Genomic DNA, 53,685 nt, shown 5'->3' on the forward strand with positions numbered 1-53,685 from the left:
GAAATCCCAAACGGGGTCCAGAAAAATATCTTAAAGTCATCTTAATTTTGTCAGTGAATGCTTTGTTACCCTCTATGAAATTATTATTTTACTTAATAGCTGATGAAGCAGCGGCTAGTGAAAAGTCCTCTGCTACTAGAAGAAAAGACTCTTCTGTCAGAGAAAGACAATTTATGCCAGAGGAAAGTGCTGCAGTTGGTAGAATAAATCCATGGATCCAATCTATCATTTTATCAGTGTATCTAGTAACAGTCTATTAGATAATCTTATTATCTGTCAGCAGTCTTGTTTCTACTTGATATGGATGGTTTGCTGTCACGGTTTTCAGTTCTAGAAGCTGGGTCATGTCTGGGTTGCTCAGCCAAGCGAAACCATTGCATGTGTGTGGTGGGGGGCAGGGGACCCTGTGCATTTGTTGTGTATGTGCACAGAAAAACAAATGCATTGAAAGGGTGTGAAGAACCTTTCCTCTGTTTGACTGGCGCTTCTTTTAAAGGCTTGCGAATTAAATGACAAGAGCTAATCCCAACAGGCAGCAAGCCAGGACATCCTAGTTACAGCATCATCCAAGAACAGAAATTAAACTGTGAAAGCTAGAGAGACACCTTGTTAACTGTTGAAGAAATTCTTGCACACACTAGCTACCCATCCTGCTCAACAAGCAGAAGTACATTCCCCCACTGTGGCCATCTTGTTTAATCCACGCTGTAGTGTCGTAAAGAACTCCCGACTCATCTTCCTAATTCACAGTGGGCATTAGAGGACACAAGAACACACAGCTGATGAAGTGCACTGTCTGTCTCTATCTAGATCTGTGCACATTGGCCTCTGCTGGCATGGGAGAGACCAGGAGGCCCTCTATTCCTGCCTCCATTTTACAACCACACATGCTCAGAGTTGTTCTCGGCCAGCATTTCAGTCATCTCGGCCAGTTGCCAGAACTGGAGAATGGAAAGTCAGAAAAAGTTCCAGCCGTGCCGTTCTGGCTGCACATGTGCCTAAGTGCGCTGTCAAAACCTGTTGCTGTCTATGACAGCATCACCAGCTGAAGACACTGATTAGATTCCCAGATAGAATATATCATCTTTCTTTCTTTCTTTCTTTCTTTCTTTCTTTCTTTCTTTCTTTCTTTCTTTCTTTCTTTCTTTCTTTCTTTCTTTCTTTCTTTCTTTCTTTCTTTCTTTCTTTCTCTTTCCACCAAGCCTTTGTCCTATCCCCTAGCCTCACTACTTTGCCTATTTGTTCTGCAGATTATTGTCATCTAAATCAGGGGTAGCCAACCTGTGGTCCTCCATATGTTCATGGACTACAATTCCCATGAGCCCCTGCTGGCATGAACATCTGGAGGACCACAGGTTGACTACCCCTGTTCTAAATAATCTTACAGGGATTAACTCAGGAGTCACAGAAGCTGCTAAGTATATTTCAGTATATTTGAAAATCCGTACTGAAATTCTGATGCTTCTTGGTTTTGTATTTTCAAATTTAATTATAAATCTTTTAAAGTAGTTGGATCGAATGCTTTCATCTAATACGTTTTTGCTTTGTGTATTCCACTAATTTAATGTATATGAGAAGTGCTTAATGTGTCTTAATTGAGTTGCTCAACTTTCCTGTTTTAGTGTGTCTGCCTGTGGGCTTTTGGGGCAGGTTTTTCATAACGCATGCATGATTCCCCTATTCTTGCATTGATTTTTAAATTCTATGTCAGACTGTAAGATTATTCAAAGTACCCTAGTGAGTCAGATTTAGTGATACAGATTTTTAAATTAATAATAATACAGCTCCTCCCTGAGTACATATGGTCTACATGTGCTTGCAAGTTCTGAACAAGGAACTCAATTTCCAGGTTTGTGGGATCTGATTCAGGTCAGGACTCTGGCATCCAAGAAGCAGCTTAGCAAAAACCAAAACCACACCATTCTCTTGTACTCAAAGGAAGGGCAGGATTTAAAATGTACTAAATAAATAAATGAGCAAGTCTGCCCCACCCAAAGCTGTCTTTCAAAAAAAATCTTGACATTTTAGATGAACGGGTCATTTTTTTTTAACTGAGCTCCATCCCCGGGCACACCCCAAATTGCTGGGTTCTCTTCCTTGGCTCCAGCTCACTCCTCCCATCTAGTCTTCAAGCAAACAATCAAGTCCCATGACAAGAAAATCCCAGTTCTGTAAACCTGTATCAGTGATGTATATATGCATATTTTAAAATCCCCCTTCGTTTTAGGAGGAAAAGCAAAGTACTGCATAGAAAACACGGGCACATTTGCTCCCTAATTACTGGAAATGTCATTTTGGCTTTTGTGTTTTTAGCAGACTGTACATCTTTTACCAATAAGGACGAGAAACCTGCCTTAAAAAAAATAAAAAATAAATAAAGTGGCATTTGTCTGGAAACGGAATCTAGGATGTAATAGTAGATCCTAGAGTTCCCCAATGTAACCTGTGCATAATCCATGTCACTTTCCTTTCTGCGGTGTTTGCAACTGGTAGAATCTTCCTTACTCATCAGTTCTTCCCTACTCTCTCTAATTGGCAACACCCTGTTAAGTGTCACCACCTGTAGACCACCTACTGCTATGTAAATCCTAAATCACAGTTGCAGCTGCAGACGTAGTATATGGGCCACCTAATAACCATGACTAGATAAACAGGATTTGTGACATTCCATCTTGAATACTGGGCACATTGGGGAGAGAAGGAAGCAAGCTGTCCCGATATATGGATATATGCACGTAGCTCTTCCTAGCAGCAGGGATTTTTTCCCTTGATGGAATTAAGGCTTTTACAACTGTCAGTAGATTTATGCTTTTGAGCAGCTAAAAGAGAAGCCCCTGTCCAACTGGCAAAAATCCCTCCTAGTCAAGAGGACTGTTCAGAAAAGGGGCACATTGGGGGGGGGGACGAACAGATCTCTTGTTGGAATATTCCAACAGGCAATGAACATTTCCTTGGCTGTTTTCCTCTTCTCTGTGTTCCTGTGAAGCAGACAGCTATGGGACCACTTCTTCTGGAATACCCCCCCCCAAGAGCACTAAGATCAAGTGATCAGAAGTAAAACTGGCCTCGACCAGAGCCAGGGCCTTTTTGGCTCTGACCCCAGCATGGTGGAACACTCTCCAAGGTGAGATCAGCGCTCCCAGGGGCTTCTGACAGTTCTGGAGGGCCTGTAAGATAGAGCTGTTCCACCAGGCCTATGGTTGAGGCCAGGAAATTAACATCAAGAAAATGCTGACCTCCCTGCCTAAGAATCCCATCCACAAAAAAACTCATCTGCCCAGTATAAACTAGCCCCCCTTCCCCAGTAAGTTTTTTTAAGGAGGCTGCTTTTAATATAGTATCATTTATACTTGGATTTTTATATCATGATCATTTTACTCTATGAAATTTATATTATCTGTATGTTTTGATGTTATTCACTTGCCCTGAGCCAATTGGGAAGCACAGGCTATAAAAATAAAACAATTGATTATATATTATTACATCATTCCTAAACGACAAATATGAAAGTAAAACCAGGAGAAAATTCCATTCAAAAACACATGATTTGGCAGAGCTGGAATTTAACTGCCCCAGCAAGGTACATTTCCATGTGTTCTTTGTTTATTTCTTTCTACCCCACTTTGTTCCCCACTGGGGACTCAAAGCACTTTACAACATTGTTCTTCTTAGTACATCTTATCCCTTGAGGTTGAGGTTTGGCAGAGAGCGTATGCAACTGGACAAAGGCACCCAGAAAACTTCCCTGGCCAAGTGGGAATTTGAATCCAGAACCTATCCTTGCCCAGCATTCTAATTACTGCACCAAATTGGCTCTCACCATGTGATAGGTCCAAAGTAATCAGATTAATCCCGGCCACCACCACCATCTTCACCTTCTGCCAATGTCTGCCTGTGAGGCAGGTGTTACCAGCAAACATGCCATGGGGAGGGGGGAATGATATTCCTATTTTGCTGCTGATGTAGTATATGTATGGAGAAACAAATTAAAGCAACAAAGCCTAAGTACCCTTTCCTATTAAACAAAATTCCTGGAGTAAAGTCCTATTAAACTTACTTCTAAGTAAGCATGCATGTATTGTATTGTAAATGTGTTCTTGTTGTTGTCAGCCATTGAGTTGTGTCCATCTCTTTGGTGATTCCTTGTTTGTGACTTTTGCTGTCCATGGAACCTGCAGAAGCCTTCTCCAACATGACAGTTCAAACGAACCAATTCCTCTCTTGTCCAATATTTTCTTCATCCAACTTTCACAGCCATAAATGACTACTGGAAAGATGATAGATCTAACTAACCTACACTTGGTAGTCAAGTCTATGTCCTTGCCTTTCCGTGTTCGGTTCAAGCTCATCATTGCTGAGCAACCCAGAGCAATTCAAAGTTTTATTTCCATACTGCAATCGCCACTCCTGTCAGTTTGTGATCCAAGAAAAATGAATTCTCGAACACATTCGATCTTTATTGTAAATACAGCAAGGCAAACAGTTGGGCTTGAAAGTCATTCAGTGATTTCTGAAAAATTCTGGGAAGCTTTGGCTGCAGTTCCCACAGTGAAGGCAAACTGATATGGTTGCCACTGTTTTTTTTTTCCCTGTACAGAGCCTCCTATAATTGCACCCCATGTGGAAAAAAGTATCACCTGCACAGTTCATTTCCTTGTGCAAGTAATTTTCACCCCACCTTTCTGTTCAATAACACCCCAAGCGGCTTGGAATCATTTAAACAATGAACCACAAACACACCATAAAAATACATTGCCATCATCTCCAACACACGGCATAAAATCAACACCAACTAAATCTGTTTTAGTAATCAAAACCATACAGTAAACTGGGCAATAGCCAGCAATAATACGCAATCCAAAAGATAGTAGTCATAAGATCTCATCCCAGAAATAAAATCATTAAATGCAAGCTGATCAGGGCTCTTCCCAAGTGTCTTCTAACATGAGTCAGTCTCTTTGTTTCGTCATAAAACCAGGAGTGAAATTGCTAGAAGACTTCTGCTAGCAATGAATTCCGTACTTTACACGGGACTCTCTTCTGCCTGTCAATCAAGCCAGGCAGCCAATCCCCTTTCTCCTTGTTTTAAAGGTCCTGCAATGCCCACTAATTTTTTTTTAATTCATAGTTCTCAGTTTGATGCATAGTGCTTTTTGAATGCCACCTCTTATGGAATCAAAAATTAATCTCATTCCTGATTTGGGTGGGAAGGACTTTAAAGAGGCATGCTTTGTGTAACAACTTTGGCAAAAAAATTTATTTCTGACATCACCGGCATGCTTGTCTACCTATTAGTTGCTCCAGGAAGTTAGACCTTTTTAAAAACATATTCCCATGCCCAGGAACAAGGGAGAGGGAGGACAGGACGAGGCAGGCGCCTTTAGCGCATTTGAGCCTCCATACCTTCCCTCTGCTGGTTGCTTGCTGGTTGCTCTCCTGTAGCTCATGCTAAATATGGGTGAGCAGTAATAGCTTTACCAATGGACAACCAATCATCTGCACAGACAGGGACGTGCTTGTCATAATGTCCAGCACTGGTCCCCAACCTTTTTATCACCAGGGACCGGTCAACGCTTGACAATTTTAATGAGGCCCGGGGGGGGGGTAGTCTTTTGCCGAGGGACATCGCCATCACCACCGCCTGAGCCCCTGCTCCGCTTGCTTTCCCACCAGCACCCCTGACTACCCACCACCCACTGGGGGTCGCTGCCAGCAGCAACTGCGCAGTGCCACGCCGAGGGGGAGCTCCAGCCACGGTGGCCACCGGAGAACACCAAAGGTGACCCAGCAGCAGAGTGGCAGGGCAGCCCCAGAGGCAGCAGCCAGGGAGGAGGACGAGGAGGAGCCGTGGCCCGGTACCGACTGATCTATGCCCCGGTCCCCAGACTGGCGGTTGGGGACACCTGCTCTGAAGAACAGACTTCTTTTGGAAATCTGAAGAACTGCTTGCTTCCTAGCTTGCTTCTTCTTGATCTATCAATCAGTCAATCAAAATGTATATCCCACCATTCTGCCTTAAAAAAGGCCACCAAAGGACCTAATATTTAAGCATTGAGAAGCGGATTGGACTGTGTGGCCCCTTCCAACTCTATGATTCTATGAGCTTTATGGCAAGGGAAAGAAGCAGGAGTCCTGTGGCACCTAAAAGTCTTTTTAAAAATGTATTCCACCATAAGCTTTTGTGAATCAGAGCTCGCTTCATCAGATGAACTGAAGTGCATATATTTATAAAGTGTGTGTGTGTGTGTGTGTGTGTGTGTGAGTGAGTGAATGCTTCAAAGAGAATCTGGTTCAAAACAAGATCCAAAGGGTAATCATCAGTTCAGTTCACTTAGTGTGGGTGTGAGAGATATGCCAAGGTGTAGTTAGATGGACAAAATGGAAAACCTAGTGCAGGATGAGATAAACAGATACAATAGGAAGTTACAGTGATATAGCAGAAAGTAATTAATGTCTGTAAAGGGACAGGATATGCACGATATGACCACAGTGTACTCTGAAAAATATTGCAGGAATGAGATCTCATGGTTGTGATCTACATTAATCTGGAATAACAGTCGTTCCTTGATACAATCTCTTAGATCAGTGGTTCTCAAAACTGTTTGAAGTGGAAGCTACTTCTAATCTTACTCTACCTTTTGATACCGACTATTCAAACTTGCGAACTTGAATGGACTCCGGGGAATGGTGGAGGACAGGAGGGCCTGGAGGATCATTGTCCATAGGGTCGTGATGGGTCGGACACGACTTCGCAACTAACAACAACAACAACATTCAAACTTGTGGGAGGCCAGGTGGCTGGGACATGGGGGGAAGGGGGCAGCATGATGTCACTTCCGGTAAAAACTCAGAAGTGATGTCATGACTATCTAGGAATTGGTCCTTGGTCTCCCCCAATGACACACTGGCAGCTCTGAACAGCAACAGGAAATGAGACAGGGTGAGGTATCCCCAAACCCAGCAGAGTCTGGCAACTTTCTTACCCTCCCAATTAGTGATATGATCCAGGAGGCAAAAGAACCACGCTGTATGGGTCTGGACACTCAGGAAAATAAACTATACCCCTGATTTGCCATGCTGCTGGTGGTGAGGCCATGGGATGAAGGAGAGGAAAAGGAGGGTATGTGGCCCCTCTGCCCCCTCCTCTATCCAATGGCAGAAGAAAGTGACTTCAAGAGAATTTAATCCATATTATCCACCCATTAAGCTACCTTTAACAAAACACTCCAGAAGGGGGGATATGTCCCTTTGCCCGGGTTCAGATTGAGAGAGAATTGATTGTACCTCTATATAACCCTACAAAGAAGGAGCCCCTTTTTGGGGGGGAAGGGGGTGGAGGAATGTTCTCTGCAGAGGACCGTGCAAGGACATTGTCGTCCCATGGCACCACCTCTCGCATTAAGCCACCGCCAGGCCTGGAGAATCTCCCCTGACTGACATCGAGGGCTTCCCCTGTCACTTCTCCATAAGAGGAGCTGTTCAGGCAGCACCACAGAGGCCCTGAGGCTTTCCCCTCGGCCCTCCCTTACTCTCATCTCCATAAGAGGAGAGGTGGACGAGAGGAAAAGCAAGGGCCCCCTTCTTGGCACCCCGGCACATTCCATTCTGGCCTGTCACTGACAGATATAGGGCCTAGCTGCACTCCTCACTGACGTCAGAGACAGGAAGCCCGCGAGGACGGAATTCAGCTGTGCTTGCACTGAAGAATACTCCTTTGCAAGGCTCTGGGCCTGCTAGCTCCGTCATTGCACACAGGACCCTTCCTAGTCGGGAAAAAGGAGCTGCCCCTAGTGGAAGCTGGCTCAGATAGACAGAACTGTGATAGATAAGAATGTGGGCCTTTCCATGCTCGTTTAATGTAGCGAAATCCTTATCTTAGGTCGTCGTTATATTCCGGCTGCTCCACATGATGTTGCCAACATCCAGCGTTCAAGCAACAAATGACTGGCTACATCCTCCATTTTAAAGCGCTAGTTGGGAAATCACATAAAGTGGATTCCCCAACCTAAAAAGCGCCAGCTAGAGGAGAGCAACCATCAGGCCACCCACAAAAAAATGTGTTGAAGTGAAGAAGCGCGATCTCTGCCTCCAATGTCCCGCCCTCGCACCTGCCTCCCTCTCCCTTCTCCTGGGGACGGGAATTTGTTTTAAGTGAACTGCCTGTAGCAACGAATAGACATACGAGTGTGCAGGCAAAGTCAAAAATTATTTTCCCTCAAAGTTGTCACACAAAGTGTGCCTCTCTAAAGCCCCCCCCCCCTAAAATCAGGAACAAGATTTAAAAAAAAAAAAAAGATTTCAGATTCATGATTCCATAAGGGGTGGCAGGGCTTTATGCTCTGCGGGTGAAAATTTATTGGTTGTTCCTGGCCCCAGGGAAGTGCACCTAGTCTCAACCAGGGCCAGGGCCTTTTCGGTCCTGGCCCCTACATGGTGGAATGAGCTCCCGGGTGAGCTGCGGGCCCTGCGGGATCTCTCAGCATTTCGCAGGGCCTGTAAAACAGAGCTCTTCCGACAGGTCTATGGTTGAGGCTGGGGTTGGCGAGGTAGATCGACGCCCCCCCCAGGGTGTGAGTAGTACACTGTTAGACCTCCTTCTCCACCCCTCTAGTAGTGGGGGTTAGGAGTGGGTTTTTCCACCATGTTGCACTTTGTTTTTTTTAAATGTCTTTTAAGGCGAGTTTTAATGGAGATTTTATAAGACGTTGTAAGCTGCCACAAGATGGTTAGGGCGTGGCGGGGAATAAATTAATAATAATAATAATAATAATAATAATAATAATAATAATAATAATAATAATAATAATAATAATAATAATAAAAGGATTTCAGCATTGCATGCAAACAAAATAAAAGGTGGGATCATCAGCAGAGAATTAAATTTACATGAGTTGTAAAGAGAGAGAAAAGCTGGGATAGAAGCCTAAAGCTTTGAAAACATTTTTCCTTTAATGCTTCAATGAACAAATTGGGGGTATTTGGATAGTCTCTGGAAGCCTAACATTAAAATGGCAGCTGAGCCACATGGTCCTTCTGCAAATCACCCAACTTAAAAATTACTTGGGATCGATTCATCTGGAGCAGTGGTCCCCAACCTTTTTATCACCGGGGACCACTCAACGCTGGGGACCACTCACCGGGGACCACTCAACGCCTTTTACTGAGGCCCGGGGGGGGGGGGTAGTTTACTCCTCTACTCCCAACCACTGCCCTAACGCTCTCTGATTGCTATGGTAATGTTTAAACATCCCTTCAAAATAAGATACAGACACGCCACAACAATGAAGTGTGTTGTAAAGGGCTGGGGGGGGGGGGAGAAGGCGTCCTTCGGGGCCCACCTCCAATTAGTCGAAGGATCACATGTGGTCCGCAGCCCACAGGTTGGGGATCGCTAATCTGGAGGACCAACTGCTTTCTACATAGGATAGGCTTTGAGAAAACCCACACAAATTTTCAAGGAAGAGAAGGAAGTGAGCATTACTATGCAGCTGCACTAGGGCATAGGCAGAAATACCCCTCCCCCTTTATTTTTCAATTTAGTGGCACAAGACTAAAAAATGTCTCCAGAGCTTCTGCCAGAGGACTCTTCCCCTATACAAATTGTATCCCTGTGCAAAGTGTGGTGGTTGCAGCCGATTTTGCACAGGGGTGTGCACCACCCACCCACATTGCCAGTAGTCACAGCTTGCAATGCCAGTGTCAGTGGATTATACTGAGCATTCTGTACACTCAACATATTCTACTATTATGAGATCATATGACTCTTTCCCATTTTTCACAGTGGCTAACACAGCAGAGAATCCACAATGTGGAAAATGGGTCTTCATGGCCACTTGTCAGTTAAAAAAAACCAAACATCTTGTTAGTTTCAACAGTGGGTTTCCCCCCCTTTGCCTGCATTTCTGTCTATTCCCTTTCATTCAACAAACTAACCCTAAAATGCATGCACAAAACCTGAATAGGAGAATTTAAATAGAAGTTGTTTAGATGCTACTGCTCAGCTGTGATAGGTCAATTGTATATATAATTTTAAAAGCTTTGGACACCACCCCCACACATCACAAGTGACATTCCACCACAATTTAGAAAACTGTGTTTTTAACAGCTGACGAATAAATACACCAGAGTTAAAAGAATGATGCATCAGTTGGGCACAGAAGTCAAGATTAAAAGCTTACTGCTCTGAAAATCTGCAGTAATCTGTGCCTGCATAACACCTGCTTAACAGCTACCAGAAAGCAAACTGAGCGCTGAAGCAAGGAAAATGAATGCAAAATGACAAAGAAAATCCAACAGACGTGCACAGTAAAAGCGAGGGAAAGCACCCCTGCAGAGGCCTTATACTTTAATCAAAGCTACTTTACATGCGTCATTGAACAAATAAGTGGCACAAGTGGAATTGATCAGCATTTAATATAAGCAGGCAGCTGTTTCTCTGGGCGGAACCAGGGACTGTTGGAAGATCACAGAACTGCAATACAGATTCTTTTACATGATTACTCCACATTATAGCCAGTTTGGTGTAATGGTTAGAGTGGCAGACTAGGATCCGGGGACCCAAGTTTGAATTCCCACTCTTCCATAGAGCTTGTTGGGTGACCCTAGGTCATTCTCAGCTTAACTTACCTCACATGGCTGTTTGGATAAAATGGACTAGAGGAGAGTGGTTAAGCTGCTTGCTGCCTGTTGGGGAGGAAAGTGAGGTATAAATAAAGTAAATAATCCATCCCCAAGAACTCAGGATTTAAATGCATGGGACCACAGAGAGATGATGTTGGATTGGATCCATGGGCTATGAAGCAGTGGAAACAGACTAGGGATAATCAGATCCATTCACGGACAGAGGTGAAACAAACTGGTTCTCAAAGGTTTATCTGGATCAGTGATCTAAGGGCCTTAAGTGGGAAGATGAAAGTAGCACAAGATGAGCTTAGCACAGTAACCTGGTGGGAAGGAAGGTGCAGAATTAAATAGCATTGCAGGTGGGCTTAGCACCAAAGAGAGTAGGGTAAGCAGGCTGGATCCCCCGAAGGCCGCCTTGATTGGAGACTGGTCCAAAATTGTATATGCCTATTAATTAGAGGTCGTGATGGGCATGTTTAAACAAGTGATGGTAAAGTGGCAAAGCTTTTAAATTATTATTTTGTTTCCATTTTTTCTGTGGAACTAGTATACAACAGGGAGGGAAACCTTGGAATGATCAAGTAGAGAGATTTCAATTTAGAATAAGTAGATTTTAAAAAATAGCTCACAGTCCCTTTAAAAGAGGGAGAAAGGTGATTGCCTGCCTGTCTTGATTGACAGGGGGGAGAGAGGAGTGTGTATAGCATGTTCCCCTCTTCTGCCATTTCAAGCAACTGAGCAAAATGCCAGGAAGCGCGAGACGGCAGCAGAAGAGCCAGCAGGTGAGGAATTCCGGGAGGCATGAGGTTTTTTTAGCATTATACCATTGCACTGCTGTAAAACTTTTTTTTTTGTGCGGAATGGCGCTATGTATTGATAAGGTCCCTACTTGTTGAGGATACTCAAGTTATAGTTCCTGTGTTGGCAGGGGGCTGGACTACATGTCCCTGATGGTCCATTCCATCTCTGAGATTAAATAAATAAGTATGGGATACAATCCACAAGGAAGCTATCACTTTAGGTGAAACCAGTGTAATATATTAGATAGTACTGGACTTGTTGTTGTTGTTGTCAGCCATTCAGTCATGTCCGACTCTTGGCGATCCCATGGCACAGCCACTGTCACAATCCTCGATCCCACACTGCCTCCCTCAGCCATGCAATGTTCTGGCTGGTGTCCATCTTGATCATGTCTAACCACCATGTTCTTTGTTGACCAGGAATCCCTTTTCCATGACCAATCCTAGCATAATCGCTTTCTCTGTTCGCTCTGAATCGCATGATATGGCCAAAGTAAGTGAGCCGGAGTTTCGTGATTTTGCCTACCAATGATATATCAGACTTTACACGCTGTAGTATTTCCTTGTTTGTGACTTTTACTGTCCATGGAACCTGCAGAAGCCTTCTCCAACACCAGAGTTCAAAGGAATCGAGTCTTCTCTTATCGGATTTTTTCATCATCCAACTTTCACAGCCATAAATAGCTATTGGAAAGATGATAGACCTAACTAATCTACATTTAGGCTTTCAGGCTAGACTGGACTCAGGTTCAAATCCCCCCCTCCCCTTGACCATGCAGCCTGCAGTTGACCTTTTTCCAGTTCCTCTGTCACAGCCTACCTTTCCTCACGGGGTTGGTGGAGAGATAACATGGAAAGAGAATTCCACATAAGATCAATATTGAGGAGCTGGAGTGAGTTCATACCTTACCTCAATCTGAGGCTTTATTCAAACAAGATTGGGGGGGGGGGGGGATGCCGGTTCTGATGGCAGAGTTTTGGGCTGGCGTTGACCTAGCAACCTTAGATAAGGTTAAGTTTTCTTTAGTAGATAACACAAGAAGCTTTGTGGTGTAGGAAGCTAGACCCTACCTTCCAATGAATGAATACATTCCCACCTGCTAGCTCATAAACTGCCCTCTTACTTAGATTCTGAAGATCTAGCCATACTGATCCACCCTATTGTAACCTCCAGGAAGGATTACTGTAATGCACTCTAGGTGGGGCTGCCTTTGATGACACACTGGAAACACTGGTTAGTATAAAATGCAGCAGTGACACTCCAGTCCACGGTCAATATGTAACTCCAGTGTTATATCAGTTTCCTGGGTTACTTATCTCCAGGCCAATGTAAAGTGCTGGGTATTACCTTTAAAGCCATTTACAGCCGTTATGAATGGCATCTCCAACTATTCTCCCTTGTACCTGCTGTACTCATGTCTTAGGTGGCCTATCTTAGGATAGTTCATATGTCAACAGATCCCAGTAGGGCTGGATTGGGAGGAGAAAAGGGTATGGCCAAGAGCAACACTAGGCCCCTCCACCACAAAGAAAGGAGGGAGGGAGAAAGCCTGCAAGGCTTTTACCTAAAGTAGATACTTAAGTGGGGAATTTAGTGTAGCAAGACAGGTATACTAGGGTTATTTTCTTAAAAACTCTCAAAATGAACCAGACTGAAATAAATGAATGTAATGTTAAGAGAAATAATTTAAAGATGACTAATAAATTTGCACATAAAATAAGCTAAGCACACACACAAGAATTTAAACCAAAAAAGCCAGGAGTTAGTGGATCTTAAGAGAAGGAATATTGTGGGAAGCATAGCTGCCATCACAATGTGGAGAGGTCTGTGGAAGAAATTACCAGTGTCTCTAGAAGATAAAGAGCCTCTTGTGGCACAGAGTGGTAAGGCAGCAGTCTGAAAGCTTTGCCCATGAGGCTGGGAGTTCAATCCCAGCAGCCGGCTCAAGGTTGACTCAGCCTTCCATCCTTCTGAGGTCGGTAAAATGAGTACCCAGATTTCTCGGGGGTAAACGGTAATGACTGGGGAAGGCACTGGCAAACCACCCCGTATTGAGTCTGCCATGAAAACGCTAGAGGGCGTCACCCCAAGGGTCAGACATGACCTGGTGCTTGCACAGGGGTTACCTTTACCTTTACCTAGAAGATGAGGAGGCCTACAAATGGGTAGGGATGTCTGTACTGGATCCAAGAACACACATGCACAGAGATGGGTTCTGGTGTTTGGTTTAAATGGGAAATTTGTATCCTCAGGCTATGGTTGGTTGCTGTAGCCCCTAAAACAATGTACTTGATGTGATTGTGTGCATGTGTAATAAAGAAACTGGTAGGCATGTGATGGTCCTGTCTGATTTGAGGCAAAACCTTGGGCCAAACACAGGAGTCTTCTCAGAATAGGAACAATAATTGTGATTGCCCCAGGTGAATTCTTATTGAATTTTCCTGGGAAAGAGACAAAAACTGTGATTGCATTACCTGAACAAAATTAGAAGGAAAAATGGTTTCTTGACCAGTCTGTGTTTGTAGGACAGGATGCTGACTCCATGTGGTAGGCTGTTAGTGAATACCTAGTTGAGTTTTGGAGGTAAGAGGGGAAGGAACGCTTCTACGGTTGATGGAATTAATAATACCTTTAGAAGATATGTACTGCTATCTTGAGTGTGGAGGGACACACAATCATCTAATACAAGGAATCTAGGCAGATTCTGAAAGCATGGCGTCTGGCTGACATGTACAGTCCCATTTCTGCTTGAGGGCAGACAGCACAATTTGGTCAGTTTGTACATTTGACATGATCGCCTGGTAATGTGATGCATTGTGCAGGCAATGTTGAAGCAAAGTGTTTGCGGGCAAACTTCCTCTCAAAGTGAGGAGGGGTCCAGCCATTAACAAGCCCCTCACTTCCCACAGCTCAGCCAGATACAGGCACAGCCATCTGCATGCTATTCACTGCTGGTCTAGGCATATCTGTCCATGGCTTGCACAGGCCAGGAGCCATCTTCCCCAGACTGCATATAGCCTTTCTGTCCTAGGTTAGACTGGTACTTTCACTCTCCCCATGAGAAAAAGCATTTAAAATCATTTTGTTTCATTATTCTAAACCACCCCGAGTCTGCTTGCAGGGAAGGATAATATTGGAACTGAATGAATGAACAAGCAAATAAAGGGATGAAGGGTATGATCATCTGGTTGTGCTGGTTTTATCCTGTCAGGCATTTTTATCTTGTGGGTTTTCAAGATGTGTTTTTATGCACCTGTCACTAGTTACTGTGCTTGCTGCCTTGTTAGGGTTGCCAGACATTGTCTGGCCACCAGTAGAAGATGGGGAGGCAGGAAGTTACCATTGATGTCTTTCCAGCATGGTCTGGAAGTGACATTGTCACACCAGGGTGATGGCTCTAGCTTCCACCCAAACATTATGATTTATTCGTAGAATTTTGAGCAAAAACTAGGGCATCACCTGTCATGATGACATTCATTCCAGGACATGCTGGAAGTAATAGCCACACCAGGGATGCCAACTGCACTCTCCCATTTTGCCCAGGAATTTCCTCCCACTGAGCAGCTGTAGACATCCAGAGTTTCTCCCACTACTGACAAGAAGGTGGAAATCCTAGCCTGGAGTCTCAGAAGACACCGTAGGATAATTGTGAAGAAATAAGGCAGGGGTGGCCAATCTGTGATTCTCCAGGTGTCTGTGGACTACCATTACCATGAGCCCCTGCCAGCATATGGCTACAGGGCTTTGCATATGCAAGCTCTAGCAGGGGCTCATGATAATTGTAGTCCATGGACATTTGGAGAGCCACAGTTTGGCCACCCCTGAAATAAGGTATGGCGGGTATAAGGAAAATTTTGTGGTTCGCAAGTTAGCAGCAGCTGAGTTCCTTCTGGGCTAAGTGATCCTGTCATCCCCTGGGCCATAGCCTTGAGCATGAGCTCCATGAGCCACAAAGGCCTTAGCCCTTTGCCTCTTAGTTCATGGCTTGCAGACGGTGCTTGTGGCTCAACCAGCAACTGAATCCCATCCTCCCCTAGATGTGTTGTTGTTTGGTTGTGAGGGCTGATCTTTTGTTTTTGTTGCTTTGAGTTGCTTTAGATCCCCTAGAACTGGGCGGGATGGAAACACTTAAAATAAATAGGCTTTTTGGTGCAAGATAAAAAGAACAAGCAAATATTCTAAACTTCTGAGATTAGAAAGGCTACGATTGTGTGCTGGCTCAGTAGTTCTCTTCGTCATCCAGGCAGAAGTGTTTCCTGCTTCAGAAAGGTTTTGAATGTCAACTGCAGGGCTGGGCATCACCTGTTTAACTAATCCCCAAGCCTGTGAGACACGCCCATTCCTGCTTCCTCAAGTGCTAAAGAGATTTGACCAACAATTTGTCCTTAATCTCTTGTTCCCAGGGGCTCTGTCACATCTCTCCTGGCTTCTACTAACAACTGCTGTAGAAGGAACGCTTTGCCTTGTGTATTCAGGTTGTGTAGATTTTACTCTGGATTCCCCAGGATCAGCTCCAGGTATTTGGGAATCCTGAGGAAAATAATGCCATTTAGGGAGGGAGGAGAGCATGGACAACGGTGTGCCCTCCCCTTTTATTGGAATACTTGGATTAGCAGAATGCTCAAGGCACTTAAAGCAGCAGAAGTCTATCTGCTTGTGTGGGCTCATGAGAAACACAATAACAGAGATGCTTTATCTTTGCAAACTAATAAAAATCCTTTATTGTAAAGAACTCCATTCTAGACAGGATAGAGACAGGATTCTAATCTAGATTAACTAACTAGGATGGGTAGAGATGAAGGAAAGCATACCCTGTCCCGATGGTGCAAAGATAAGAGTAGAAAAGGGCACCATGGGGAAGGAGGAGGAGGAGGAGAAGGAGAAGGAGGAGAAGGAGAAGGAGAAGGAGAAGGAGAAGAGGTTTTATACCCCACTTTTCACCCAAAGGAGCTTCAAAGTGGCTTATGAAGTGGCCTATCCTTCCTCTCCCCACAACAGATACCCTGTGAGGTAGGTGAGATTGAGAGAGCTCTGAGAGTATCATTACTGACCCAAGGTTACCCAACTGACTGCATGTGGAAGAGTGGGGAATCAAACCCAGTTCTCCATATTAGAGTCCACTGCTTTTAAACACCACACCACACTGAAGAGAAGGTGTCAAGATGGAAGGAAGGAAGTTTCCTTAAGAATAGCAGTCTACACATCACAGGGACAGCAGCAGAGCAGTAGGAAGGATGACATCTAGGATCTTGGCCATCTCTCTGACTCTATGTAGCCCCCCTCTGAAGTCTGAAGCTAAGAGACATACAAATTAGTTCACTTCCAACAGTTTCATCATGCCACTATCATATGCATGAATGCACGCATGCCCTCCTAGAGGCAGGAGCACTGCACCAATCCTTCATGCACCTTTAAAGCCTCATCAGTGCCAGCAAAACCCAGGAGAGTGCTCTGTTCCCTTCCCTTGTGTGAAACAGGAGATGGCCACAGGGGCTCTAGGCCAATTGCTCATTCCTGGTGGGAGCAGATGAATGAAGCCAGCATTTGCTGGCAGGGGCTCATGGGAATTGTAGTCCATGAACATCTGGAGGACCACAGTTTGACTACCCCTGGAGTAGTGGACCATGGTAGACGCCCCACCATGTTGACCTTGATCCTGGCTCAGCATCAGCCACAAGGATCCCGCACATGACATTCTACCCACCTCAATTCCAAAGCGAAGTCAAATGGTAATTTTGAGGAAAAGTACTCCTTCTTGAGCTCAGGCTGTGTGCACAACTGTGCCCTTACAGCCACTGTAAATGCAGAGGCTGTTGCATTGGCAATCGAGCATCCATATGACGGGTTTACCCAGAATTCTCTTCCATGCCACCATAGAGTTTTTCAGGTGCTTTCCCTCTTGATTGGTAACTTACTATCATCTTACAGTGCTGTAGCAATATGTCATTTACTGGAGGGAAACCCTCCCATGGAGTGGGCAGGCAGGGACAAAGGCACCAGTGAAGGCAGCACCAGGGGTTGGGGGGAGGATCTACCTTTTCCAGCTCCCACCACATCTAGCACCTTTGGACTTTAAGTCAAGGAGAAGCAGGTTTAGGAAAGATCACAGCAAGCCAGAAGGTGCACAAGGCAGCACAACGTGAAAGTTCAAGGGAAAAGGAATCTCTGCTGCATTCTCAGACCCAAACCGGACCAAAACATCTGTGCAGAAGTGACTTTAGTTTACTTTCAGTTAGTTGCCAGCTGATGGGGGGCAGGGACAGTCCTGGCCACATCTGGTCCCATGGCATCTTGTTCTGCAGAAATCAGCAAACAGCACAAAAAGAAGGATCATCACCTGCAGATAGGGATGCTATCTCCAGGTGGGACCTGGGGATCTGCCAGAATTACAGCTAATCTCCAGGCTACAGAGATCAGTTCCCCTGGATGCTTTGGGGAGTGGTCTCCAGGGCATTGCCCCCCACTAAGGTCCCTGTGTTCCCCAAATCTCCAAAAGTTTCCCAACCTGGATCAGGTGACCCTACCCCACCTCCATCCTCCGCCAGTGGAAAGGGTGGACCTGGCAAATCTACTTGCAGACCAAGCTGCTGCTCTAGCACATAAGCAGGGGCTGGTAACAAAAGCTCGCTGCCTTTATGTACTGACACCTTGAAACAAGAAAGGTTCAGGGTGTCTCTGTTTTTAAGCTGTGGGTTGAATTCTATGAAACCCAGTCTCTCCCCCCCCCCCCCAATTCTGCAACCAGACACTGCAGAACCTGGGTTTAGCCATAAAACAAAAGTGAAGCCACCCTCTACTGAGTCTGACCATTGATCAATCTCATCTGCTCTGACTGGAGCAGCTCTCTAGGCCGGGTCTCAGGTGAAGAAGTAGTGCTGGTTTTTTAAACCCCACCTTTCCACTACCCAAAGAAGTCTCAAAGTGGCTTACAATCACCTACCCTTCATCTCCCTACAATAGACACCCTGTGAGGTAGGTAGGGCTGAGAAAATTCTGACAGAACTTCTCAGTGAGAACAGCTCTGAGAGAACTATAACTGGCCCTGGGTCCCCCACTGGTTACATGTGGAGTGCTCTTAGCCACTGCACTCACTGGTAGTCTTCAAGCAAAGGCTGGATACACACTTTTCTTGGATGCTTTAGGATGGTTAGGGCTGATCCTGCGTTGAGCGTGGGGTTGGACTAGATGGCCTGTATGGCCCCTTCCAACGCTATGATTCTAAGAAAGAATGGGCTTAGGGTTGCCAGCTCTGGGTTGAGATTTTTTGGGGGTGGAGCCAGAGGAGGGTGAGGTTTCTGTAGGGACTAATATATAGTGCCATAGAGACTGGCTTCCAAAGTGGCCATTTTTCCAGGGTAAACAATCTCTGTTTCCTGGAGGTCAGCTTTAATCCCAGGATATCTCCAGCCATCACCTGGAGTATGGCAACCCTAAATGGGCTCTAACTGTTTCCAAGTGGGGTACCTTAAGCAGGGGAAATGAAGCATTCTGCTGCCACATCATTAATATCAAGCTACAGGCTGTGGTTTGGAGCATGTGCTCCGCCTACAAACGGTCCTAGCTTCAGTCTCTATCACCCCTTTCAGCAAAACCTTTAATCAGGGCTCCTCTTGCCTTATCATTATCAGGTGGAGTGTTGGGTGTCCAGTCTTGTAAAGTTGGTCTCTCATAACAAAGTCTTTATGCTGGAGCCAAGCCAAGTGCATCTTATTTAGGACCCATAGAGTTTAGAATGTAATGAGAGAGAACAAAGAATAATTCAGAAATTATTCCTACTGTTAAGTTAATTATATATTGGACATCTTCCCCCAACTATCAATTACTTAAGGCTTTGACATGTTATCTTTGACATGTAATCTAACTCCCACATCCCAAACAAGGAGATGGATTAATTGGGAAGGAGGCCCATAAATCTGCAATAACACCCTTTGGTGTACAGGTATCTGAGATCAGGTATCAAGGTATGAGATCAGGTATCAAGGTATGTTTTAAACTATGAGCTGTCTTCAGCTGCTCCAGTACAGGGAACCCCCAGAAGCTGCTAGCAAGAAAAGAGGTTTGCAGCGCAGTCCCAACCACTATCACTCTGCCGGGGTAGTCAACCTGTGGTCCTCCAGGTGTCCATGGACTACAATTCCCATGAGCCCTTGCTGGCAGTGGCTCATGGGAATTGCAGTCCATGGACATCTGGAGGACCACAGGTTGACTACCCCTATGCTAAAGAATCTATAATCAGTATCCAAAGAAAAACAGATCTTTTAAAAAGTGTTCTGTTTTTAAATGTATCTTTGGCAAAATGCCTTAAAAGAAAGGGGGGCAGTTTAGAGCTGACAGACAGATACAAAAAATTAAATGTTCGCAGAGTCGTAGAATATTGCAGAGTGGGGAGCTTTGCATGAGTTTTTAACTTTATTTTTTAAAAATTCCAATGAGCACTAAAGTCAATATCTGGATGATCGTGTGCAGGTTATTTTTCATTTGAGAGAAGGCCAGAGTGCTCTCTTGTGGAGAACGATGGTACAAAAAGACTTTTTCCCTAGAAGAAAATTAGGATTATTTTAAAGGCCGTTTAGTATATATTTCATGCTGCTCTGTATGCAGAGGGATTTTTTAAAAAACTATTCTACATCCCAGTTTCTCAGGAAAGCTGGATTGTAAAGTTCTGAACAGGTCCTGTTGCCTGCTTTGGACTTCAGATACCCAGCTCTTGGTTCTTTGATACTGAGGGAACAAAAAAGACAGGATAAAGATCACAGAGATCTCCCCCTCTCTGAAAATAAAAGCATACGGGTGTGCAGCCACACTTAAGGCTGCCAACTGGCCTGAAGGGGAAAAAATCTTGTCCCTTGAACAGAGGTCAATTGGAGGCTGTTTACCAGGTGATGTTGTTTATCTCCAGGCCATAAAAGGCATCACCTGTCCATTTCCATACATTAAGACTCTGTTCAAAGGAGAGGACCTTCTTCAACAGGGCTGCCAGAACTTTTTGCGCTGCTGACGGGAGGGGGGGCACTATCCAGGAGAGACACGATGTACTGATGCCACCTGGAAGTGATATCAGCATGGCAAAGATGTGGGGGGCATTCTTGCTTTTGGGTAACAATCTATGGTAGAATTTGCTTCTAACCATGGAGTTTTGCCCCAGAACAAGAGCATCACCCCCCCCACACACACACACACACACCCCTCAATGTGCTGATGTCACTTCTGAGCAATGTCAGCATGTAATGTTAAAATGCAGTGTTTTTCCAGTTTGGGGTAAGTTGGGGTATGTGTGAGATTTATTTATTTGTTTGTTTGTTTATTTATATTTCTATACCGCCCATTTCTTTGCAGCTCTGGTTGGTTTACACTGAACATGTGTCTGGAAAGCAGGGGGCCCCTACCCATACCAGGGCACCTGGCAGCCTGAGTTCAGACTGGCACCACATAGTAAGATAAGCAAGCTACATTAAAGATAGCTCAAATTACAGGTATGTGTATATTTTACACACTTTGGATCTTTGTTACTGTGGTGGATCTGTCACTCTGCAGCCAAGTCTTTGCTTTATATGCAGAAAGTCCCATGTTCAGTCTTTGAGTCTGGATCCAGGCTAGCTGTTTCTATGGGTGCAAGGGTTTTGGCCCATGGAACATGATCCCCATCTCCCAGGGAGGCTGTAAAATGACACTCCATAGGCAAAAATCCTTTTGCCTGGCCTGGATCCAAACCCTGGTATTTCCAGCTAGAAAGATCAGATAGAAGGTGATGTGAAGGAACTCCTCCAGAGCCACTGAGAGCCACTTACTGTCTTAAGCCCAGAGTCTGACTCGGGGTAATGCTGCTTCATGCCCTTCAAATTCCACTTCCATGCATTGCAGCAAGAATAAAAGGAGGGGAACTCAAAGAGGTTTGATGAAGTTTGCACTTTATTATTCCAACCAAAAATATAAACCCCATGCTGTGCTGAGCAGACACAATATTTTCATGGGGAGAGGAAACCTGAGACTGAAAGAAAATAGAAGACCAAAGAGGAGCCTTTTCCCAATAAACAGCTGAGTGAATTAAAAACAACAACAACAACACAAAAATAGATTTGTTCATAGCAAATATTTGGGGTCATTTTTATGCCTCTGATGAACAAATGTTAATCAAATTCGCACCTTCTATCTCTGACAATAGATAGAGGCCTTGTTACTCCCTCCTTGAGGAGCAAGAAGATCTCCCACAAATGCTTGATTGAAATCTACAGCATTCCTGTGCCTTTTCGTTCAGAGAGAGAGACACGGGGGCAAGGTGAGGGGGTGGGAGGCAGAAAGACAGAAGCCAGCAACCAATAGGCCTATAGAACCAGTTTTGTCTTTCTTGCCTTAAGACAGGTCGTCGATCAAGGTCACCCAACTAAAAATGGTGCGACTCGGATGGATGGATCAGCCATTGCAGGCTTTGGGATGAAGTCCGTGGAATCCATCCGCATGACACAGAGTAGCCGACCATCCTGTCGAGCTCAAGTCTTGTCTGGGACAGACCGGGGCAGGCAGGCCACCAGAGGGGCCAGGGCTTATAAAACACTGAGTTTGGACTGCTCGTTGTCCGAAGGGGGAGGGCTATTCTCCATCTGCGAGGCCAACAGGCAGTTCTGGTATTGACTGCGTGTGATCTGCATTAAAGAAGGAGACAGAGTAGAGGCACAAAGAAATGAACGGCTGTAAATACAATGAAGGAGAGAAGAGGCGCCATGCACAGCCAGGTTGGGAGTAATCAGAGATTGATTCCTCCTCCCTTTTTAACCAAATCAGTTTATATAGCTAACTTTTGTCAGGGATGGCCCAGGAAGAAAAATGGTGCAAGCCTTCTGGGATTGGGACAGCGCATGGCTTAGGCACAAAGTGAGGGATAACAATAGGTAACCCCGTCCCTATCTTCCCCTCCCTGGCTGAATTGTGCTGCATGAAAGACACCCTCTGCCCCCTAATGCAGATGCAAAAAGCATCAAGGAAACAGTAGCTGTAGCAACATAACCTACCTGCTGGTTGTCAGATAAGTGCAGACCGTGGCTACGCTATGGGGTTGCAGCCTCTGGCCTTATAGCTAAATGTGGCTTGGGAAGGAACACCAGTATGTGTAGGGAACGTCAGTAAAATATTTTGGTGGAATTAAAGAGCTTCTGAGGGATGCTTTACAGAAAAGGGAAATGATAGATGTGAGCAGTTACCCGGAATCCAGGTGGAAATGATGCGCACACTAAAACGATAGCACAGGGTGCTCCTGCATAGATTCAAGACTTCTTGTGAGACCTCACACATGCCGCTTCCCAATAAAGGATTCACAGCAAAGGCTGTTTGGGATGTGGACGCTTTATGTACGATTCATCGGCATGTCAATGATCAGGAATGCAAAAGGATAACGAAACTGAAAGGATGAAGTGTTGTTTTTATAGTTTTAAAAATGGGTTTGTTCAAATCCCCACCCTGCCAGGGAGGCTTGCTGAGTGACATTAGGCCAATCGCACACTCTTGAACTGGCCTGCCTCACATCACTGCTGTGAGGATAAAATGGAGGGGAGGGAAATGATGTAAACTCCTTTGGGTCTCCACTGGGGCATATAAACTGAGGAAAATAAAATACACGAATGCCACAAAAGTGCTCGAACAAGAGGCAGTTGTTTGCCATCTAGGGAAACGTCCCGCCTCCGAGCAGTCCCAACTGCAAGCCTAAGCAGACCGTGGCTTCTGACTCTTAACTCTTAGCACTTTCTGCCTTTTTCCCTCTGTACCTGTTGCAGCCCCAAAATAACATGTGGAGGGCCAGCCTCCTCTCTTCATCCCTCCCTCTCTCCAGCAGCCTCTGCCCTTGTAGAACTACACCACACAGCCGGCTTCCTTCCCAGGGCTTCTGCCCCGCTGGCTTCCTTTATCTTCCCCACCAAGTCACCCTTGGCAGGAGGCGGGGGCTGAATCTGGGGTCCTAGAAGGCGGGCAAGACAGACTGAAGGACAGGTACCACCCTGCAGTGCCCACCTGGGGCTATAGCCCTGGTCTCAGGTCATTAAAGTGACATGGAGGAGGATGAAGCCCCTTATTCCCCACACTGGGCCATGGCCCTGATCTGAATTGGGGCCACTGACGTACTTGGAAAATCTGTTCCCAGCTGCTGCCTTATGACTCTGGGGAAGGAGAATGAAGTCATGTCTAGTCTGAAGCTAAGGGAGCCATTCTAAGTAGGTCTACTCAGATGGAATCAATGGGGTTTACTCACAGGATAGAGGTCCTGAGAGTGCCACTGTAAATCCAGCTCTACCCTCTGATACTCAAGTAACAGGATGGCTGCCTGCAGTCCCCCGTTGCAGGGCCAAGGCTCTCTTTCTCAGACCTGTTGATGCCTTACCTTGATGTATGTCAGATCGGAGAGGGCACGGACTGTGAAGTCAGCCAGATACTGCACACTGGGGGCTGGCAGGATCTGGTTGACGCTGCTGGCACCAGGGTGGTATTCGTGGTGACTCACTGAGGTCAAGCGGTTGAGATTGCCCAGGCAAGACACAGTATATACATCTAAAAGCAAACAGAAGGCACAGTGAGGCGGGAATGGTGTCTTCTTCACTGCCCCCCTCGTTTCACCAAGCCACCCTCCCTCCATTCTGGGGACAACTTGGACTGTTAAACAGGAGGCCTTTCTTCTTGAGTGGCCAAGAGGGAGCAAGCCTTTCTCAGGAAACAAAGGCTGGTTGCCATATTGCCATTGTTTAAAATATGTCATTGTCATTTATCGCTTCACTTTAAAAACAGCCCTCTGGTCGTAGGGTGCGGGAACAGCAGCTGGGGGAAGCAGGCTGAGGCCAGGAAAGTGCAGAGAAAACTTCCACCACAACAGATACCTCAACAGTGATGGGAAAGGCAGGGAAAGCCTTCGCCATGTGGATAAACTTTGCTCTCATGCGCATTAACAGCCAGTTACATATACATGGGTTGGCTGTGAATCACTTCAAAAATGGTTTCCTTTGCAAAGTAACTAGTTTGATTATTCATAGGGGAAAGCTGAGGCAATGGTGGGGCGGTGAGGATTGATTTGTACTTCTGCTTGTTCACTCTTAAATTGTTAGAAAATTAGTTTTACCTGTTCAGACCCAAAGTAAAGAAAAAAGAAAAAAGCAAGAAACTTAGCATCCACAAGCCAATGACTGGTCTGCCTTTTTTTTCAGTATCAGAAGCCAGTGTTGCTGGATTGGACCCCCGAACTTGGGTGGCCTCCAGTGTGTAGGAGGTCTTGGTGACCTTAGTAGAGGGAAAGGAGGGTGCTAACCTCACCCTGCATCCTTTCTCTCTCACAGTGGGCTTCTCCACAGCCTTGCTGCTAGGGCCCCATGCATCAGGGAAGTCCCAGGGAAATCCTATGGGAGTGAATATTCCCTGAGATTTGTGGTTTCATCCCTCATGGAGGAATTCCCATGGTCATCTTCTGGACCAGCTGGCCCTCTGACAACAGGACTGTCCAAAACAAAAAGGAGAAAATATCCTGACTCAAACAAAAGTCAAGAACCTAAAAAGGTCAGAACAATTATATTGCTGTGTCATATCATAATACTAATTTCTAATAATTACATAGTTATAAACTTTATAGGTGCTTGCCTGTACCTGGGCCTGAATTTGAAATATTAGAGGCTTTAAGTAGTTTTATCTGGCCTTCTGGTCCACAGAATTGACTATGTAAGTAAGAAGCATATATTTTTTTAAGTTTCCCTAATAGAATTATACCATGCTATTATGACTCAGCTTTCCTTCTTTTTCCTTTCAGAGGTCTATAGTGTCCTGAGTATATCATTTTATGTAAAGGGGCCAACTGCCTATAACAATTCTTGTATTTATTTGATGCCTGACCATTGATAAAGGCGGTAATGCCAAATGCATCTGATCAGTAGAGGCATTAGTATGTATATATGCATTGATTTTATTGAGGCTATGCAAAAAGCCTTGGGTTTTAAACTTGATTAATAAATATTAGTACTATATATATTTTTATTGTGTTCTATCCTTACAGGCTTAAGTTCACTTCCCTTGTTTTGACCTGTTTAGGTTCTTGACCTCTGACTACAGGCCCAGCTAAGTTGGTGTGACTCCTTAAAGCAGCCACATGGCTTTACTGGCACTGCTGGCCTGGAGAGCACTTTTGCTGTTCCAGGGCCACCAGCTTCTCCTTGGGGAACCAGAGAAAAACATCCTTTGGTTCTTTCTGCCTCAAAAATGTGAAAACTGTCTTGAAATAAAACCACTAGAGGGCACCAGATCTCATTTTTCAGTACATTGATTGGTCCTCCCTATAGCTCAGGATCACATTGCTATGTTTGTGCTTAGGACTGATCATATCGCTAGAAACTACCCCATCACTTTCTTCTGGCTTTACTCTCTGCCACTACCAGATTCCTCACAAGGATTGATCTAAAAGCACTGCCAAATATTTGCTTCTTCTCTGAAGGTTTCCAAACCAAAACCCATTAGCAATTATAACAACGGATGGGGGGGGGGGGAAACTTGGTTAAAAACTTTCTGAAAGCTGTATATATTTACAAGGGCTTCTACAAAGTTAATTTATCTATGAAATACACTCTGCAAAATCTCACTTGCTGAAATCTAGCAGAGCATCTCTAAAGGCCTTTTCTTTTTAGGGAGTTAAAGAAAAAATGCTAAAGGTGAGCTCCATCAGCTTCGACTCAACCCTGGTGATCAATGGGGTGACATTTGAAAGTTCTAGGCTTCCTTCCCGCCTGTTTCATCGGAAATTATTTTTTATATTCCAACACGTAAAGGAGCAACTTGTCAACTGGCCTAGTCAGCAGCCCCAGTCTTTTATAGAATTTAGAGGAGTGGCTGCAGTTAGGAGTTAGAAAAATACACACACATTGAATTTTTTGCACTGCAGTAAACATACACCTTATGTTGAAATTATATGAAGATGGATGGATGGATGGATGGATGGATGGATGGATGGATGGATGGATGGATGGATGGATGGATGGATGGATGGATGGATGGATGGATGGATGGATGGATGGATGGATGGATGGATGGATGGATGGATGATGCCCCTTTCCCCCCACCACCACCCTGGAGCTCCCCCAGTTTGACAACTCATCTCCAGATGACACAGTTCAGTTACCCTGGATAAAATGGCTGCCTTTCTTGCTGACATCTAGGGTTGCTAATTGTGGCTTGGAAAATTGTTAGAAATTTGGGAGCCATGCTTGGGGCAGGGGGAGTCTGAGAAGGAGTGGGCGCTCAACAGTGATGGAATATGGCAGAGCCCACCCTCCCAAACTGCCTTTTTTCTCCAAGGATGGGGGGCCTTATGTCCATCATCTGGAGATCAGCTACAATTCTGGAGGACCTTCAGGTCCCACTCACAGGTGGGTAACACTGATGTCCAGCTCCTGTAAGTGGACAAGGGATACAAATCAGCCACTAAGGAAGGGTCAAGGGATTCAGCTGACCTGGGCCACTTTGACCCAGGGCCATTACTCCAAAGTAGGAGAAGGGTCCATTCTCAAACTTCATGTTTTCCTGGCAAGCTTCAACTTCCACTCTCCCCTGTAAAAGAGAGATGGGCATTAGGATCTTCAAACCCTGCTCAGTCTCCATGTGGGAACGATTCCCCTTTGGGGAGTTGTTGCTACAAATGCCAGCAAAGCTCACGTTTTCCTTCCCCTCCCCTCACATCCACCATGTTTCCCCTTCCCTGAGCCACTGGGGGACCCTAAGTAGTCTAGAAGAGCATTGTCCCTCCATTTTATCCTCACAATAACCCTGTGAGGGAGGCTAGGGTGAAAGACTGGCTCGAGGAGACCCAGCAAGCCTCTGCAGCAGAGTGGGGATTTGAGCCTTGATCTCCCAGATCCTAGGCCAGCCTTCCCCCTCCCAAAATGGCCAATGATGGGCCTGGAGGGGTGGGAAGGGGAGAGGCCCCAGGTGGGCCTGTATGCAGCTATGCTTCTCAACCATATTCTGCATGGTTGCACCACTTCGGGACTTTCTAAGCCCAAAGAATGTTTCAGGTAAACGGTAAAAAAGTTGAGAAAGGCTCCCCTAGACCAACACTCTTGACTGCTCAGTACCATCGGCCACCCCTCTGCAAATCTCCTCTCTCACAGCCTTGAGGCATATAATGATTACCTATATGGGCTGCAAAAACTGCATGTTGAAAAAAGAGGCAGAGGAAAGGGGCTGGTGTGGACAAGAGGAAGAGGAGGGGCCAATTCCAAATAGTCCTTGTAGGGAAATGTTTTCTGCTTCATCCACTCGTGCTGCACCCAGTTAGTACAGACTTCTTCAGTGTTATGCCCAAGGCTGGAAGTGGCACTCCTGAGAGGAGTTTGATGGTGCCAACTGTGACATATTTGGGGTTCCCAGGAGCAGGCTCCATGGCTGTACCTCAGGGGAGTGGATGGCTAAAGTCTCGGCTTTGTTCCCAGCGCCTCCTGCATCCTCTGCCAAAAGGAAGGGGGAGAGTGAGCCGAGCGCTACCTGTAAGATGAGGATGAAGTAATCGGCCACCTTGTTCCGCTGGTACAAATAGTGTTGGAGGGCCTTCTTGTTCTCCTCGTCAAACTTGAGTTCACAGATGACATCGCGGTGTTTCAGGAGACGCAGCAGGAACTTCTCCGGGATGACGGAAGGAGAAAATTGAGTCACCGCTGCATGCCAAGGAGGGATCATTCAGTTAGGCTGGTGTGGCAGCTAGAGCAGTAGTCCCCAACCACCGGGCCGCGGGCCGCGAAGGCCACAGCACCAGGCCGTGGCTCCCTCTCCCTGCCCCCTGCCCCCTGCCCCCCCCCCAGGCCGCAAGCTTCTTTTTGCGGGAGGAGGGGGGAGAGGGAAGTGCGGTCGCATGCGCAAACATGCATGTGCGGCCGAGCCGCGCATATGTGTTTGCGCCATGCATGGCCTCATGCGCGGCCGTTTCGTGCATGCGCGACCACTGGATCGCCCTCCCACACCCACCGGTCCACAGCCTAAAAAAGGTTGCGGACCACTGAGCTAGAGTGTCCCTGTGGTTTAATTTGGTTTCGTTTGTTTCAAAGGGGTGGGGGTGAGTGTTGCATCCAGTCTTGGGAAGAGTTCTGGAGAACTCAAAAATTTGCATACTATTTGTGGCACTTGGTTTATGAAATGCTTCCTTAGGAAGTTTCCCAGGCATTTACTGTTTTGCCCACCCCTGGCCTTGACCTGTGCCTTTAGAAATATAACTGATACACCATACATCTCCTGATGAAAGGAGCTCTGATTCTCAAAAGCTCATACCCACCAAAATCTTGTTGGTACTACTGGACTCAAATCTTGCTGTCCCATAAGTCTCCAGTACTCTCTCCTCCAAAAGGTAAATGGCACAACAGGAACTTCTCATGTCTCAGGGTGGGGAAAGCACATCACAGCAGTAATAAGTGCATGAGTGGAACACCACCAAGTGCTTCTGCCAAGCTTCCATTTTGGTTGCCTTCTCCCTTTCTCTTGGCTCTCATAATTCAGGACAGCTCTTTCTCTATTAAAAGCTGATCCAGCAGGTGATAAGCTCAATAGGTGGTGAAGCAAAAGCCTCAGGTTCAAAGTTCCCAGCTGTAGGTAAAGGGGCTGTTCATGCCAAATTGTCTCTGATAAATATGAGTCCAGGAGGCTGTTGGAATATGCAAGATCTGTAGTGTGCATAATTCAACAGCATATATGAAGAATATCCTGCAGGGGGCATTGGGAGAGGCATGTAATTAGCATATTTAGATAGGAACTTCCTAGTATTTCTCAAATCTTCTCCTGTTTCCTGATTGACTCAGTTGGAGACTTCCTGCTCCCTCGAGCACACTTCCTGTTTGTCTTCAGATGAACAAAGGTAGTCAGATTGTTAGGCCTGTCTCTGCCCACTCTCTCTACAAAGTTGTTTCTCTCCACAATAAAACTATTTATTCTTAAGCAGCCAGTGTTTCAAGACTTTGCATATTTACAATCTGCCAGCACAGACTATACATGGTAACAGAAGAGGGTGCACCTTTCCCGGGTAACACATTCCCAAAGAGAACTGTGTATGTGTCCTCATTGGAGGGAGGAGAAAGAATGGGGTGGCCAAAGGTAGGAGTGGGTGGTACCAAGTGAACCCCCATGCCAGTCCCCAGGTGGGAACCTAGGGATCTCCCAGTTTTACAGCTCATCTTCAGGCGACAGAAATCAGTTCCCCTGGAGAAAATGGCTGCTTTGGAGGGTGGACTCCATAACATGACACTCCACTGAGGTCTCTCCCCAACGCAAATCCTGCCCACGCTTGGCTCCACACCCCAAGTCTCCAGGTATTTCTCAACCCAGAGCAGGCAACCCTATTCCCCAGCTCACACACCACTTCCCCTTTTCAGTTTCCTATGATACTTGTTTCCTTTAGAGCTGCCACAACTCTTCACAGCAGCTCATGGCAACACTGTAAGCCCAGTTTGAGGCACTGGCCTTGTGTCACAGGGCATGCAATCCGTCTCTGCCATACCAGGTAATCCTCCCCCCAAGGTGAGGATGCTGACCTGTGGAAAGAAAGCGGTGGGCAGCCAAGAGTAGCTGAGGGGAGATCCTGGGTCTGGTTTCACTGTCACCCTTGAAAGCGGAGAAGTCCCTCCTCCTCCTCCAGCTGCTGACCTGTCTCTTGGTGCGGTTGTCGGCTGTGAAGAAGAACTGGGTTTTTGTACCACACTTTTTACTATCTGAAGGAGTCTCAAATCAGCTTACAATCTTCCCATCCCCTCCCTATGACAGACACCCTGTAAGGTAGGTGGGGCTGAGAGAGCTCTGAGAGAACTGTGATGGGCCCAAGGTCACCCAGCTGGCTGCATGTGGAGGAGTGAGGAATCCAACCAGATTAGAGGCCTCCCCTCTTAACCATTACACTACACCAAGCTGGCTCTCACTACACCAAGGAGTGTAGTGAAGGAAGGAGATGTGTTAAAGGTTGCCGTACAAACTCCACCATGTTTAACAGGACACTAGGAAGAGAAGTGTACAATGCACCCCAAACAAACATGGCACATGAAAACCTAATCTAAGAAGCAAAACATTCATATGCTGCTATTTTCTAGAGAAATGAATTAAAGGAACTTACTATAGATATCTGATTCATCCAGGATCTCTGACTTGATTATCTCTTCGATAACATCCTCCAGGGTCACTACACCAACCACTTCAGGAAAAGGGTCATGCCCAATCTCAGTGCTTATCTTTTGGACAATAGCCAGGTGACTTTTACCTGCAGAAAACATTTTGGTGGTATTACCGTGACCAAAATCTATTATTTCTGTACCACATTTTTTCTATTGAGATGCAGACCAAAATTCTGCACTCCTTTACCCCACAGTTTCTCATGGAGATTCAGATCAAAGGCATGGCACCAGATTTTTTAAAAATCAGGTAAAGGGAAAGTGTTATACATTACATTCAGTAAATAATAACACTAATCAAATCTTGACTTGAGGGCACTGATGCTCTTTCTTAGGATTGATTATATATCATTCACATCTGAACCCTTCCTTTCCCTCTAGAAGCATGGGGCAGTGTATCTGGCTCATTCCTCTTCCTTTTTTATTTATTTGTTTGTTTGTAAGTTGGATTTATAACCTGCCACTCTCGAAAATCGGCTTGCAGTGGGTAACATAAAAGAAAATCCATGCAATAAAATGCAATAAAACCCCCATTAAAAACCAATCACAATAGAAGAAGAAGAGTTGGTTCTTATATGCTGCGTTTCCCTACCCGAATGAGTCTCAAAGCGGCTTACAGTTGCCTTCCCATTCTTCTCCCCACAACAGACACCCTGTGGGGTGGGTGAGGCTGAGAGAGCCCTGATGTCACCACTCGGTCAGAACCGTTTTATCAGCGCCGTGGCAAGCCCAAGGTCACCCAGCTGGCTGCATGTGGGGGAGTGCAGAATCGAACCCGGTATGCCAGATTAGAAGTACACACTCCTAACCACTACACCAAACTGGCTCAAAAGGACTTTGCTCTGGTTGAGACTAGGCGAGCATCCCTGGGGCCAGGAACAACCAACAAGTTGGTACCTGCAGAGCGCAAGGCCCTGCAAGGGGCATAGGGCAGAAGACAGTCCTTCACAACCACTCTATGAGTTGGGTTAAGCAAAACTGATGGGCCTAAGGACACTAGAGCACTTTACAGTTTGGCAAAGATTGCATGACTAAGATTGGAACTATGAGCGCTTTGGGAATTTTGAGAGTGATATGTTCCAACACAAAATAGCTGTTGTGTAAGAGTCTTTCAGTATTTTCACTTCTCCAAGAACAGAGAGAAGCTCCTATTTCAATAAATTGGAAGGAAGCTGGGTATTGGATCACCCATCATACATATCCATTCAATTAACTGCCCCATTACTGAGTTCCATGGGCACTAAAGATTTCAGTTTTGGAAGAGGGCCTTAGCAACTGGATGGGATGAGGTCAGGGGAGTGTGCACATCTCCCGGCAACTGTTGCTATGATTGTTGGAACATTGAAAGAGCATGGCGAATGGCAGTTAAAGGAAGGGATGAGAAGACCAGCGGTGGCTGATACATGCCGTGTTTGTTTTAAATCAGAAGACAAGAGCTGAGTTCCCGTCCCTTACCAGTTTTGAATTCTTCAAGCACGGCATCCAGTTTGGTGTCGTGCGAGACAAAATGGACAGGGTGGCTGTAAAACTGCGTGATGGTCTTGAGTGGAGTGCAGTCGTCAGGATCTACAAAGGCGAGATCCTTGATGTACAACATGTCGACAATATTCGTCCTCTCCTTGCTGTAGACAGGGATGCGGGTGTACCCGCTCTCCATGATGTCACTCATTGTATCAAAGTCCAAGATGGCGTCGATGTTTAGCAAGAAGCAGTCACACAGCGGAGTCATGACATGCTCCACCGTCTTGGACCTGAGCTCCAGGGCACCCTGGATGATATTCAGCTCCTCCTTCATCAGGTCACTGTAGGGCTCTGTCACCTTCAGCATCTCCATAAGCTTCTCTCGGTTGTAAACAGTGCCCATTTCTTTGCCGAGCACACGGTCTAGGATCTTGCTGATGGGATAAGAGAGCGGGAACGTCAGCAGCATGACAAGCCTGGTGATCAGGAGGGTGTTGGCTCCCACAGCCAAACCGTGCCGGGAGCAGAAAGCCTGGGGGATAATCTCCCCAATGAGGACAATGCCCAAGGTGGAGACCACAATGGAGATAGAATTGGCTTTCACCAGAGAATCAAACAAGATGGTGAGGCTGGTATTCACTAAAACATTGCCCAGCAGTAACGAGCACAACAAATAGTTGCCCTTCTCGCGGATAGGCTCGATCTGGGCAGCATAGATCCTCTCTTTTTCTGTGCCACAGTTCTGCACAATGCGCAGCTCCATGGGATCTAGCGCCATCAAGCCCAGATTGAGGCCGCTGAACATGCCCGAAAGTGTCAGGAGGATGAGGATGAGGGAGATATGCATCCACAAAGGCACAGAGAAGTCCTCGCCCTCCACCACTTCGATAAACATGTCATCGGACAGGAGCTGCTGCCGCAGCTGCCCATCCTTGCCCTCTATGCACAGCGTGTACTTCTTGCCGTGGGTGTTCTTGCGCAGGGCCTGGACCTCTATGACTAGAACAGCAGAAGTATCCCGCAAGTCATTGAGGGAACGTAAGACGTGCAGGTCATGGTTGTCGTAGGAGCAGCTGCCATTGAGGCCGCTGGCATTGGCAGGGACCTCTGCAAAGTGGGTCATCTTCCCAATGCGCGAGTCAATGCCCTGCCCGTAGATCCGGAGTTGGATTACGCTTTCTTCCACCACTCGAATGTTGCCCTGTTCTGAGACGCTAGTGCCTGGCTTGCTGCTGTGCTCCAGCCTCATGCCAATGATGACTGGCTCAGTGCCGTTAGCCTGCTGTAAGGGCAGAAGAAGCAAGGGTATCATGGGCAGTGCAGATAGGAGCCCTGCAGCCATACCTCTCCATCTCAAGGACTTGCGCCAATGGAAACTAGGAATGTATCCTACTGGTCAAGAACTGCATTTAGTAAAAGTTCTATCTGAGCAGTCACGAACCACAAATAGTGGCCTGGGGAAAACCCGTGTCATAAACCCTTCTCCGCAGACACGCCCACCATATTTGCATACATTCTACCTTGGTGGCTTAAGTAACTTCACATCTGGAATCCTCTTCAAGGCAATAGTTGATGTAGTCCTTCCTGGTTAGCTTTCACCTCATGTGAAGTTACCTGAGTCTGACTCAGACCCTTGGTTTGCTTTAACTGGGAACCGCTCTCCACAGCAGAGGTCTTGGGTATTATCAACAACCCAGTGCCTTTGCATGGAGATGTCTGGGATTGGAACTGAATGCAAAACAGGATGACTTTTAAATAAAGCTGTGGTAGTCTAGATTGGTTGCAAGAGTGTAGCGCTTTCCGGTGGGTGAATCCACTTTTTGGGATTCCCCTGAAAGCGCTACAAGGATTGGTTTCAGGTGTGTGGCAGATTGTCTACGACGTCGTGCGTTAAGGCAAATCAATAGCGTTTCCAATTGGCAACCATTGTGCGATTTTGAAGGTGTGCAAAAAGCCCCTGAATATTCCATTGTTGTGTATTGTAGTTCCTTCTCATGTCACACCTTCATTTCACACCTGCCCTTTCTCCTCCTGTGTTCTTCAAACCCCGCTTCCCCACAAAAAAAGGACACAGGCTTTTAATTGAACACTTTTGCTGGATCCACCAAATGGACACCAAACATTGCACACGTTTTCAAGCTCACAACTCTTCATTGGGCTGGATGTCAGAAAATGCAGGAAACTAGATGGGCGGAAAGTAGATTTTTAGGACATGTTTTTTAGTTCCACTCTTGCCAGCATCTTCTGTGAGATGCAAGATGGCAATTAGCTTGAATTAACCACTGCAGTGTTGAGTTACAGCCGGTGCTCTGTGTAACATTATTCAGTCCATAGGCTGCCAACATGCAAGTGTGCCTGGAGTTCTGGAATTACATCTTCAGAGTACAGAGATCTGTTACCCTGGATAAAATGACAGCCTCCAAGGACGTTGTACTTTATGACATGGCAATACGTCCCTGCTAAGGACTCTCCTTAAGCTCTGCCCCCAAATACCCAGGCATTTCCCAACCCAGAACTGCTCCCCCGTATCTTTAGTCTTTCAGTATAATAGAGAAACCATACCAAGTCCATCCAAAATCATCTCACATAGGGAGGCCGATTCTGGGTTAGAAAATTCTGGGAGATTTGGGGATGCAGCTTGAGGAAGGTTTTCAGAGGATAGGGATCTCAGCAGGGATACAATGTCATAGAGCAGGGGTAGCCAACCTGTGGTCCTCCAGACGTTCATGGACTACAATTCCCATGAGCCCCTGCCATAGAGTACCATGCTTTAAAAGCAGCCATTTTTCTAGGGGGACTGCTGCCTGTGATCTGGAAATACGAATAATTATGGGAGATCTCTGTTTTACCTGAAGGTTAGCGACCCTACTCAAATACCAAAGGAGAAACAGTTTCCAGGCAGGCAGAGCACTGGGGAGCAGCTGAGAGAATCAATATACAAACAGTGCTTGAGATCAATTTAAGGTGCTGACCGAGGGACTCCTTTTTGGCCAAGGGAAGTTGCAAAGGGGCTTTTATCACACAAGAGTGGGCTGATAAAGGACAGAAACCAGACTGTCGTGCTGTTGTCACCTTCCATTTGTTTTGAGTAGACTCAGCTCTAATACGGTCAAAAGCTGGTTTGCAACTGCTGGTTGTCCAAAGTGGGGAGGGAAACGGGAGGATTTAGGTCCAAGCTGTGCATTTCATACCGTTAAGTGATACCCTGTGGGGGATAATGTGTTCCTCGGCCTATTTGAAACCTCTAAGCCCCTATTAAAAATTCGTTCCATTCTGCTTTGGGCCAGCAAGCCGTGGGGCAGATTAAGGCAGCAACCTGGACCTGTGTAGCATTTTTTTTCTCTTTGTGTGCCCTTCCTTTTTGTTTCTTTTTTGTTTTGGAAGACGGATGGAAGTCGAGAAAAGGACAGCATGCGCACCCACACAGAGAGTCTTCACACCAGCCCCCCTAGCCGAAAGTGTGCAAACAATCTTCTGCCTTTCCACTTCCTCATTTCCTTTAATCTCTCTCACACAGCCAAAACTTTAAACCACGCATGGTGCAGTGGTGAGAATGTCAGAACATTGCAGAGTTCAAATCCCAGCTCAGCCACAGTGATCTTGGTCTGGTCCCTCTCTCTTAGCCTCACAGAGTTGTTGTGCAGACTAAATGGAAGCAGGAAGGAGGATGTACCTGTTTTGAGTCTCCCTTACGAGAGAAAAGTGTGGGATAAATATTTTAATTAAAGTGTGCAAGCGCTGGCAGGGGCTCATGGGAATTGTAGTCCATGGACATCTGGAGGGCCGCCGTTTGACTACCCCTGATAGGGCAATCTCTCATACCATTCCCCCAGCTCTTTCATCTTTAGCCAGTAGGCAGGACACCTGACATTGCAGCACTAATACCCCCAAATAAAGAAAGCAGAGAAGGAAGAGGAACAGACTGCTGCTTAGAGCAGAGCATCTGCTTTGCATGCAAAAGGTTTGGTCCCTGGCATTTCCAGTTCAAGACTCTGGAGAGCAACTGCCAATCAGAGCAGGCAACACTGACCTTGAGAGACCAATTGCTTGACTCAGGATAAAGCATGCCTTCACAAGGAACTGGGCGGTTGAAGTGGCCACACTAAACATGCACAAAACTGTTGCCCTGCCGTCTCTCCTGGCTATTAACCCTGAGTTGCCCTTCTGAAAATGTCAGCCCCAGTGATATGACTCCTCCTCCACTCTCTGACATTTGCCTGAAATAGCTTGGGGGGGGGGGGGGGCTTGCCTATGGGCCCAGCTGCAGCTGACATCCTGAAGAGACATCCTGCTGCAACATATGGCTCAGGACGTTTTGAACCATGGCAGCGTTTTGGACAGGAGGCTTTCGAAAGGAACTCGCTTTTTAATTATAGGGCAGACCAAAGAAAAGATGAGTCAGCGGCAGACGAGGCTCGTGGCCTTCCCACCGGGCAGGCTGGAACGTGACTCGCTGCACTGGCACAGGGTGATGAAGCAGCAGCAGCAGCAGCAGCCGGCACAGTCACCAGTCTTGGGAGAGAGCCAGGACTGCAAGCCCGGCAGGAGCATTTCAAGGACGCTTCATCTTGACCTCTAAAATTATCATTCCATTGAAATGTCAACCCCTCCCCCTCCAAAAAAAAAAAAAAAAGACCTGGCAGGAGTTGTTTGCTCGTGTGACTCCTCCTAAGTCATGTCAGTAACAAGTGGCCTTTCCAAAGGGACAACCATCTCCATCTGTGGCTGTGAACAAATTTAAATGATCAGGAGTCAGTAGCCCCTTTAAGACCAACAAAGTTTCATTCAAGGTATAGGTTTTTGTGTGCAAACCCGAAAATAACTCTCCTGAGCTGAAACTCTAACAGGAACTCTTCACCAAGCAGTGAGATAGACAGGAAAACTGAGCTCTCGCCTTCTGATCTCACTGACCTATCCCTGGACAGTAATTTCCTGTTTCCTGAATCTTTCTCTTCTCCTCCATTCCCCAAGCCTGCAACATGATGGGAACATCCAGCTATTTAGATTAGAATTGGAATCTTCTCTTTACCTCTAAATGTGTAGAATTTTGCTTTAATATTCCTACTCTTATGATGGTCAGTTCTTAGTCTGACGAAGAAAAGCTCACGCCTTGAATAAATCTTCATTGGTCTTAAAGGTGCTACTGGACTCTGATTTTATTGTGTAGAATTAAGTTCACTAATAGTTCTTTAAGCACAACCTTGGAGACTGTGCTTTTCTTTGTTGGTTGTTTTCTGACCACATGCACTCAGCATGCTGCACTTATCAGCCATACTAGGTATTCTGCTAATTAAGGATATTAAGGCTTTACCACAAGCCTACCAGAATGTAATATCCTTCACCCACTTCAGATACAATGAAAAAAGTGCTTTTTTCATAGTATATGAAGAAGTGGGCTTGCACACGGAAGCTAACACCTTGAATAAAACTTCATTGGTCTTAAAGGTGCCACTGGACTTGTGGAAGAGTGGAGAATCAAACTTGGTTCTCCAGACTAGAGGCCGCCATTCTTAACCCCCACATCAAGCTAGGATCATGCAAAGCAGAAATGGTTTTCTGTGGTTAATGTTTCCATTTATCAAGCACTCCTGCAAGCTACTCCAATAATTTCAAAAATAGTTTCACTGATGTCTCAGATTCTTAGCATACCCTTAGCTGACTAGCAAACCCTGTTTGGAATAATTTACCAGGGAGCAATTATTTATTATGGCTCATGGCAGCCCCCCCCCACAACCCACAGTGAAAACTGTCCTACGTTAAGCACCCCCCTGAGGTACCAGCATCATGCTCCTCTAGATATGAATAAGGATTAACGCTCAGCTTGTCATTACAGTGATGGGAATGCGTGTGCATCTTTCAGTACATCATGGAGGTTTAGTGGCCCAGAAAACAGTAAAGATTCCTCTTCAGCACACCAGTTAGAAGTGGTCTACCTGTTCAGCTCTGCAACTCTCAGGATTCCAGTTGCATTTGTGTTACATTTCATCCCCCACCCTTCTTTAAATATCTAAAATTTAGCAACAAGAGCTCATAACCCATTCAGGAGTGGCCAAACTGTGGCTCTCCAGATGTCCATTGGTTACAATTACCACCCGTGAATTACACCATTGCCCACAGCATAAGGATGAGAAATTATGCATGGATCAGAGTTCTTTTTCACTTTCCTCTCCTCCCAGAAGTCCTTTTTGAATGCAGGAATGTTGACCGAGTCCTTGGACTAGATGACCTCCAAGGTACCTTCCCAGCTCTATCACACTATGACTCAAAGACCCCAAAGACTTCTTGTGCAATGAGCAAAATGTTTATTTACATAAGATGTAGGCGCTGCCTTCCAGCAGGTGCCCATGACAGAGGTTTGTACATTCACTCCCACCCCTGAGGATACCATTGGTGGATCAGGAATCATTCATTACACCCGGGAGGCAAAGATTACATAACAGACCAGCTGTCTCTCTTCCACATTCAGGCGGTTCCTACAACTCAGGAACGTGCAGCACAGCTCACACATCAGCAAGTAAAAAAAATAAATACATATCTATATTCTCTCCTGTAGCAGTCAAGTGGCAACAGAAGTTCACCCCCAAAGAGCCCAGAGAATAAACAGCAACGCTTTAATCTGTCCGATCTTTGATAGTCTTCTAAGTGGTCTGATTCTCTTTACAAGAAAACGCTGCTTGTTTGAGCATGCCATTTGTGAGAGGGTGTCATTTCTGTTCTCTTCAAAACCTCCCTTTCCAAAACTTCATGTATCCTTTTCTATCACGCCACCTTCTTGCAAAAGCAATATAATTTTACCAGAAATGTCTACCTCTTTGCAGTGATAACTGATTAAACTATACAACATGCCCTGCAGGTACCTGAGCATGGAATTCCAATACCTATCCGTGCCCTACTAAAAACCAAACCCATCTTTCATTTCAGTATCTTTAGGGATTGCAGACTGTTTAAGTCTGATTCAACCTATTATCTCAGTGAGCTAGCTTAAAGTGGAGTTACTGCAATATGTACAAAGCTTGGGGAGGGGGGGTGTATGGTGGGGGTGGTTAATGCCATACCTCCAAATCTGTTTGCTGCAAAAGGCTAAGGCAGGGGGCTTGGCCTTGGAGCCAAATGCGGCTCATTGCCGAACCAAATATGCCTGTATTTAACAATAAAATGAAATCTTTACGTTAAGAACCGTTGCAGAAGTGGGTTGGATGTCTGAGTAATCAGAATATGACTAAAGGGCTTCTTAGTGATTTTTACAGAAAGGGAAACAACACAAGTGAACCCCTACGAGGAATCCAAGTATGAACCATGTACACTTTCATGCTGGTGTACTAAAAGTGATTGTGCTGGGTGCTCGAGTGTATATTTATGACACAGTGAGACCTTGTAGGTGCCACTTCTTAATGAAGGGTTTGAAACAGCCCAGCATTTGGCCAGCAGAAACTTCATGGATTGTGAATCAATCTGGTTACTCTCAATAACATTAAAATGTTCACTAATGCAAACAGGCTCTCTGACACTGGCTCATTGTTGATCGCTAGCGCTGTCATTTGGCTCTTGAATTTATAAAAGGCTACAGACCTACAAGCGACGGCCACTACCCCTCAGTGCCCCTATCCAAAGCTGGATGAAGTGACTCAAGCAACACCACTGTACAGCATGTGTATGGCTCCCATTCACTCCGACAGTACTTAGACATGAGCCCTTCATCACCGATTGTGCACCAAAACACTACCCTGTGGAAACCAAATGGCAAACAAAACACCATCTATGTCCAAAGTGCTAAAAAAAAGTTTTAAAATTCCCATCAGCTGGGAGGAGGGGGTGTTAGCCTTCATTACATTCAAAACTGTTTGCTTTCCTGTGGCGAGGAAAAGATGCTCTACATAAGAAGTGATGCTATTCCAGTGTGCTGAACCCTGTGAATTCAGGCCTGTAGGCTGCGATGAGTTAAGCATTCTACAGGAGGCCTGTGAAGAGACAATACAATCATTTGCAATAGGGGTTTCTTCTCAGTCCAAATCAATGCAGTGTTCAAAACAGCAGAAGGGGGCAGTTCATGTCACCTCTGGCTTGGGGCACTCTCAGAGCTAATTTTACCCATCTGTGAACAGGTGGTTTCACATGAACAAGGGCAAGAATAAGGCAGGCTTATTGGATCCGGTTCCCCATCACTGAGAAAGGGAAAACAGGCAAGAAACTCTAAGCACCAGCAATGTGGGCAAATATAATACCACTCTTGAGATAGAGCTAGTGGGAAAGTGGCACTTGGTTGGTGCCAATCAAGACCATGTGACCAAAGCCTGACATGGATTGTCATGAACCAGAGCAGCTTCTTTACAGATGCAATCCGGTTTTAGAAGCAAGGGGGCTAAATGGCCCTTTCACATCTGCCAGTGGGCCACCAGTGGCCAGGAACAAGCAGCCCTTGCAGTACCAGTTGTGCCACATAGTCCCTACAATTTGCCCTCAAGCCATGGTGAACAGACCTTGTGAAACCACGGGTACCATAAGGACAACTCTGTTCTGCTTATTCTGGGGCTCATTTAATGTCCCCATCTGCACATTTAGGATGGACGATACCAGGATACAGAGAACTAACTGGTGTCAGTGTTACGCAAGCAAAGCTGAAACGGTTCCAGAAGCACACAGAATTCTTACAGGACCAGACTCAAAACGGCCAGGAAAGAACTACCTAAGAAAAGGCAGTCTCAACCTTGTATTTTCCTTCTGCTTATCAAGCGTTAGCCTGGAGACCCATTTCTCCCCGGATCTCTGATGCTGAGCACTCCATGAAGATGCTGGAGCCAATGCTCCCGCCAAATGGTTCTTCTTAATGACCATGAATATAATCTGTTATGAGAATCAGACACCACCTGGGGAGTGCAAATGGCTTGCAGGTGGTCGAGGAGTCGAAGAACATTCAAGACACCTGCAAGGGAAGTCAGCTTCATAATCGTTATGGTGCTGGACCAGGACCTGGAAGACCCAGGTTCGAATCCCCATTCTGTTGTGCAAGCTCACTGCATGACTTCAGACCAAGCCTACCCAACCTGGCAGTACTGTTGTGAAGGTAAAATGGAAGGGGGGGGGGGAGTGATTGTCACTAGCACGGGCGACCTCAGCAGACAGGCCGCTCTCCTCCACGGACTCCGGCGAGGGTCCTCACTCTCCAAGGCTGCGCCAGAATGCGACTGGCACGCACACAAACCCTCTTCCTTGGGCTCAGAGCATCGAAGCCAGAGGCGCTCCACAGCACAGCCCCCTCTAAGGGAGGGCCTTCCCCGGCGGCTGCGGAGCGACGGCCGCCCCGCCGAGGCTCTTCTTGAACGGCGACTCTGGCGGCTCCGGCGGGCCCCCTCGGCCGCGGCGCATGCGGCACGCCGCCCAGGGCACGCAGCCGCCGAGTCCCAGGGCGGAGGCGAGCAGGGCCGGGCCGCGCGCTTTCTTGTAGCGCCGCAGGTTCTTCTTGAGGCGCTGCCCGTGCGCCGCCAGGTAGAGCTCGGCCTGCGCCACGCCGCTGCCCAGGCGGCCCATGCTTTCCGCGCGGCTGGCCATGCGCAGCTCAGCTTCCAGGAAGACGCGGTGCAGCTGCTGGACGCGGCTCTCCAGCTCGGAGACCAGCCGGCGCCGCCCTTCGGCCTCCAGCAGCTTCCGCCGAGCTTCGGCCAGCTCCAGAGCTCCCCGCACGGCCGCGGGCAAAGCCGCCGCCGCCGCCGCCCCCGAGGCGCCTCCTCGCACCTCCAGCTCCCGGCTGGCCGCCGCCGCCCCCTCCTCCGGCTTCGCAGCCTCCGAGCGAAGGGAACGACGCGGCGTCACGGCTTCGCCGCCAGGGGCCGCTGCGCCTCCGCCGGCCATCCGCGGGGGGCGCGTTGGAGACGTGGAGCTCACCTCTGCGCCTTGGAGGCCGGGTCGGGGGCGCGGGGCGCAGCGCTCCTCCCCTGCCCGCTGGGGTCACCCCAGGGCCCGTTCCTCTCGGGAAGCGCCCCCGAGTTTGATGCCCTCGGCCCGCAGTCACCGCCGAGGCTCCGGGAGAGCGGGGTGGGCGAGCGGTGGGCTGCCTGGGCGTCCTCGAAGGCGAGGCGGGAGGATGAAGGCAAGGGGGGTCCAGGCCAGGCGCGCCACGCTCGATCCCTTCTGAGAGGCGCCGGCGCCTCTGAGCGCTCTTATAGCGGGATGGGCGGGGGAGGGGGGATGGCGGCAAGGCGCTGAGAGATGCTTCCCTGAGCCAGTCAGAAAAGCTGCGGGCGCATCACTCAGCCTGCTAATCCCCGCCCGGGGCCCTCCCCGCTCCGTCCGATGCTCAGAATTTCTCCTCAGCGCCGTCCGTCCATTCGGCCTTCTCCTCGCTGGGCCATGCAGCGCCCCTGCACACGCCCACTGGCAGACTCCTCGCCCCTGTTCCCACCCCGCCCTTTCCCTGGTGGTGGGGGAACTGAATGCTTGCAGCAGGCCAGAAGAGAGTCTGAGGTGGCACATCGGTGCCCTGGAAAGGCCCCCTCCCCTCGACTCCGGCTTAGTACTTTGCCTGGTGCTGTAGGGAACTACTTTAGAGGGAAGAAGAGAGATGGGGTGGAAATCAGAAGGCATTAGTTGGATATGCTTGACTCGGTCCAATGTGTGCATATCTTGAATCCCACATACACCGTAGCTTAGACAAACAGCCCGGCACTAGAGGCCATTGTTTCCAAAGAAATGGGTGGGTAAGCCGTTTTGGTCTGAAGCCGCAGAACAAAGTTCGAGTCCAGTGGCACCTTTAAGATCAAGGAAGTTTTATTTAAGGTATATGTTTTTGTGTGCATGCACACTTCAGCATGAAGGTGTTTACCAGAATCAAGGACCAAAGAATAACAAGCTGAGTTTATATGGTTACCATTTGTTTGGATTTAATACTAGGGGGGTAGTGAAGGGTGTGTGTGTCAAAATTGGAGATCCATGGGCAGGGTCATCTTTAATTGTAGAGTCCCGAGAGTAATTGACTGAGTCCCTGCCATTATGCCCCATCTGTCTCCTCCGGTGTGGTGGTTAAGAGCAGTTGACTCTACTCTGAAGAACTGAGTTTGAGTCCCCACTCCTCGGGCAGGGTGACTTTGGGCTAGTCACAGTTCACGTAGAGCTGTTTTCAAGGTATTTGTAAGCTGCTTTGGGACTTTGTGGTATAAACCAGTGGTCCCCAACCTTTTTATCACCGGGGACCACTCGACGCCTTTTACTGAGGCCCGGTGGGGGGGGGGTAGTTTACTCCTCTACTCTCAACCACTGCCCTAGCACTCTCTGATCGCTATGGTAATGTTTAAACATCCCTTCAAAATAAGATACAGACACGCCACAACAATGAAGTGTGTTGTAAAGGGCTGGGGGGAATGAAATAAAGGCCCGGGGGGGGTGAGAAGGCGTCCTTCGGGGCCCACCTCCAATTAGTCGAAGGACCACATGTGGTCCGCGGCCCACAGGTTGGGGATCGCTAGTATAAACAATCAGCTGTTCTTCTCAGGCATAGAGGTGAACTTAAAACACTTTCTTTGAAGTGAGTGATTGGCTATGTAAAGTTATCTCCTCTGTCCCCAAATCAGGAAGGGAACACAATTGTAAGCCCCTTGGAGATTCCTTCAGGTAGTGAAAAGCTGGGGATAAAAACCAACTCTTCTTCTTGTACCAGAAAAATACATTCCAATCTATTGTTCCAAGTTACATAAATTACATTACATTCTACTACTCGTTACTTTACTATCTACTGTTCTATTATTCCAAATGAAATGAAGAGGTTGATTGGTGAGAATATTATTATTATTATTATTATTATTATTATTATTATTATTATTATTATTATTATTATTATTATATTTCGATTTATTTCCCGCCTCTTCCGGAAGGTGTAAGGGCATATGTAGTGAGATAAGAAACCAATATCCCCGTAACAGAAGGGACATACGTCCTCTGTGTTTTCCCCTGGATTTATTTGTTTGTTAGATTTTTATGCTGCCCTCCCTTGTGGCTCAGGGCGGTTAAACCCAAACTGATGGAAACCATACAAACTAAGCTTGTGATTCCTGTTTGGTCTTTGATTCTCTTAAACCTTTTCATGAAGTTGTGTGCTAATTTACTGCTCACCCTCTGCCTATATGTTGTTGTGAGCCGTTCAGTCATGCCTGACTCTTGAGGAGCCCATCGCACAGCCGTTGCCCCAATCCCTGATCCCGCACCACCTGCCTCAGCCGTGCAGCGTTCTGGCTGGTGTCCATCCTGATAGTGTCCAAACACCATGTCCTTTGTTGGTCTGGTTTCCTTTTTTCACTGACTAATCCTAGCATAATCACTTTCTCTTGATCGTCTGATACATACAAGATAAGTCGGCTGGATGGTAATTTCCATTTCATTGTATCTGAAGAAGTGGATATGCACACAAAAGCTCATGCCTTGAATAAAACTTTATTGGCCATAAAAGTAGCACTGGACTCAAATTTTGTTCTGCTGCTTCAGACCAACACGGCTATCCACTTGAATCTTTGTTCTGGGAGTAACTGTATGAGTTACTACAATTAATCAGTGCACTTCCATCTTAATTAGTGTTACCCATGGCATGAAATTGGATTGGAATTTACAGTAATGCAGTAGGGAGGGAGGTTTCCCATTGCTTTTAGGTGATTATTGGTAGTGATTAATAACAAATTATTTCTAGATCTACAGTAAAATAGCCTTTGGGGGAAAGAAAGGATTATTCAACCTTGATATAATATAAAACCTGTCATTTTCATCTCTAGGCTTATCTGTTATGCCCCCACCATGATGATTTTATCAGGAGTTGATTCTTTTACTGACCTCACTCCTTGGATGACAGCCTGAAGCATAGTTACAAGTACTTTGGTTTTGTTCCTTGTCTGTCTAGGCCATTTCTTGGAAAACTTTGGGCAACTTTACTCTATCTCTAAGTTTCCTTTGGCACTTGCTTGTGCATGTTACATGGAGCATTTGTGGCACTCCTTTCCCCCTTTTTGTTAAAAAATTTTGTTAAGTGCTTAATAGGCTTTAAGTACTGAGTATGTCAAGCAAGAATTAGGTGCAAGCTGTACAAAGAGAGCAGAGTGTCATCCCTCACATTACTGTCTGTTCATGATATGCTGACACGAGCCTGCATTTGACTCAATAAGACCCTTGGTTGGCTTGTCGAGGTCTGGACTGTCTGCTGTGGTCTCAGATTGAAGGGGAAGGTCTTTCACATCCCCTCCTGCCTGATCCTTCTAAGTGGAGATGCCAGGGATTAAACCTGGGGCTTTCTGCATTTAAAGCAGATACTCTGCCAAGGAGCTATGGCTTCGCCCCTCAAAGGAGTTCAACCAAAGACTTTTTCTCCTACTGTTAATACCAGCCAGTTAGGCAGTTCAAGATATATTTAATGGCTGACCAGCTCTTTCTCTGTGTCTTGCAAAATGCAGGAGTCACCTTGCAGGGGCGGGGAATGCTGCAATGAGCTTTGGGAGTTTCATCACCAAGCTGCGGCCTCAATCCATCTCTGCTGTCCCTGAGTTCTGAAAAGGCAGCGGAAGAGAGGATGAAACCTTGGCAACTTTCTCAGGGGGAGGTTTCTATAGAGATCCATGCAGGGTGGAAGGAAATAACACCAGCCTCCCAAGGGAGCTGTTGAGAAAGGAGAAGTTGGCAGTTGCCCAAACCCAGTGTGTATCTTTGTATGGTTTCAGTCACCTGTATCTCTCAAAAGGAGCAGAAGTGCTAGCTCTGAAACCCTTTTGCAAATAGAAGGACTGACCTCTGACTAAACATGGCTAGTATTATGCTGCAAAATAGCCCACATTCATGAATCACAAAGCAACCTGCTGCTGTGGTAGAGTAATGCTGCAATCCTTGGTACATTGACACAGGAGCAAGCAGCTTCAGGTTATGTTACAGGAATGGCAATGCCTAATTATTTTTTTTTAATCTGCTTGTAAGAGATTTTCTTACAAGCATTCGGATGGAATTGGGACATGAAGGAGGTCCCTTATTTAGCTACCTTTAGCCAAGAGGAAAGGCAAAGCATAAATACTTCAATTAAAATTTGAGGCAGTATGGAGAGAGGTGGGTGGGTTGCAGAGGTACACAGATCCCTTCTTGTGGTAAGAAAGTGGTTCAGCCCTATCACAGTTTTTTTGCTGCTTAAATCCAGAGCAATAATTGTGTGCTCAAAACATTGACCATCTGAATGAAAATTCACCCATCCCCACCCCCTACACACACCTTGAGAAGATTAGCCAATATTACTCTGTGTTCCAAGTTTATTTGGTCACATTGCTCCAAGTTTATTTGGTCACATTGCATACAGTAGCCCATCTGTCAACGTGCCTGTATGTGCTGTGAAATACAGCATCCTTCCACTAGATGCTCCACCTGATTCCTGTAAAATGTCTGCCAAAAGCTTGGTTACATAAGGCTTTATTAATAAGGCTGAAAGTGGGATGGGTTGGCAGGAGATCAGAGGCCCACTCAGAATAAGAGAGAATGTTTGTGTGGCAGAGAAATGTCACCGGTAGCTGCAGAAGCTTATCTAGCTGGATGGGAAGTAGCATTGATAACCAAAAAAACACCCTCAATCTGCAGATATTTTATTTTAAAATATTCTGACAAAGAGAAAATGCACTATTTTTTTGTTTTAAAATAATACCCATGTGTGAGCTTTAGAATCAAATTCCACTCTTTCTCAGGCTGGAAGTTTTAAGAATAATTGTTGAAGTTGTGTAGGTCTTGGTTTTGGGAAAACAGTCTGCTGTTAAGCCCCTCATTTTACATTATGAGCCTTGTGTGCCGTATGATTCAGAATGAGACAAGCCATCCATTCAAGAACCACAACAAAAAATACAGAATCCTGCAGTTAAACTTGTGAATTATCTGTGTTCCAGTCACAAAGGCACGTTCAGGAATTTCCGCATCCATTAAATGTAGTGAAAGGCATACCTTACGTTGTCATTATATTCCAGTCCCTCTTTATGACATCGGCCACATCCAGCATCTGGGCAGTAACCGGCTGACTACATCCTCCATTTTACAGCATGAGTTGAGGAATTGCATAAGTGTATTCACCAGCCTAAAAAGCACTAGCTACTTGAGAGCAACCAGCAGTAGCTAGCAGGCAACCAGCAGAGGGAAGGTATGGAGGCTCAAACACGGTAAAGGGGCCTCCCTCGTCCTGCCCTCACACCCGCCTCCCTCTCCCTTGATCCTGGGGATGGGAATGTCTTTTTTAAAATGTCTAACATCCTGGAGCAACAAATAGGCAGACAAGTGTGTAGGCGATGCCAGAACTAAAAGATTAGTATTATGTATTAGTTATTTATTGTTGATTGCTGTTACACAGGCCTGATGTGTCAGGAGAAAGGCTTACAGATGCATGGCCATTCACTGGTTTTCTCCCTAAAATGATGTTATAGCAGCCATTCACAACTGCGTCATCTTGTCAACTCCAGAAAAGGCAGTGATAAATAATACTAGAGCACCACAAAAGCAAAGTACTCCAGTGGTATGGGGATGCAGCCTGGGGTGTAACTATAATTATTATTTATTTATATAAGATAATAAACTATCTCCTAACACACACACACCCCTCCCACATACCTCTTGTCTAATTCTCTGTCCATTCACTCGCCTCCCCACTGATGCCACTTGGCAAGCCTGATCTCAGAAACTAACCAGGGTTAACCCTGGCTAGTATTTAGATGGGAGATCTCCAAGGAACACGGGGTCATGATGTAGAGGTAGGCAATGGCAAACCACCTCTTGCTTGGCTACCAGACAATCCTAGGATCTCCTGGCTACACTACACACATGCCCTCCGATAAATAATAAAGAAATCATAATGCCACTGATGTCTATGTGCAGTTTTTCCTTTAGAGCTGGCTTTCTCAACCGGGGGGTGGGGGGGTGTACACAGCTATGCTTCCCAACCATATTGTGCATGATCACATAACTTCTGGGGTTTGTCTAAGCCTTCAGAGGTTTCTCAATGAGAAAGGCTGCTCTAGATTGCAGGTTAATGTGTTTGTTTACTTCATTTATATCATGTCTTTTCCCCAGAGGGGCTTACATTATTCTCCTCTCTTTCATGTTATCTTCACAAGATCCCTGTGAGGTCGGATTATGGGACTAGTCAAGATTCCATGGCATGATTGAGATTTGAAGCTGCCAGATTGTAGTTCAACACAAACCATTGTGCCATGCTGATGCAGTGGTGTGGGAATTTTAGAGTAGCTTCAAAAGTCCGACAAGAGCCTATCGGACAACATCTTTATAGGCTATGACACTATATCCTCTCCTGTCTGGAGGCTGCATTTTCCAAACACTACTCTGAAATCTTGTTAGAGGAAAGATGGAACAGGTGATCACAGACAGCCCTGAGGAGTAAGTGTAGCTGGCCCTGGATACAAGGTTAATGTATAACCAGCCTCAGGGGAATAGGTTTTACCAATCCAGAAAACAGTATAAAGCAGTAGTCATCAAATAGCACCCATAGGCAATGATTCCCCCCCCCAAGGGATCTCTGCCCTGTTTCCAGAAACCAACTTGTCCGAGGGAAGCAAACAGCAAAGCCATCTGTTAATCTGTGTTTTCCAGAGACAGTTCTATAAGACCTAAAAGAAGAAAGACCTCCAAACTGTAAGCGGAGGTGAAAGAAATCAAAGTGAAATAGGGAAAAAAGCTTATCTACAGCACCTGAAATATCTGCTTATATATAATCATGCAGATTAGATTCAGAATTCTTTTATTGGCCCAGTGTACCTAAGAGACCGTCTCTCCGCCTATACCCCCAAAAGAGCATTACGTTCTGCCACCGCCAACTGGCTAATGATCCCTGGTCTCAAAGAAGCATGTTGGTCCTCTTCTTCTGTCCTGGCCCCCACCTGGTTGAATGAGCTCCCTGAAGAAATCAGGGCCCTGCCCAAATTCCCACAATTCCAAAGAGCTTGCAAAAGGGAGCTCCTCCACTAGGCATTCGCCTGAGACCGACCATAGGTCCCCCTCAGACATTGCTCCATGGTCTGAACCATTCTGATATCTCTAAGGGCCTTAGCTAAGTTTCTGTTCCTGTTATATTGTTGTTTAAGATCACTAAAATTGTGTTATTTAGATTATTGTTGTTGTATTTGTTATATATTAATTGCATGTATCCCCCCGTGATGTTGTATTTAAACTGCCCTGAGCCATATGGAAGGGCAGTATAGAAATCAAATAAATTTCAGTATACAGTATAGAAATCAAATAAATAAATCCATGGTTCTTCCTCTTTATATTTGTGAAACCGGCCTCAGGGAGGAGCGAGTCCAGCTGTCCAAGTTAGAATAGGGCCAATCAGGGTGCCATACCCTGATTGGCCCTGCCCCTGCCGCTCCCACTCTCCCTCACGAACGCTCACCCCTCACCTCACAGCTGCACCGTGTCTGCAAACCTCTGGCACTCCACCCGTGCACTTGCTGGGCCTCAGGTAAGTGGCTGCAGGGGAAGATCCCTTCCCTGGGGTCGGGCAAGCACTTCTGCCACCTCCCAGAGGCACCAAGAGTGCTTGGCAGGCCCCAGGGAAGTGGCGGAGGGGGGGCCTGGGGGGACCTTTCAAAGCCCGTTCTTATGAATGGGCTTTGCAGCTAGTAAATGAATGAATGAATTTATAGTCAACATACAAGAAATATCAGACATTTAAGTAAATACAATGTCCCTAAAACATCGGTTAGCTTTTAAAATAGCCGACAAAACTTTGGCTGCTGTTACACTAAACACAGGGTCCTTGTCATCATTACTTAATATAACATTTATCCAGTGTTTGTCATCTGCACAAAGAGATTTCAGTTTCTTCAAGTATTCAGCCAGAGGGCAATGAAGCTGCAAACCTGGGACATGCCAGAAGTCCGTGAAATAGTGTCTCACAAAACAACCCTGTGAGAGTGGTTTCCATGTACACTCTGTCCAATGGCTCAGGGATTTATGAGGTGTTTCTGCAACAGACATGAAATTTAGTACGCTGATATGAGTATGCTGAAAAAGAGTACTTTGTATGTTTATTATTCCACAGACCTGGCAGTATTAGTGGCAGCAAAATATAGCAGAAGTCCAACTGTAACTTAAAGGCCAATAAAATTTATTCCAGCCTCAGCTTTCATGACTCAGAGGTCATGTCATCAGATGTAGGTTGAATGGTTATTGATTTACTTCATTTATACTCTACTTTTCTTCCCTCCAGGGAGGGGGACCAAACATGACTTGCAACAGTCCTCCCTTCTATTTTAACTTTGTAGGGCCTGCAAAAGGGAGCTCCTCCACCAGGCCTGAGACCAACTACAGGTCCCCCTCAGATATCCCCTCCATGGCCTGAACCAGTCTGTCCTCACTAGAGGCCTTAGCTAAGTTCCTGTTCCTGTTATATTGTTGTTTGGGATCACTGAAGTTGTGTTGTTTAGAACTACATTTGGATTGTTGTTGGAAATGACTATGTTGTATGTTGATTCATTCCATGTTGTATGTTGATTCATTCCATATCTCCCCCCGCCCCGTTATATGTAAATTGCCCTGAGCCATATGGAAGGGAGGTAAAGGTAAAGGTAAAGGTATCCCCTGTGCAAGCACCGAGTCATGTCTGACCCTTGGGGTGACGCCCTCTAGCGTTTTCATGGCAGACTCAATATGGGGTGGTTTGCCAGTGCCTTCCCCAGTCATTACCGTTTACCCCCCAGCAAGCTGGGTACTCATTTTACCGACCTCGGAAGGATGGAAGGCTGAGTCAACCTTGAGCCGGCTGCTGGGATTGAACTCCCAACCTCATGGGCAAAGCTTTCAGGCGGCTGCCTTACCACTCTGCGCCACAATATAAATCAAATAAATAAATAATAAATAAGTAAATAATAAGTCCATGAGGTAGATTAAACTGAGGGTGTGTGACTGGCCCAAGGTTGTCCACCAAGCATCCATGGCAGAGTGGGGATTTGAACCTTCATGTCTCAGATCATATTCTAACACACTAACCAGTATACCATTTCTGTTCCACTGAACACATCTAGCAAAGTGTGCTCTGACCCACAAAAGCTCATGCTGGCATAACTGTTGTTTGTCTTTGTGTTACTGATTTATTATACTTCATTTATAGCTGACCTTTCTCACTACGACTCAAAGCAGATGACAAAATAGAAAATAATTACAAAATATACAGCCAAGCGCAATTTTATCAACGAGGCAGTAAAAGTAGGGTTACAGAAATGGAAAACAATGGGAACAAATTGGATTTCTGCTTCAATATAATCTCTCCATGCTGAATGTCCCTGAGTAAATATTTTGGACTTTACAGTCAAATGGTTTTATTCTGGGCTTCATAACGAGGCCTTCCAGGACATGTCTATTTAGCCAAGACAGTAGGGTGAAATGGATAAAATCTTTTCCATGTGGTGTCTGTTACATAATAAATAATACAGAATAAATACAGAATAATAAACAAATAATAAATACAGAATAATTGATGATGATATGATCCAGGAACTCTGGTTCAAATCTTGCTTCTTCCATAAACCCGTTAGGGTAACCTAAAGCAGTGGTCCCCAACCTTTTTATCACCGGGGAGCACTCAACGCCTTTTACTGAGGCCCGGTGGGGGGGGGGTAGTTTACTCCTCTACTCTCAACCACTGCCCTAACGCTCTCTGATCGCTATGGTAATGTTTAAACATACCTTCAAAATAAGATACAGACACGCAACAATGAACATAAGGAACATTTTATTTTCATGGAAATTTTAACTCATGACAATGACAAATCAATGGGAACCCTGAGCTTGTTTCTCTGCAACGAGACAATGACACCTGAAGTAAAGGGCAGGGGGGGATGAAGTAAAGGGCTGGGGGGGGGAAGGCATCCTTCGGGGCCCACCTCCAATTAGTCAAAGGACCACATGTGGTCCGCAGCCCACAGGTTGGGGATCGCTAACCTAAAGCTAGCCACCTTTTCTCTGCCTAGGATCCTAGCTGCGATATGGGGATGAAAATGCTGGCCTATCTTACTCATACAATAAGAAAACCTTATCCACTTTGTCCTGTATTGCCCTCTCTACAATGACATTTGAATCAGGCTGAACACCGTACTGTCCACTGTCTCTGGATCTGACAATGATAAAATAATATTTCTTTTGGCTGACATTTTCCCTCTTGTCACTTTAATGGTTGCTAATTTTATTTCCTCCTCCATTATTCCTCCTCCATTATTAGAAAAAGGTTTGTTTCAAGCATGGCTGAGGAATCCTGAATTTAGTTGATGTATAATTCTTTTATTCACTTCTCTTATTTTATTCTGCAATTGCAATTTCCTTATTGTTTATACTGTGTGTGTGTATATATATATAATTTTACTGTTTTAACGCTTTGTTTGCATGATTATTATGGCTTCAGCTTCAACAATAAATTAAATTCATTCACTGTTAACTTATGAGCAGGGCTTGAAGGAGCATGGCATTGTGGACGGTTTTCCCTCTTTGATCCGAGGGCTCGTTACCCACCAAGCTGATGACTGTACGTCAGTCATATATTATGATTTTCCAGGTGCTTGGCAAACCCACCACCTGGCAATCCCAGGTAAGCCACAAAAACAGTCTATCATGCCTCTGTGAAACCACTCTACATAAGTGGGGAGGGAGGCATTCTTCCTAAGCTGGCACTCATGTGGTAGGCTTGGCTTAACGCATTAGCACTGGACCAATTAATTTGTTTCCACGCTAGGACTCAATGACACTCCCCAATCAGCTAGAAGCAGAATTAAAATGGTCACTGCACACCTCTATTAACAGGCTGTTTTGTTGACCATCAGAATTCAACAATGCCCATCTATATGGGCAAGATTTTACTGGATGCATACATAGAAAATCCAGTTCAGTGGCTCCTTCTTGCCAATGTCATTTTAATTTGTCCCCAGCCTCTTCTTCTAAGAGATTTCTGCTTCTTAGTTTAATTAGTTGTCTTGTAGGCATGGTTTCCCTGAATTAGTCTTTAATTAGTCTGTTCCTATTTCCAACAAAGGGGAGATATTAATATCTCTTGATAGCTTAAAAAATAAATAAATTGCTCCTCTGTGTTTGTATCATGATTGCAGTCCTGCAGTTACAACACTGGAAAGTTATGTGTGTCTATGTTTTATATGCTGTTGCTTTTGGCTGCAAAAAGTAATTAAAGCTAATCCTTTACACAATGATCTAACAGGAAACAATAAAGAAGCTTCAAGTGAGGCAAAGAGGGAAAGTAAGTCAAAAGGACAGTAGACTTTGGAATCTTCACTGAGTTTATTAGTATAACAACTGTGTGTCTAAATTTTTAAAACCATGGATAGCCTGAGGGGAAAATAGATAAGCAGCACAGAAAATACAGGAATGTAATGAGTAAGCATTGATCCTAATATGGATTACCTGCAAAAACTGAACAGCCGAATAAATTATAACCATGGGGTAGTGAACCTGTGCTCCTCCAGATGTTAACACACTACAATTCCCATGAGCCCCTGTCAGCAAACGCTGGCAGGGGCTCATGGTAATTGTAGTCCATTAACATCTGGAGGAGCACAGGTTGACTACCCCTGCTTACAGGTTGAATGACTAGTAAAGAAGCAACTGAATCAAGGGGGAAAGGATCCTGGCTCTCATAATGCTAGTGCAAAGC

At 46.0% G+C, this 53,685-nt stretch overlaps 2 protein-coding genes across 3 annotated transcripts; both read right to left on the minus strand.

Annotated features, from left to right (window-relative positions):
• Positions 1-21,351: 21,351 nt before the first annotated feature.
• LOC143837639 (metal transporter CNNM4-like) lies at positions 21,352-33,460 on the minus strand. Of its 2 annotated transcripts, XM_077337691.1 has the most exons (7): positions 32,031-33,460; positions 30,521-30,664; positions 29,949-30,083; positions 27,919-28,088; positions 26,889-26,985; positions 23,792-23,958; positions 21,353-22,064 (listed from the first exon to the last, which is right to left on the minus strand). In XM_077337691.1, exons 1-7 carry the CDS (start codon positions 33,376-33,378, stop codon positions 21,966-21,968), a joined length of 2,160 nt encoding a protein of 719 aa, XP_077193806.1. In that variant the 5' UTR covers positions 33,379-33,460; the 3' UTR covers positions 21,353-21,965. The 2 variants fall into 2 exon arrangements, with proteins under 2 accessions (XP_077193807.1, XP_077193806.1); XM_077337692.1 differs by lacking the exon at positions 29,949-30,083 and having other exon boundaries at positions 21,352-22,064.
• A 4,854-nt stretch (positions 33,461-38,314) lies between these two features.
• On the minus strand, positions 38,315-44,541 carry TRNP1 (TMF1 regulated nuclear protein 1). Its single transcript, XM_077337693.1, has one exon. It carries the CDS (start codon positions 41,880-41,882, stop codon positions 41,292-41,294), a length of 591 nt encoding a protein of 196 aa, XP_077193808.1. The 5' UTR covers positions 41,883-44,541; the 3' UTR covers positions 38,315-41,291.
• Between the last annotated feature and the right edge of the window lie 9,144 nt (positions 44,542-53,685).

This window comes from Paroedura picta, chromosome 5, assembly GCF_049243985.1.
Source record: "Paroedura picta isolate Pp20150507F chromosome 5, Ppicta_v3.0, whole genome shotgun sequence".
In the NCBI taxonomy this organism is placed as follows: domain Eukaryota; kingdom Metazoa; phylum Chordata; class Lepidosauria; order Squamata; family Gekkonidae; genus Paroedura; species Paroedura picta.

Coding starts and splice junctions, on each gene's coding strand:
- TRNP1 (XM_077337693.1), bottom strand. CDS start 41,882: ATGGCCGGCGGAGGCGCAGCGGCCCCTGGCGGCGAAGCCGTGACGCCG.
- LOC143837639 (XM_077337691.1), bottom strand. CDS start 33,378: ATGGCTGCAGGGCTCCTATCTGCACTGCCCATGATACCCTTGCTTCTT. Junction 30,084..30,520: donor GGATGAATCAGATATCTATA/GTAAGTTCCTTT, acceptor TCTTCTTCACAG/CCGACAACCGCACCAAGAGA. Junction 22,065..23,791: donor CCGATCTGACATACATCAAG/GTAAGGCATCAA, acceptor TCTTTAATGCAG/ATCACACGCAGTCAATACCA.